The sequence below is a fragment of the Enoplosus armatus genome, chromosome 24 (assembly GCF_043641665.1).
Source record: "Enoplosus armatus isolate fEnoArm2 chromosome 24, fEnoArm2.hap1, whole genome shotgun sequence".
In the NCBI taxonomy this organism is placed as follows: Eukaryota; Metazoa; Chordata; class Actinopteri; order Centrarchiformes; family Enoplosidae; genus Enoplosus; species Enoplosus armatus.
The window spans coordinates 2,048,895-2,120,983 of record NC_092203.1 but is presented as its reverse complement, the minus strand read 5'-3'; the positions used below and the strand labels follow the sequence as shown (position 1 = coordinate 2,120,983).

The 72,089-nt window shown below is 45.6% G+C and overlaps 1 protein-coding gene across 1 annotated transcript; it reads right to left on the bottom strand.

Moving 5' to 3' along the window:
• Positions 1 to 19,906: 19,906 nt before the first annotated feature.
• On the bottom strand, positions 19,907 to 67,985 carry xirp2a (xin actin binding repeat containing 2a). The gene is made up of 10 exons (XM_070930526.1): positions 67,773 to 67,985; positions 49,874 to 49,982; positions 39,583 to 39,740; positions 33,929 to 34,066; positions 32,197 to 32,283; positions 31,892 to 31,961; positions 31,448 to 31,551; positions 21,500 to 30,815; positions 20,107 to 20,240; positions 19,907 to 20,013 (listed from the first exon to the last, which is right to left on the bottom strand). Exons 1-9 carry the CDS (start codon positions 67,983 to 67,985, stop codon positions 20,146 to 20,148), a joined length of 10,290 nt encoding a protein of 3,429 aa, XP_070786627.1. The 3' UTR covers positions 19,907 to 20,013; positions 20,107 to 20,145.
• Positions 67,986 to 72,089: the final 4,104 nt, after the last annotated feature.

Below are 72,089 nucleotides of genomic sequence, written 5' to 3'. Positions count from 1 at the left end.
CATCAAAGCCGCAACATGGGTCCTCCACCTCTAGCCATTAATCAGTGGGAGAGACGTAGGCGCCGCGGAAATGCCTTTATGTTTTCCTGAGCGGAGGAGCGCATCAGGCCTGACAAGTGTTGCCGTTTCCCGCGTTTTTACTGAGACGGAGCGCGAAGTCCCAACTTTGTCGAGGCCAGATGTTGTCGAAAAGGCAAGACACCACTTGGGCGTCTGCATCCTGCGTTTTCCTTCAAAATGGACATGGATTCGGTTGCAGGGCGGCGTGGCAGCAGGTTGACGCCCCCGACCTGCGAGCCGGAGGCAAGACGCGGCGAGCTAAGTGTCCCCCATTAGACACGTTCCGAATGACATTCTGCGATGGGAATCTTGCCACCGCCTGCACCCCTAAATATGGAACGGATCCATAAATGAATGACACCACTTTGAGAATAAATTAGACGCGCTGCGGGCTGAATTCTAATGACCGCGTTAACCTTTGCTAACAAAGTTCCATTGACATTCACTTTTTCAAAAAGGGGGAGAGGGCCTTCTGTATTTCCCACTTCCACCCAGCTATTCTTTGAATAATTTCCTACCCTTGTGCTCACAGTTTTTTCATGTCTAATTGGGATGAGAGTTGGGAGGACGAGACACTTGAATTTCATTAATTTACCAAAGATGGATTTAATTCCAACTCGCCCGCGTGCAGCATGATTGGGCTGCATTTGGCCCGGGCATGTGTGAGATGTTGAGCTCTAATTGTGTGTGCGTGTGAAAGGGGTGTGGGGGGTGTGTGGGGGTTTACTTTCTTATGACTGGACCACACATAGCTCTTCAGTGGTAATATCTCACACTGCAACAATGTACGCCGCGAAAGCTAACTGACATTAGGCCAAATCAAATCGTTTCCAGGCTTGTGTTTCCCACTGCAGCGGCGAGGCGTTGTGCAAAGTGTGAGTTATGCAAAAAACAATCCTGTGACACAACAGGATTTGTGCTCCGCTGCTCTTATACAACAGAGAAAAAACAAACAAGCCACCACCCCCCACCCCCCCACCCCCCGAGTCCTGGCCTGCGTGGCCAGTTAACCTGAAAACACGGCGTGCAGACGGGCAACAAATGAAACTTTCTGTGTGGCTGCGTCCTCGCAGAGCTAATGGAATGCACACACACGCACACACAGCAGCGTTTGTCATTTAGCCGTACACTGACTGAAATATCATTACATTTGATCAGGCCTGAGTGAATAAATCCGCCTCAGTCTGACCAGGGACCAGCACATTTAATGCACGCTGTGCCTGAGCAGGTGGAGGTATGTTTTTATGGCTGCTACTATACTGCACTGTTGCAGGAGCCGTGGTCATTCCATCCTGGCAAAAGGCGCACTCACTATGAGGGACGGGCACCGAGGGTGGGTACCTGATCATTCCTGATTGATCCAGAACTGTAACACCACTAAGCTCCGGCAGCGGCCATGTGTTTCACCTTCGCCGTTTTCAGTTTGCCGGCTGTTTAATTCACTTTTTTTTTGTCTCTCATTAGCTTCTGATGTTGGCTTATTGCGCAACTCTCTTTTTCACGATAACAAGGGCGATCAGCAAATAAAAATAAAACATTTGATGAGCTATTCTGAAGGTGTCAAATATGACAGCTCATTACGGAACAGTAGCAGAAACTGACCAGTGAAATCTGTATTATGTTTATTATCTGAATTATATGCTAATTACAAGAAGGAAACCAAGGGATGTTCAAAACACGGCAAATCTACCCCTGATAAACCCCCCCAAAAAAAACTCAAAAAGATTCTCCCTGCGTACCTCAGCCTCTAAATCCTGGCTGCCAGTCCGGCAACAATCCCTCTCACTCTGAGCGCTTTTCACACAAAAGAGCCGTTTTCCCACCAACTCACTAAATATAAAACTGTGTGTGTGTGTGTGTGTGTGTGTCGCACAGTGAAGATTCAGTGAAGACTGAATTACCGCGTTGCACGCCGGGGCCATCGGCGGCTCCACCTCTAGCAGCCGGACGGTGCTGGGAAATCAGCCAGGATGGGGGGAGAATAATGGCGTTTTTGCACGCCAGCGCCTCACACCTCAATAAACACGGAGGGATGGAAATGGAGAGGGCTGATTACAACAGATGGTGACCTCACGAAACGTGTCGAGACATGGGAGGGAAGGGGTTGCTTTTACTGATGTTTCCCCCCGTGATTCAGCTTTGCCAGCCTTATTTGGGAACTCGACCAATTTGATCAAAATGTCAAGCTGCCCCCCCCCCCCCCCAAAAAAAAGTCACTTCAAAAATAACCTCGAATGAAAGCCTCAAACAAATCAGCGCTCGAAAACGAACTCGGAACAATGCTGCTCGATGGAAACCAATATGGTGGCAAACATTAGCTGCAGCCGCACTAAGCTGGGGCTTTTTATTGCTTCTGAGAGTTACAGAGTAAAGAGTATTATAAAGGCATACACTGGAGATTAAGCCACTAATCTGTGCCGACAACCACACTGTCATTGATTATTAAAGGCCCAATCTATAATCCAAAAACACACAGAGGGGGACGCCGCGCTGCTGAAAAGCTTGTATAAGCATTCATTCATTCATTACAAAGGAATGGCAGCTGGGGCGGTCTATAACAAGTTTGGGATGTATACTAGAATGCAAATGTGTATGTTAGTAGAACACACCTCGGTAATTTGTGGTAATAAACAGCAAAGTGCTGATTTTACAGCCTCTAATCCCACCCTTGAATAAAGGCAGTATCTATAATGTTGGTGACATTATAAAACGCGCTTTGGGGGCTTATTGAAACGTCAGACAGTGAGGACTGTTGCGGGTTGAACTTCAGCCCAATCAATCTATATTGATTAGAATAAAAAAAACTAAATAAATATGACGCCTGCATGTGGTCGATAAAACGGAATCAAATGTCATCCCAGAGACATTTCATTTCGATTCAGTGTTAATCCCATGAAAGATGAAGCTGTCTTTTTACTGGCCCGAATGGAAACTAAAAGGCCAAGGTGTCCTCAGCAGAGATCGCTCATTAACGATGAACTGAAGGCAAACGCTAACAACGGGGTTTCTGCGGAAAATGACAGGGTTTTACTGCGTCTCAACTGTTAATCTACAGCAAATAAAGCTGTCAAAAAAAAGAAAAAAGCACAATGGTTCTCTCTTTTCCAGCTCCAGCAGACATTCATGTATGCTATAATGACGGAAAAATGAACTCTTCTAGGACTCTCTTTGTTAGGGAGACATGCTTTCATTGATCGCCGATGACGGAGGAGGGGATGCCTGTCGCAATTAATATCACGCTACTTTACAGCGGCCTATTTTATTATGACATGGGCCTATCATTCGCTGGAACGCAAGGCACCTCTAGGTGCCAAAGTCTGACGCCTGGCATCCGTCTTCGCTCCCCAGACACCTGTAAAGCCGGCGTCTCTGCGCAGTCCCATGCATCCTTTTTCGCTAATCTCCCGGCCTAGTGATTCAGTTTTCATTTGTTCCTCCGTCTTTGCCGGCTTGGTGAATGCCAAGCCGAGGCAGATCCGTGCCAGATGACTGCTCAGCGCTCTGAATATTTCTTTATTTTTTTTCCCTGTTCCCACAGACAGGAAGCCGGGGGGGGGGGGGGACAGATTAGGCTAACCGCAATTACAGCGGAAGAGTGACGGGGGAGGATTCTCTTCGTTTGCCGTGGACCTCGGCTAACCCTGACCAGCATCTGCGCACCTGGCCTGTCCCTCTTGGGCTCCTGTACTTCACTCAATTAGTGAAGATCCTTTATTGCACCTGTGCCTCCCCCATTCACTCGGCGCCCTCTCCCTTCACTGAAGATGGCAAACATCCAGCAGCATAGCAAAGACGGCCCTTTTATCGCTGTCTCTCTTTTTATCTCCCTCTCTCCTTCTCCCAGCCTCTCAGATATTTCGACGGCAAACAGTTATCAAAAATAGATGCTCTGAATGATTCCTGCAGCACCTGGGAAAACACAAGATCTCAGCTTGCCACTTCTCTGTGAATCTATGATTCCGGGTTGAAAGCTGTGAAGACGATAAGGAGCAAACCTACTTCAATAGAGCGCGACTGCCAATCTCTCTGCCATCCTAAAAATAATCCCTGTTGACCCCCTGCAATCAGTTTATGAGAAGCAGCCCTTTTCTGCATCACAGGCCGCTCTCTCCTCTGGGAGCCACACATTGTAACAACACCCATCACGTCTAGTTGGCCTTGAGGAACTGACTCCCACCGACTCTTTATCGTGAAAACACAAGCCCCCGTGAAATTGAAGAAAACACAAAACTACAGATAACACAAGGCAGAGTGCGTAAATTCGCCACTCGCCCTGCAGCAGAAAGCCAGAGGGGATTTATGGACAAGGGAGATGACTTGCAGTTACGCTATAGGGTGTTTAAGTCCCTTTTGTGTTCCCCATAAAAAAGAAAATACACACCCCCGGTTTGTTTTGTGCTGAGTTTGTGTTTGTGCCGTCTTTTTGTTGGAGGCTTGGTATCAGAAGCAGCTATAATAAAGTGCAGAGAGGAGCCGAGTTAGCCGGGGCTGAGGAGCTGCAGATAGACACACTATTGTGTACATATTATACGATTCTTGCTTTTTAAGCATAGTAGATAAATAACACTCACTGATAATTTGCTTTTTTTGGTGCGTCACTGACATACTTGTTACCTGCAGAGATGCCTCCTTTATTGGTGCCCTTACTTGCATGATTAACTGTTCAGTTCCTCTTTAAGTCCACAGTGCATCACCTGGCTTCTTATCAAGTTTTCAAGACCGGTAATATTCAAAATCAGAGTGAAGGCGGTTCCACACGTGTTGTTACTGTACACCCACAGGCTATCATAATGAGCAACAAAACACCACAGTAAAAACTGTTGCACAGCTCCATAAAAACCGCAGGTGACAGTTAACTACTAAGCCAGAGAGGTGTAAAAAAAAAGGATAAACAAGGCCCAATGAACTAAAAAGAACAATAAAATATGGACGATAAAAGAATATGAAAGTGCACACAACAAAACTGAAGTCAATAAAATGAACAAGAGATAGTGGAGAGGGGGTCATAACATGACTTTCTGCGGCGAGATTTGAAGGAAAAGACATAACACAGCCAAGAGGTTCAGGTCGGGAGTTCCATAGCTGAGGATCACGTAGATAGTGAGGTGAAGGTCGCCGGTTTCGTTGGGTTTCAGTGAAATAGCTGGGCATCGTCTGCATAACAGAATATTTGTGGTCGCAAATAATATGATATACAAGATACTCTCGTCTTGTAGATGAGAGGATTACTGGGCCTAGTATTGACCCCTGAAGAACACCACAGGTGAACAAAGCACGAGAAGAAGGTGCAACAGAGAATGGTCTATGCAGGGTTAGATGTGAAGGGAAGAGCCCATTTTTTAGGGTTGAAAGCCGAGCTCAGATCTAGGGCAATGGTAAATTTAAGTTACTCAAATTAAGTAACTCCGGTCTAGATGTGTTTAGGGGGTCCAGATAGGGGAGAATGTGAGCTGGGATCACATCAAGTAAGCAATCAGAGGATTTCACGTGCGAGAAAGATTGCATAACGCAGGCTGGGTGTCATGGGTCTAACATTTCATTTGTCTAATTGTCACTAATTAATTGGCATTATAATGGCAGTGCTTGGTAATCAGTAATTACAAAGCGATTACATGAAGTAGCAGAAGTGCAGTGCATTCACATTTGAGAGATTCAACCATGGCAAAATGCAAATCTACACGGAAACATTCTGTTGGGTTTTTTTTTCACACTGTAACTGGAAAACATTCCAGACGATAAACGTGTGAATACAGACGCTGACAGCTGTCTTCGACAACTTGTCAGCTACTTTAATTGGGCTCAGTAATGGGACTAGTTATATAGTTCAGTAAAACACAGCCAACACAACAACTCCAACCAAGTCCAGGAAACTCTGAATGATGAGCGAGAATATTCAGAATGGCACTGAAACCTGCTGTAACTTAACAACAAGTTGGGATCACCAGCAGGTCGGGGCTTCTGGGAGGCTGCTCGCTGTTAGCAAATACTGCCTGGCCTGTTATTATAGAGCCCTGGCTGTTCTCATCAGCATTCACTCTGGGGAGCACCTGCTGCTGAGGTGGATGCTCCACGAGTTATTGGATTGCTAATCTCTTCCTGGGAGGCCTTTTCAGCCAGGCGGACAGATGAGGGGTGGAAAAGGCAATAAGGCATCTACGGGGAGCAGCTGATGATAAACTTGAGTGAGACGGCAGCAACAGAAAGGAGGTGTGTGCGGGGGGTGGGGGGGACGTATGTCCATATACACGGTTGAGTAGGGGAAGGATGGTTGTCTGGCTTGCTCTCCACAGCCACAGAGTTATTGCTTTTATTTGAAGACCGCTCCGGCCTTCTCCCTCAATAGATCACGGCGCTCGATAAAGCGATGGGTGGGGTTTGGGGTGATTGGGGTGGAGGCGGGTGAATCTGGACCTGCCATCTACACTGCGTGCCTCCTATAGCCTGAGCATATCACCAGCACCGCTGATTGGTCCCTTAATGGTGATGAATGCGCAGGAAATGGATACAGTGATGGAAGGGAGCAATAACTCTCCATCATGGGACCCTTACGCCGTGTGCAGGCATGACATTACACACTGTCATCATGGAAACACTCAAATAAGTGATAACAGACCAACGGAAGGGATATGCTCACAGTTTAACCTGATAAGACGGAAGGTGGAGCACACGCAAAAAAAAAAGAAAAAGAAAAAAAAGGCCCCTTTAGTGAGTTGACCATCATGAGAAAAAACAGGATGAAATCTTTGGTCATCAGTCAAAGTCCACAGGCGACAGGCTGAGTCGGAACACTCGCCCAGTTTTTAAAAATGTGACTACCGCCACGACCCACATTTACAAACCAACCAATCATAATGGGCGACGAGCGGCTGAATACGCTGGCAGCTCGCGCAATGCTACTGCTGAAACACATCAACCTCAAACCTCCACTTTGCAAGACACTCCATTCCAAGGTGCTCCCTTTTCCCTGGCCGAGGCCGAGGCCCGCGCTCTCCTCCTCATCCTCTTTCGAGGTTTCTCCATGCGTAGCGGTGACACAAAACTGATGACAGGTCTCTGATTTTCACAGTGCTACAAGCCCCCAGACATTTCATCCCGCAGTCTGAAGATTTGTTAGCAGCAGATCCATAAAATAGAAGCCCTTAAAAAGGAAACAAATGCTAGCTTCAGGGTTTCCAGAAGATGAATCCTAATGACTTTGGCGACCCCTCGTCTTTCCCTCCAGCGCCACCACAAGGTTTTGTGTTAAAAGGTCTCAACGGCTGTTTGAGGGATTTGGTGCAGACATTCATTCCCACCTCAGGATGACTTGTAATCACTTTGGTGGCCCCTTAACTTTTAATGTAGCGCCCTCATCAGTCTCCACTTCAGACCAAATACTTGAAAAACTGATGGCATTCCCATCAGCCTCAGCTGTGCTTTGCATTTAGCGCCAATTAGCAAATGTCAGCGCGCTAACACGCTAAACTAAGATGGTGAACATGGTGAACGTTACACCTGGAAAACATCAGCATGTTACATTAGCATTTAAAGCGCTGTTGTGTCTATGGCTGTAGACTCTTAGTCACACCTTGCCTACAATTATGAGACACCGCTGCTATAATACAGGTATTTTATATACAGGTCTTCTGCCCTGTTATGCTACAGTTCTCAGCCTGCCATGCTCTCTTCCTGCGATGCTGTGCATAACGACGCAGCTGAAAAAAGGCAAATGACTCGACTGACAACGTGGGCTTTTGAATTGGGGGCTCCCCGACTTCATTAACTGACATTTGGGAAGGGCCGCCATAGTCGACACGTCTTTATTTAACATGATGGATTAACAGCGCAGCTTTCCACCGTCACAGTGTTGGACAAAAGCACTGGTAAGGTGCAGCTTGTTGCCGTACAGCTCGCCCGTGTGTCCTATTTGTCATGCATGGGGACAGCTGAGCGCTTTGGCTTTGAACCTGCAGGACTACTGTGGCATCTTTAGGCGTCACAGCGCATCAAACACACCTCAAACGGCTGGAGGGAGTCGGAGCTGCCGGGCCTACAAACCGCAAAGCAGGGCTATCATCCTCTGGTTCATTACACATGGGCTGCTTATGCGTCGGTGTGAATAGGAGGGCGGATAGACGATGGTGACAGGCTGTCCTGCTTTCTCTGTCTTTGCAATAACAGGTGAATGTGTCTTTTATTAGGAGGTTTGCTCTCTATAACGTGACACAGCAGGGGTGACACAGCGACAATTCCACAGCTGGGACGCTTCAGTGGTAACGCAGCTGAATTAAATGACTCTGCAACACACACACACACACACACACCCCTCCCCACCCCACTCTTGCCGGAAAGGTCACCAGGTGTCCGCGACTGAGCCAACAACCGCCTTTCCCCTCGAGCGCGACGGATGAACGGAAAGTTATCCAAACATCAAGATCGCCTGCTGAAACATCCAATCGCTGCACAGCCACATGAGGAAGACCACATTATGTTTGCGTTATTGTGCTTTTGCTCCACATCATCCTTTCCGGCTCTCCCTATTTTCCTGGGAACCTTGATGAAATAGGTGTTATCTGACGATGACTCACTAACTACATATCAATTAAAAGACATTACAGAGGATGAAGACGCCACAGTTATATCAGAGGCTTAACAATAATCCCTCAATAAACAGAATTAAAAATTATATCACCAAATGCCAAATTATTTCTGCCAGAGCGGCGCACAGAAACCCTTAAACTGCACCATAAGTCCATTACGTACAGTCATAGCAGCGAATGCAAACAAAGTAAAAGCATGTCTGTAATGTGGATACACTGAATATTAATGGCCACTCTTGTGTAAGTAAAACCCATAGCGCCTGGAGCTGATTAAATATGAAAAATCATCCGGAGAATGTAATCAACCGCATTGTGAAAAATGCATGGGGTTCATATATTAGAGAGGACGCGGCGTGCATCTCACCAGAACACACATTAGCCTGGCCCGCTTACATTCCTTTTTCTTTTTCTTTTTGCTTCGCCTGTGAAGGCAACTAGATAAGACAGACATTCCTGAAATAATTTGAGCAGATAAAAGGGATCTTTAGAGCTCGAGCTTTTGGAGGTCATTTATCATTTTCAAATCACAGCGTTCATGCTGCAAAGCATGGATGCGGCCAAGACTCGGCGGCTAATGGAGGGCAACGTGCAGCACTCAAATCAACACACAACATATTTTGCAGGCTTTTCTGGAAAGATAAGACTGCACTGCTTCAAGGACAAAAATATAAAAAGAAATGCCCCGAATGCCTGAGAACAAACACGCTCCGAGAAATGATTATACCAAACAAACCTCAAATGTGTTTTGCCTCTATCCCCATGTCTTCTTGGCTGCTCAAGGGGAAGAATTGTTTTTTACCCCTGTGCCACTATGAGAGCACAGTCAAACAATAAATAAACTACGTCGGGTGCAAAAAAAACAAAAAAGGAAAAATGTAGTGTGCACACTTGCTCAGATATGCTCCCTATGTTGTTTTCTATTCGCCATATGTTTCAACCACACGGGATCGGAACACATATCTACTTGTTACATGTTTTCTTTGTCTACCACAAGGGCCTGAATTATTTTTCAATTAATCATTTGAATGATTACTATGTATGAATCATATTGAATTCACTATCAAAAGGACTGAAACGACTGAGCCATAATAAAGCCCATTGTTTCACCTCTACATACCACACGCATCTGCTATCTTCAGAGGCCAAAGTGGCTAAAATGTCCGCGAATACACCCATATTATTGTATCAGTAGCACCCGAGAGCATGGACTCTTCTTCGGACACTCTTAACAAGGTAAAATAAAAATTGAAAAGTGGAACAAGAGCGAGAATATGTGCTGAATAAAAGTCTCCTATTATCATTCAGGCGGCTTAAATTAGTGTTATTTGACCTTTTCGAGGCTTCCTCACAGCTGTTCCCCCGGCAAGGAGCGGAATAAATGAGACAGAAGTCTCTGAGAACAAACATTACAGGTACACTCCCGTCCCGTATGTCCGGTATCTTTAAGCACGAATGCTTGAAGTGCAGATAGGGCTCTATGAATGGAAAGAATAGACGTGTACAAACGTCTGCCGAGGCTAAACATTCATGCACTTATAGGCTCATTGCATCGGGGTGAGCGGCGGCAGGCGGGATCGAGACCAACCTCTCAGGCCCAGGAGGTCAGCGCGGAAAAGTTGATCACCTGAGGTCCGGTCCGCCTCGTGCAAATATATCCTCCGTCTTGCGGCTGAGAGCGGAGGCAGTTATAACGAGGCCAACCGGGATGAGACAGGGATAAGATTGCTCCACATTAAAAATCGGCCTGCCCTCTATCTACGCGGCAGACATCATTTTGAGAGGCAAATGTCAAATTTACATGCAGGCCTCAAAAGGATAAAGATGCTTAAACGCGCGGCAAGGGCATCAAGCGTACCTGAAATAATTGGCGCTGCGTCTAGCTGGCCCAAGATGAGCGACGCTCTGCGTGGTGTTTGTGCGGGCTCTATAATTAGGCCTAGGAGTCAAACACGCGACTATCCGGGTGGATGAGCCAGGTCCACCGAAGAACACGATGAACAGATGCTGAGCGAAATCAACCACGCGTGCGGCGAGATATTAATATCACCTACGGAATTGCACCAAAAAAAAAAAAATGTTACACACAAAATGTTACACACAAAGCCAATAATAAAATCAAATACCTTCCTCTGTGGCGACTGCATTTAATTAATTTAGCCCAAGAACCTAAAAGCAGCATGACTTTGACTCCCTGCCGCATATAAATATTAGTATGGAACCATGTTGGGCTTCACGAAGAGGATTAGAGTGAGGAGGGGGGGAGGAATCAGACTAAAAAGAATTATAATGATTTTTCTTGGGCACCAAATGGAAAGCCACAGTGGAAGCACAATGCGTCTGTCCAACATGTCCTCCAAAAATCTTTTCCTCTAATTGGGAATAACAGCCTTCTCGTTGGAGCATGAATTTTCGAAACGGATGGTTTTGAATGTGTTTCCGTCAAAAAGCCACAGGGCTTCCAAATGTGCTCAGCATAATGGACCACGTAAACTTGCAATTCAGAAGCTCAAAATTAGAGTGACAAGGTATCCATGCGGCAGCAGAGATAAGGCGGAAGCGTGCCCCTGCCAAACAAAGCTTCCTCGTGTTGTGGCTATAAATTCAGAGCTCCTGGTCGGGTTACACGGCGAGACAGCTGATAGGGTCCGCACCCTCTATCCCCCGCTGTTTGATCACTCCAATGAAAATCCAGTCATCAGCTTGACCAAAGGGGAGGGGGGGGGGGGGGGGGGGGCTGGGAGACATCAGTCGTCGCAGTGGCCAGCTTGGCAAACCAGCAAAGTCCCATCATCAGAACCCAATTAAAAAAAAACCCAGGGCCAGGAGGCTCGGCTCGGCACTCATCCCATGCCAAGTGTGGTGGCAGAGCCTCGCGTGTGGAAGCGGGAAGGAGGCGGCAGCCAACGTGCGACCACAGCTGGTGGAGGATGAGATAACGGGAGGCGGGGAGGAGCGGCACGGAGCTCCCACCCACCGGCTGTGACCACAATCATAAGAATGGAATAAAAATGCAATTCAGCACTTAACCAAGACTGCCCACCCGCCTCCCCACCCCCTGACAAACTTAGCCTTATCGAACAATGTAATCATCGCCCGGCTGCAGCGATAAGTAACCCGCCTCATCAACCTGAAACGCGCCAGCGAGGAGGGCGTGGCGTTGTGGGTCCTTTGACATTGTGTTGTCTTCAGTAAAACAGGAGAGGACATCTGCCAGCTGGGCGTTTTGGATAATAACAGCTTATTATTTCGTCACTCCTCATCATTTCTCATTTTTGTAAACAAAAAGCAGGAGAAAAGCACGTCTCTCCTTGGCTATGCTATTGCTTTAACTGCGGCATGTGTGTTTCTGTGTCAAATCCGGCAAATGCAACCAGATATACTAACAAACAGCCAGGCTGTTCATTGTTTTATTCATGTGCCATGTCGTTGAAAGGACTGGTGGGTGAAGAAATGAAACAAAATCAGTGGGATCACAGCCTGGTGGTGTTGTTGTTGGATTGGAATCTGTCATCTAGGCCTATGGAGTCGCAAACGCAGAACCCGGGGACACGCATGGTTAAGCTCCAGTCAACGAGATTATCAAATGATCCAATAAACTTTGGACGGCAGTCACAGGCATGATCGCGGCGCGCTAAGATGAAACACCCACCCAACCCGAAAACCTTCTCCACAGAGACAGAGAGAGTGAAAGAGAGAGGGCAAGAGAGGGAGCCAGCGTGGAGGCACAGCATAGGTCAGAGCACATCAATGTGAAACCAGCGAGCGCCCTCGGAGGAACGGCAAAGAATCAGAGAGAAGCCCGACAGCCGCAGAAAACTCCAGACCTTATAAAAGACGACGGCCCTCTAAGTTACAGCCTCCTCCTATCAGTAATTACAGTGTGGCCAGACAGTCGTAAAATCTAGCGCATTGTAAATTATGAGCTGTTACACAGAAGCCATTAATTCTGCATGAAAACGGGCAACTGGGCAGTGCTCTCCTCCACTGGTTCGCCTCCTCGTGTTGTGATTAAACTGAACAATTTGCTCATTAATTATTCAGAAAGAAGGCTAAGTGAATAACAATAATCCCTCCCGGGATTTTTTTTTTTTTTATGGTTTGCCCTGCCTCAAGGAGAGGTCAGGGTCAGCCGATTCCAGCAGCTCCTGGAGAGACGGTCGAGGACATTATGTGCAACAATTTGAGGAAAAATTTCTCACTGATTTATCGACAGCTCTCGTCACCGGGGGAGGGCATGGCGATAGTTACGATAACACTGGTATCGCGATACCTGTGCGAGAAAACAAACACTAAATATAGTTATTTGCCAGTGAGGGTAACGGCTATATTTTGGAAGAGGCTAGGTTAGCACAGCCGAACTGCACCTGTGCGTTACCTGCCGAGCCTCCCCCCCCCCCCCCCGTAAGGAAGATGGCCTTGTGGGCAACCTGGGAGAAGTGCGGCCGCAGAAAAGTAAAGTGCATGCTATGAGGGTTAGTCAAGTTACCAACTTGCAAACAATGAGCGTTTTACTTGCGACGGCTTGTTAAAAAACAGGTGAAAAGACAAATACCTTCATCCCCAAGTGCAGCGAGCACATTTAAAGTGCAATAAAAAAAACGGCAAGAGTGAAGCCTCAAAAGCAGACACCCTTGAACGCAACGCAGAGTGCACTCAGCGTTGAGGCGCTGGCCTGGTGGCATATTACTGACAGCAGATAACACCTTTCCTTCTGTGCTTATTTAGCACCTCGTCACTGCCGTCCGTCCACTTAAGCAGCACGCAGGGAAAGGAGGGCCTGGAAAAACCTGGAAGCCTGGAACATTTGAAAGCCATCGCCCTGTCATACGCGACGTTTCCCCACAACGGCGGAATGTGTCCAAACATGACGATATCAATGAAAACACACTGCGGCCCGCTCGCCCACGAGGCCATGAACACTCGGGGCGCGCATCTGATGATTGCGGCCGTGCCCCTCGCTCAGTGGGTGGGGGAATTGGCGCCTCTTTCCTCGGCCGTGATGGATTCCTCCCTGTGTGACGGCTGAACGCTGACGTAAATAGACTTTGAGTGACTGACGATGAATACCAGAGCAGGTTTGCAGAACACAAAATTAAAACCGATGGCGGTGACGGGACGGGGGGGGGGGGGGGGGAGCTAAATTCAACATAGAGTTACAGGTCTTGATAGAGCAGCAGTTTCCAAAGGAGACTCCCTGAGGGCAGCAACAACAGCTGACAGATTTTCCCTTTGAATCGCGTTGACACGAAAAAAAAAAAGCAGTGGGAAAGAAACTGTGAGCGAGTTAATAAGCCGGTTTGTGATCCACTTTTGCTACGGCGCTCTTCATCGCTGCCACGTGCCCCCGCAAAATCGAAATCCCAGATCACTTCCTGGACACAAAAACTGAAATACGATGTCATTACAGAGAGTCTGCTCTCGCCTGAGGGGCTTCTTGCACATTCTGCTCGGGCCTTCGAATTATTTAGCGTAACATTTAAAAAAAAAAAAAAGAAAAATTCAAAATCAATTCTGCGTGTCACGCTGGCCCAATAACTCCCCCGACAGGTGGGATGCCTTCACGTGTAAAACTCTGCACGAGGGGCTAAATGAGTTAAAAGCGGCTTGTCAGATGCACACCCAAGGGGGGGCTTGCTTCCTCTCGCAGGACGTCAATAAGATGTAGTTCACAACACAGCAGATGTAAACAGCCTATTTATAGTTATAGAGGGCCGCAAGACTCAGAGGTGTTTAATAGTGATTTACGACTACGACTGCTTTTTTTTCTCTTTTTTTTTTTTTTAAAGGGGGTGAAAATCGTTTATTTTTGGAAACTTACGGGCGTCACGAGGAGGGAATTCTCAGGGTGCTGCAGCTACAACTTATTGTCATTATCATAATCGTTTTTTTGTTTTTTTTTTGGGGGGGGGGGTCCCCAAGAGACCAGCAGCTTTGATTTAAACGAGCTTTAGTGACTCCACAGTCATGTTCGTCTGACAAAACAGACAAATGGAAATTGGAAGAGGAAGCCAAGCAAGCTGAAATCAATTAACATCTAGAAATACAGAATCAGTTCTTCCATCACCTTCAGTTCACCAGACCAGACTCAACGAAAGCCCCCCGCGTTCATCACTGTCACCTGAAGGCACCCGTGTGTGTGTGTGTGGGGGGGCCCATTTTGACATGTCATCGCCTAATTGAGATTAAACCACTGCATTTCACGTCACAGGAGATGAATGGAGGACTGTGGGACATTTCTGAAATTAAATGGAACATTTTTTTCTCCCTGCCCCCCCCTTACAATATCAGTATCTGGTCTTGCGCCAGCGCACAGGCTTAAATGAGAGAATTTGGCAGGGCTGCCGGTATTAACAGCCCAGGCGACGTTGTAAGGTTGAAAGGCATGGTGGGCAAAGAGAGTGTGTGTGTGTGTGTGTGTGTGTGTGTGTGTGTGGGGGGGGGGGTTAATACTCCAAGACGAGACAAGAAACAGTGTGAGGAAGTGTTAATGTGACCACTTAAAAGGAAGCAGTGTCACTCAAAAAATAAATGCAGGGGGATCAGCCCAGTAGGGAGGGGAGATGCGTTTGAGGTCATTCATGTTTCAAAGCAACTGTCCAAATAAATCTCTAGCAATGGATTTTCGGAGGCTAAGCCACACTGTTCACAGCGGGCAGACACACTGGCCGTGGACGGTTGTTGTGACCCCTTGACTACGGGGTAAAATCCCATGGAGCCCCCCCCCCCCCCATTCCCCATTCCCCCTTCCCATTTTTACTGTCTCTTTCACTTGCTTGGATTGGTGCAGCAGCAGAAGTAATAAAGCAGAGCATGGTGACACTCATCCCTTTATGCAATGAAAAGGGGGGGGGGGGGGGGGGGGGGGGTCTGATGGATTTCACTAGTTCATGTTAAGTGACATGGATTAACAGCCAGATAAATCATTGTGCTTGATATTAGGCTATAAAGTGCGCCGCATTATGAAATGCACAATGCTCTCATCTACTTAACTGGATTTATTCAGCCTGTGCCTTTTCTCACACACACACACACACACACACACACACACACGAGCCAGACACAATCGAGCCAACTTCTTATTTAAAAGACGGCAGGCACTTAACACAAAAAAAAGGGGGGAGAACATGAAGTCCGTCAGTGTTTCCAGGCAAACACATCGAGCGGTCTAACCTAGCAGCCCCCCCACCGCCAAGCTACCTGGCCGCTCTGCCGCACAAACGTCCGAAAAACCACAAACTAAAACGTCCTTAAAGTAAACCTTCGACAAGCAAGTTTAAAATGCCGCCGTTGAACGTTACAGTTGAGTCAACCATTTTACAGAAAACACACACCCCCCCCCCCCCCCCACACACACACACTCACACTCACTCACCGCGGCGGGCTGGAGGAGAGGACGAAGCGGACTGCCGCGGGAAGGGGTCAAATGGCGCATTCGTCAACAGACCGGCAGATGACGGGACTTCACTTTCAAAGATAGCATCCGGGGAGAGCGCGCGAGAGCACTGGAAAGCGCGCGGGCACACCTCGCGCCGGAGTGAACGCAACGCGTTTCCCAGCACATTCTCGAAAAAGCACCTACCCGGTGTCGCGTCTCCGCCTCCCCCGTCCTTCGAACTTGTCCCGGACGCTGGGCTCCGTCCGCTCCACACCGCGCGGATTCCTCCTCTGCTCGGCGTCTCGCCGGGCGCGCTGCGCGCTCGTGGAGGTGGAGGGCGGGAGGGGGGTGGTGGAGGAGAGAAGAGGAGAGGAGCTGTCCAATAAGCGGCCGGCTGATAGGGGAGGGATAGTAGCCAATCGGCACCGGCCGGGAGCGAGGAGGCAGGATGATGCTGCTTTGTTTAACGGAGACAGACGGGTCGCGGTGCCCGAGTGATCTGACGGCATCTGGGCAGAAATCAACCCACGTCCCGGTCTAACTGCAGGGGGAGAATGACGGACTGCTTCTGGTCGGGACTTTCCTTATTCGATTGAGACGACACTATTAAAGGACATATTCTTTAAAGCCCATCTTAATTTAACAAGCACATGCGTGTGTGTGTGTGTGTGTGTGTGTTGTCCTTGTAATCACTCCTCAGCTGAAACAGCTGGTCGATAAATTCACCTCATCCATCAATGTTTCTGCTGGTTTTTCTCCATTTTTTCCCAAGTTTCTTTAGTCTTTTATGACATGAAGCTGCACATCTTTGGGTGTTGCCCCTTTGGTCGGACCAACCAATCACTAAATCACTCCTCCTCCTCCCCACAGCTGCAGTAAAAAGACCCCTTCCCACCTGCAACTTGTTGTCAGCCAAAGTTACTGTCTGATTAGGACAACGTTCCCTCTTTTTTTTGTGTGTGTGTGTGTGTGTGTGTTTCCCTCAGCAACAAACATTTCTTTATTTCAAGTATTTTAAGTCATCATTTCATGGCTTTGTTAGAGAGTTGACAGGAAACGAGGGATTCAAGCCAGGGGATTAGCCACAAATGTCACCGTCCACAGTAATATCACACCGTTGCCGCACATTAGTTTTCTGTCGGTCAACCAATCGATTAATCGACTAACCGCTGCGGCTCTGATTGCATCAACTGACTTCCATTGGCCATTTACAGGAGGAACATTTGCAGCCAATCCGGTAAACTCCTTAACACCAGCTTCGGTATCTCCGACAGTTGCGCGCTGGGGCGTTTTATTATCCGCCGCCTATCCTATCCGACTGGACGGGCGGCTGTTTGGGTTCATAACCGCTTGCCAGGGGGGTTGAAGCGATTAAAAATGTACAAAAACATTGCATCTACTTTGGATTGTCAATGAAAACGTTACAGGGGAAAGAATAGCCCAATTAAAAAGATGCCAAACGGCGTTTCGGGGAAAGGATGCTGAATTATTGAACCAGCCAACAGTGCCCCCACAACTTTAAGCAAGTGTCAGCACGATGCAGCACGACCCACAGTGAATTCATACAGCCGTCACTTCTCTGACACTGAAGTACAGCTGCTGCTGCTTCTTTTTGTTTGCTGGTGTAATTAACATCGCAGTATATTCTCTTTGCAGCCAATTACCCCACGTGTTCAAGCTGTAACTGAGAAGTCAGTAGGGAGAGGTGGGGGGGGGGGGGGTCTGTCAAGAAGTGACAAAAGCCACCAAATGGAAAAATCTGTAACTCCTACAACAGACCTGCTCTATCAGTGAAGATCAATAACGGCTTTCGCCAAAGACCTCTCAGCTGGACTGTGTTGTCGAGGTAGGCCATAGATCAAACCAGCCAGCCACACCAGAGGGGGGGGGGGGGGGGGCGGCTAAGTGTCACTGCTGCTCCCGCGTGTCTGTGCGCTCACTGATTAAAAAGTCATATATTGTCATGTTCACGGAGCTTTATTTCAACCGGAAGACTTGACAGAAAGGAAAAGAAAAAAAGGGGGGGAAACCTCTTTATTCAAGCCGGCAGCCATTCGATCAAAGGAAAACACAGTTTGTAATTAAGGCAGATTTTGAAAAGAAAAAAAAGAAATAGCCCTGTTTGGATCAGTCAGCAAAAATATAGATATGCAGTAACATACAAGAACAAATATCCACTTTCCATTTCTCTGCACGCCAGGTGCATCCAATCAGCAGCAAACAAAACTAGATAGTGAATAAAAGAGCGGAAGTGTAATTTTAAAACTCAGTACAAAAAACAAACAAAACAACAACGCTAGATTAAACCAGAGCAGTTCATCTCTCCATGGACGTGGAGGTGAAATTATATGCGGTCGGCGCTGCCTGATTGTTAGCTGAATGGGCTGAACTCAAGAGTGGTCGCTGTCATCGTCGTCGTAGCATCTGTTCCTCTTGATCTGCTCCTCCACTGTCAGGGCGCCGTCGTCGTCGTCGTCGCCGCCGCCATCGGCCCACAGCGGAGCGCCATCGGCGAAGCCGCCGTCCCTTGCCCCCGCGCCTCCCGCCTCATCGGCGCTTCCTCTCGCCTCCATCCCGAAATCCAAAAGGTCGTCCAGCGCCGACACCCGAGGCGCCTCCCCGGCAGATTGACGGAAGATGTCGGATTTGAAATCAGATAGCAGGCCGCAGCTGCTGGTGCTTAGGCCGGCGAAAATGTCCTCGAGGAAGCTCGACGCGCTAATCTTTGGCTCGGCGGCCTCGTTTCTGAAAGCCGACGCTCCCCCGGCTGTCTCTGTAAAGAAATCTGTGTCTGAATAGCAGTCTGTGGCTTCGGTACATTTGGCACCCGCTGGCACAAAAGCGTCATCCCTCTGTGCCAATTGCAGCACTTCACTTGGCATCCATTTTGCTTCTTCACAGCGATCCGCCTGGAAGAAATCTGTTGCTCTGGTTGTATCTGTCAAAAAGAGTGGCTGATTTTTCTTCCCCTCGTCCTCATTAATAAGCCCTTGAAACAGGATTTCATGGTCAAGCAGTGTCTGGCCATTATTATTATTATTGTTGGAGTTAGCATTCAGTGCCTGTCCTGCCGTCGCCTCCTCATCTATTAACGTGACCTTTACCGCCTCCCCATTCTTCATGCCGTCATTATTTCCTTTATCTATCTCCTCCTGGCTTTCCTTCTCACCTGCTGCACTTTCCTTCTGCCGGTCATGTCCATTTAATTTCACCTCCTCCACCCTTTCTGCACCTTTCCCTTCACTCTTCTCCGGCACTTTCATGCTTTCCACGGCTCCACCATCGCTCGCTTCGCTTTGTTCTTTCTCTTCCACTCCGGGGTGCACTTCAGAGTCCATTTCGGAACCCACTTGTGCCACAGCCTCAGAGCCACTGTTTGACTCTTTAGCTCCTCGAGTGTGAGCAACACTCGCTCGTTCCTCAGCGGCTGCTACGGGGGAGGCCGGAGCCTCTGCTGGAGTCTCTTCGGGCTTTTTCACACTCTCTGTCAAACAGGTAGGATCTTGCACCGTGTCATTTTCCTGGGGTCCATTTTGTACTTTTGCTGCGGGAATATCCGTCTCCTTTAATGGCTTCATGGGCTGATTTGGGTGCTCATTTTCCTGAGCGGAGTCCTCCTTAGGGGGCCACGATGGCTTAACCAACTTCAGCTCCTCCTCAATAGTGAAGGATTTCTTTGGAGAATCTGACTGAGGAGGCCACATTACAGAAATCTTACTTGTGAGCTTTTTGGTTTCGTCCACTGATGTGCTTATGTCATTCTCCTGAGTAACTGATGAGCTCTGAGTGGTGGAAGATCTGGAATCCATGATTTTCTTTTCAGGTGACGGTGATCTCACTTTTGTCTTTTCAGCTGAATTCTCCTGGTTCTTGTTATTCCAAAGTTCTTTGTGTGGTTTCTGTCCAAATCCCTCATCATAATTTCCTTTGGACTTGAACAGTTGCTTGTAGTGTGGCTTGCAGTACATTTGTCCATGGAGAGAGGCATAGTTGCCAAGACTATTAAAAAAAAAAAAAGGAAGATAACAAGAGGTTAAAGTGGTGCAAAGAAAAAAACACAAAGTTGCTTTTTGCTCTGTGAAATAGCTTCACCTTAGTTTGCCTCTGCAGTGTTCACAGCGAAAGCAGCTTTTATGGAAGTTTTGTTTGTCTGCAATCAGCGACTCCATGGGGTACACCCTCTTCCGACACACCCTGCACAGTTCGGACTCTGGAACTCGAATTTTCTGCAAAAAAAGGAAATAACCATATGATTTGGTGCAACGAGGCAAAGTAAAGATGTTCAAGTTATGGTCTTAGAGTGAGTTTCCCTTCACATACGTTTGATTTTTAAGAGATCGAAGTACCCAGCATTTCATTTAGTATTAAAACAAATAATTGTAGGAAAGTCCGAAAAAATAAACACAATTGTGTCAAACAGATGTTATTCTTTGGCCTTTCTTATCCCTTGAATGAACAGGTTGGGAGCCACCGACCAAGAGGACATGGTTAAAGCGAGACCACGTAACTTCCGCTGAACGGAGTGCACCGCGGACATCAGTTGCTTTAAATGCCTCTTGTGTTTATCGGTGACATGCACAGGTGCAAACGTGCCAAACGTTAAACTGCATCCATTTTCAAGTCAACATGAGCTGTACTGCAGCCGCGTATTCTTTAAAAGTCAGGGTCCGGGCATTTTAATATCATTATTGCAAATGACCCCCTGATTTAAATAAAGCAGGTCCTCTTTTATCTATAATTACAATCAAATGACTTAGCTCTTTCCAGGAAACTTTATAGGAAATTGTTAAAACATTATGAGATTACCCAAAAAAGGAGGAAACAAACTTTCATTTAACTGTGTTATAAGGGGCGACTGCAAGCCAAATAAAACTGCTGTAACTGAGTAAATCAAAACAGCGCGGCGCCTTCTAGTTTCTAGGCGTTGCGCTGGAGAGCAATGTATTATATTGTAATTAGTATCAGCATTAGAATTACAATGAATTGTCTAAAAGTGGCTCGTCTTTGAAGGACTGAAGATTTTCCTAATTACTGCAAAGGCTTTGAAAACGTAACCACTTCCGTGTTTTCAAATGTGACTTTTGGAATTCACTTCATGAATATGGAATGAAAGGTTCTCGGCTGTCTCGCAGGCAAAGCAAGCATCCCACACCCAGAAATATTGGTTCAATATGTTGCCGTCATTGCCAGCTTCACACATCAGAGGCATGAATAAACAGGACAAAGTGTAACCTGTGAATATTAAAATGTGTGAAACTGACAGCACCTAAACCGCAAGCTGCTTCGGGCTTTAGTGCGAACGTTTCGAATGAAAAGGAAGCACATCAAAGGGAATCACGTGACATAAACAACAGTGTCAAACCAATGTTAATGCGTCTTTTCTTTCCACACAATGCAGCTGATGCCTTAAACTTCTCACACACAAAGCGTGTTAAACACACCGTCACGCCTGTTTAGTATCCTCATGCTGCACAGCTCGGTTTACCCGTCACGACAGTCTCCTGCTGGTGCGTTACGATCTGCGAAGTCCTCTGCTCCGTGACACTGAAACCCAGGTTCTGGAAAACTCCTTGGCTCTCGGCCCACGACTGCTGGAAGTTTCGCAGCAGCTCCTCGGTGGAGGCCTCGGGGGGCACGGCGACTGTTGGAACTGCGCCTCTCACGACGTCAGCGTAGGACGGCGGGTTACCACGGGTCAAGGAGCTCCCAGAATGCAGCTCACTCCTCGTCTCCCTTGTCATGTTTCCGAAGTCGTCAATGCTGCAGAATTGCTCAGTGACCGCTGTCGTTTCGGAGTGACCCACCGGCTCGGAATGGGCTGATTCAGGTTCTCTTCTCTCTATTTGTTCTCTTAGCTCTCGGGCTGCCTGGGAACTGTGCTCCCCCGTCTCAAACACATCCTTTATTGCTTTGACGTTGAATGTCGGGATTTCTTCAGTTTTCGGGGTATGTGGGTCAGCCTCTGTATCCTCTGTATCACTCTCCAGCCTCTCCGCGATGACGATAGGCTCTTTTCTGGTGTAGACTTTTGGTTGTGTGGATTCAAATCTGTTTAGCAGCTTAGACAGGTCAACTCTTGGGAGATCCTCTTTCAGAAGGTCCATAGTCACAGCCTCTGTGCCTTCCTCAGCATCGGGTCCCAAACGTTCAGGGATATCGATGGGATCCCTCCTAATGTACGCCCTGTTCACCTCAGCCTTCTGCGCCTCCTCAAAGAAAGTCTTTTTGTCCTTCACAGTCATCATGGAGTCCACCATTTCGGCGCAATCCACCAGTCCTTGCTCACCTCTATCTATGAGAGTCTCCTTGTCGCTAAACGGGGATGATTGCTCTCTTTCAGCTGCAAAGAACTCTGGCACCAGCGCGGCAGGTGGAGGGGTAAAGCTGCGGGAAAGCTTCGAGGTGGTATCCCTCAGCTTCATCAGCTTCTCGGAGCGACTCAGGGTGGGAGACGGCGTGGCCCTGCTGAAGGTAGATGTGGGCGTGTGTGACTTGCGAGGCGGAGGCGGAGGTGTGCCGACAGATTTGTAGGGCGGAGGAGAAGGGGTCACTCTGAGAGGCGAGTCTATCCTCCTTGACTCAATACTGATAAATGTGGGTGATGGAGTGCGGATGCTTGCCAACGGGGAGGACACTTTCCGATCAACCACCTCACCCAGCTCCTGATGCACTTTGCTCTCTTGCAGTGACCTTTTCTCCTCCACCACCTTCTTTTCAGTTTTGGACGATCCGATGCTGATCTTTGATATCTTTGCGGTTGCTCCACTGAAAACGCTCCTGTCCGGTTTTGGAGGCACCAGCGGTGGCGCCGGTGGTTCTTTTTCTTTTTCCTGCTTTTCCACTGCTGTCAACTTTTCCTCCAACAATGTGAGTTTTGCTTGAACAATATTTTTCACATAGGCCGTCATCTCTTTCAGCTTTTTCTTACTTTGCTTTTTTGCAATTTCACTTAAATTCATTTTCTCATCGGAGCCCATCAGCCAGTCGGGGAGTTCGCTTGTAATCACCCTGACAGTGTTGGAGTCTATTTTGCTTGGTGTGCCCTCAAGCTCTTTTATTTGAGCGAGCAGCTTCTGCATCACATTACATTTCTCTGAATCTCCGATTTCTTCTGAATTAGCCTCGTCTTTATGGGCCATTTTGCCCGTCTCTTTCACAGACACATCCTTAGACTCATCTTTTGACTTGGCTGCCTTTATCTGAATTTTATTTGTTTCCGCTGCATGTAGCTTTATTTGCTGCTTCTGCATCTGCACAGCCTCTCGTCTCTGAAGGCTTTGCTGCACCACACTCTCAGTCACAACCACCTCCTCGTGTCTTTGAATGTGCTCTGCCTTCATGCTCTGCTGACTGTGGGAGACAGATACATGGCCTTGTCCTTGATGAGTTGCTGCAGATGTTATCTTGGCCACCTTCGGCATTAAAACAGTAACTGATGGTGACAGCTTTACTTCAGTCTCATTCTTTCGCACCTGCTTTCCCTTTTTCATGTGAACCTCCACTTCAACTTCCTTTATAGGTGGGGCCACCTGACTTTTCTTCTCCTTTACTTTCATTTCGGTTCTCATCTCAGTCCTTGCTGACGTCAGCTGGTTGCTTTCCTGGTTCACTCTTGTTTCACTTGTCTGCGACACATTACGTTTCTCTTGCTGTACATGCATTTCACTTTTCATTGCTTCCTTTTGCACCAAACTGTCACATTTCTCCTCTTTCTTCTCTGGTGGCATCTTAAAGGTTTTCACCTTGAAACTTGGAGCTACCTTTGGAATTTTAGTGGGTTGAGAGGGACTCATTTTCCCCTCCTGTGTCAGAGGCACATTAATATTCTTTATATCTTCAGCTTTCAATGTGACCGCAGTCTGGCTTTGAAGATTTACATTTTCCTGGACAGCACTCTGTGTGGCAGCAACAGATCTGGTGCTAGATTTCTTAATAAACTGCTGCTGCTCCGTGACTGAAGAAGTGACCACATTTGACACACATGACTGGACTTCAATATTTGAGGCCTCACGACGAGACTGAGAAACAGAAACAGTCTGATTCTTGGGTGCGGCTTGACTCTTTTTAATGACATCAGTTGAGGCAAGTGTTTTTTCTGAGTAGTGCTCACTGGCAACATGCTTTTCATCTGAGGACGCATTTGAAGATCCAGGGGCTGATTTCTTATTTACCACTGAGATCAAGGGCTTGCTTAAAGGGATCTGGGAATGGGTTTTCTTGGCAGGTGAATCAGGTGCTGATACTCCTCCTTTGGAAACAGTCTTAGTTTCTTCGGTCTTCACTTTTGTCACCTCCGTGGCCACTTCTTTCTCAGTGTTCTGTGCTGCAGAAAGCTCCGCAGTGCCGGCAGAGGAGGGCATATTTATTGGTGGAGAAGTAGGAGTTGTGACTGTGCTCCTCTCTATTTCCTCTTTTTCTATCCTCTGTTGCCGAAATCTTTCCTCCGCAAGCATGAGAGGAGTTTTAAATTTGCGAGCATAAGGTCTAGACTTTGGTGCTGGAGCGGGTTCAGGAGGTGGAGGCAGTTTAATCGGAGGGACAAACGCTTTTTTGGGTGGCTGTGGGCTTTCTTTTTGCATTGGTTTAAGAGCTGGGATGCTTGACATTTTTGTTGTTGACACTGCTGTTAATTCGGACTGAATCTGCTTGCTTGTTTCAATCTGTTGGGTTGTTTCCCTTTTCACTTCCTCAACTTTCGCTTCTTCTTTGCGGCCTGTTGACACTGTTGTTTCTTGATCTGGAGGGAGCTGAGGTGGAGGTGGAGGCGGTGGAGGAGTTGGCTGCTTTTTCTGCCATTTGGGTTTGACTTGTATGGGCTGCTTCGGTGTTTCTGGCTGCTTGGGCACTTTGAATAAAGGCTTGCCGATGGGTTTCCCCGGCTTTCCGGGGGGAGGCTGAGGCATTGCATTGAGCTCTTGCTGTGAGGGAGGCGGAGGAAGAAAATCTTGCCCACACACAGAGGGTGGAGGCGGAGGAGGCGGAGGAGGAGGGAAAAACTCAGGCTCTGACTTTATGCATTCCATGGGAGGCGGAGGTGGCGGGGGTGGGAGATCGCTGTCCTGCCTCATGATAGAAGGCTGGGATGCTGGGCTCTCCAGCACCGGCGATGGCGGTGGAGGGAGGGAGAGCTCAGACTCTGAGGGCGGAGGTGGGGAAGAGGGAGGAGGCGGGAAGTGGATCTCCGGCTTCGCCTTTTTGATCACACCTTTCCCTCTCATGTCAAGGTTACGGTAATCGCTCTTCGTATTTTTGATGTTCTGCTTTTGTGCGAGAGCTTTATTCTCCGTCTGCTTTTGAGACGCTGACATTTGCTCTGATACCGTTACATTCTGCTTCTGCGTGGCGCTTTTCTCCACCACTGTAGTCTGCACCTGTTTGATTGTCTTTGTTTCACATATTTGCTTGTTTGAAATTTTCGCCTGTGATGCGTTTTGCACCTCTTTCGTCACGTTCGCATCAGCTGCTGTAGTCTCTGTTTGATCATTAGTAGCCATTTGTTTATTCTTTATTATAATTGGCTTAGGAGCTTGTATTTTCTGGGGGGGCAGCGCTTTCTGTTTCTGTTCTTTTATGCTCTTCTGTTGAGAGGCCCCGGCAGTGTTGTCTGATTTGGCTACAGTAACAGAGTGGTCCTCTTGGGTTATTACCTGTGTTTTCACAGATTTGCTTTCGCTGTGCCTCTGTGTGTGCTTCTGTGACTCACCGCTCTGAGAAAGGTTTTTCACAGCGGGGGCTGGATTGACTGCCACACTCTCACTCTTAACTTCATGTAAGCATTCATGCTCCGCTTGCTTTACAGTTAATGGATGTTTCAAGGGCACTTTTGCTTTCTTGGGGGGATACGTGCGTTTCGGCTTTGAATACTGTTTTCTTTGCATTAGACACTGTATTGCCCCTTGAACGTCCCCTCTTACTACCTCCTCTTTCTCCAGCAGTGTTGCCTCCTGTCCTTCATAAAGAGATCTTATGGACGTTTTCACATCGCCTTCAATGCTGCCCCTGCGCTGCATTCTCGGAGAAGTTGTTGGCTCTAGTAAAAGCTGGATAGTGGCTTTCACGTCCCCTTGTTCGCTCACTTGATGCTGGTATGTCTTTTTCTCGCTCGATGCCTCATGTAAACTTTGCATGGCAGTATGGATGTCTCCTTTGACAATCTCCTCTTTTTCGACCTCTTTCACAGCTTGCTTTGCCTCCTCCAGGGACTTCAGGGTCCCTTTGATATCACCTGGCACTAAATCTTCGACAGTCGCTTCCGTATTGGTGGTGGCAGATTTCTCCAGTGACTCGAGAGCACCTCTGATGTCTCCCCTGACGATTTCCGGCTTTTCCATTTCTTTGGCTTGATGCTGGGCCTCCTCCAGAGACCTCAAAGTAGTGGTTATGTCTCCCTTCACCACCTCCTCTTTCTCTATTACCACTTTCTGATTGATGGCTTGGGTCAGTGAATCCAGGGCTGCACTGAGGTCACCTTTAACAATGTCCTTTTTCTCTAGGTTTCTGTAGCCGACCGTAGGCTCCATCATAAAGACTTTAACGGTGCTGTGTACGTCACCAGGAACTATATCATCCTCCGCAACTGTGCGACCAATCTCCTGCTGCTTCTTCCGCAGCAAGATTTTGGTCTCTTCAACGTCACCGCCTATGATACGTTCCTTTTCCACCCCTTCCTGGGCTTCATCGGGTTCGAACTGCAGCTGCTTCAGATAATCCAAGGCTCCTGACTCGATACATGTGGAGTAAAAGCTGACATTTCCCCTCTCCGTGTCTCCGACCCGTATCTTTTTAGAGTCTTCTCCTCCTGAGTTGGAAAGAAGGCGATGAAGCGTTCTGCTTACATTACCTTGAACTATATCCTCTTTCTCCATGCTGGCCCTCTCCCCTTTATTCAAGAGGGAATAGATAGTCAGCCTCACGTCTCCTTTCTCATCCTCTTGAATCAGAATGCCACGCTTGGAGGAGCCCTCATTCTTGAGCAGATTGTTTATGGCCTCTTGAATGTCACCGCAGATAATTTCCTCTTTCTCAACATTGATTCCCCTTTCCCGGTTGAATAGCTGCTTCACTGTGGTATTGATGTCCCCCCGCTCCTCCTCGTCAACAGTTATCCCCCTTTCAGTGGTCTCCCTGCGGTTCAGGAGGTTCATCATTATGTTGCTCAGATCCCCTCTGATAATCTCCTCTTTCTGGATTTGTGGAGCCTCCTGGTTCATGAGTTTATACTTTGCCATGCGGACATCACCAATCTCATCTGCCTCAATAAGGACACCTTGTGAGTCCACCATTTTCTGACAGTAAAGCTCCTCAAGTGTCTCTTTGATGCTTTTACCGATGATTTCTTTCTTTTCCATGCTGCTCTCATTGAAGTCATGGAATGGAGTGGATTCAAATAGCCACGTTGTCGTCTTCACATCGGCCTGTGGGATTTCCTCCTTCGTCACAACAAGCTCTGTGCCATCAGTCTCTTTGATACTGTCAAGGGGCTGCTTTTCAAAGAGCCACACAGACTGTTTGACATCCCCTTTCATTATTTCTTCTTTTGTCACTCTCTCCATGCCATCATACTCGGCGCCTTTGCCGTGGATCTCATCAATTGTGCGCGTTTCAAACATCCATGTGGCAGATCTGACATCGCCTTTCTGGATTTCGCTCACGCTAACAGTTCTGATGTACTTTTGAGACATCTCGTCAGTCTCAAAACGCTGCATGTTTGTCTTCACATCACCGCCTTGGATATCTGCAACTGTTTTCGACCTTACTTTTATTTCCTCTGTAATTTCATCCAGAGGTTGCGTTTCAAACTTCCACCTCGCAGAGCTGACATCTCCTTTGTTGATGCCTTCCTCAGTCACAGCTTTAATGACATAGACCTCCTCTGAATCTCTAATTGAATCCAGAGGCTTTGTCTCGAACAGCCATCGGGCCCCCACCACATCTCCTCTCATGATTTCTTCCTTGGTAACTGTAGTTACTTCATGGTAATGGCCCTCTTTGTCACGGATGGCATACAGCGGCTGAGTTTCAAACATCATGGTGTAATTTTTCACATCTCCCCTCTCTATTTCCCCCCTGAAGACACTAGTGAGTTTTAATATATCAGTCTCAGTTGATTCCTCTTTAATTTCATCCAGAGAGTATGTCTCAAAAATGAAGCGGCCTTTGTCAACGTTGCCCCCCTGAACATCAGTCACAGTGCGAATTTCCCTCGCTTCTGTGGAATCATCACGGATGACGTCGATTGGCTGATTCTCAAACATCCAGGTACAGTTGACCACATTTCCCCTCTGGATGTCCTCGGCCTGCTGTGTCTTCAGCCTCTGCATTGTTTCCTCAGAGGTGGAGCTCATAATGTCAGAGGAGCGATTCTCAAAGATGTACTTCATCCTAGAAACATCGCCTGACTGGATGTCGATTTCAGTAACCCTCCTGAAAGAACCGCTGTCCTCGCCTGTGATATTTTCGAGGTTCTCCGTCTCAAAGAGGAAGCGGGCCAGTCGCACATCTTTGCCATGGATGTCGTCTTGCTTCACAGTGCAGGTTTTCAGAATGGTCTCAGACTCAGACTCGGTATGATCGCGTATGTTGTCAAGTGTCTGGGTCTCAAAGAGCCAAGTGCACGTTTTGACATCACCTTTTTGCACTTCCTCGACGTCAGCCTCGCTCCTTTCCATCTTTTCATACAGAACATCCATCGGTTGAGTCTCAAATAGCCACCTACAAGTCTTAACATCCCCTTTCTCGATTTCAATACCTTCCTTAGTTTTATGTTCTTCATCCTCGCAATTACTGAAAAATTTAATGGCATCAAGCTGTTGAGTTTCAAACAACCACTTGGCTGTTTTGACATCCCCCGACTCGATCTCCTGTTTGGATATACCTTTTATGATCTGAAACTTGTTGATGCTTTCGTCAAACTCATCGATAGGACGCGTTTCAAACATCCATCTGCAGCTGCGCACATCTCCCTTCACAATCTCCTCACGCCTCACGGTCCTCACCTCATGATAATGGCCAGAGCTGTCTTGCATGGCATACATAGGGGTAGATTCAAAAAGAACTCTGTTGGATTTGACGGATCCACTTGTGACACCTTCAACTTGAATTTTCTGTGTGCCTTCACACTTACTTAAATCCATACTTTCAAACCTTTCTTTATAATTTGTCACGTCTCCTTTGTCAAGAGCTTCAACGTTCACAGTTCTTGTAATCTCCTTCTTCTCCTCCCTTATATTCTCCAATGGCTGGCTTTCAAAGACCCACTTCTGATGCCTCACGTCACCCTTTTCTTCTTCAGATGCAGTCATTTTCTGAAGTTTTCCCACTTCGAGCAGTTCTTTCAGATTTTCCATGGGTACTGTTTCAAACAAATGTTTTGCCGATCGAACATCACCTCCTACAATCTCCGCTGAGGGTAAAGGTCTGGCATTGGCGTTGTCTTTCAGAGTATCCATAGGCTGAGTCTCAAAGACCAAACAGTGCTTCCTCACATCAGCACCAATTATTTCTTCCTTTTGCTTCCTGGAACTCTCCCATTCTTCATCCTTAATAGTATCAAGAGTCTTTGTCTCAAAAAGCCACGTACCTTTGTTCACGCCACCTTGAATGTTGTCCTCCATGGAAATACCACATATCAGCTTTACCATTGCAGGGTCTTTGTTTATCATATCCAGGGGCTGGGTTTCAAACATCCAGCGTGATGTCTTGACGTCTCCTTTCTCAGTCTCCTCCCTGCGTATGGTGGTGATCTCCAGCATCTCTCCCGAATCCCCCCTGATGACACACATGGGCTGGGTCTCAAACATGCGTGTGGTTGTCTTCACATCCCCTTTGATCTCTTCCAGCTCAGACTTCAGATTCAGGAAGTGGCTCTCCTCAATGGTTTCTGTTTTACCCAGGGAATCCAGATGCTGGGTCTCAAAAAGATATCTAGCAGTTTTCACATCGCCGCCGCTGATGTCTTTGGTGACGACATCTGTCACCTGCTCATCTTCTTGGTAGATCTTATTCAGCAAATCAAGTGGCTGTGTCTCAAAAAGCCACGTAGCAGTGCGGACATCTCCTCTTGCGAGATCGGATGATTTTTGTGACGGCTCAGTTGAATCAGGAGTCTCTGTCCCCAGAGCATCCATGGGCTGAGTCTCAAACATCCAAGCTGTGTATCTGACATCTTTGCCAGCAATGATTTCCTGCTGGGCAATGTTCCTCACCTCGTTCTCATCTGGGGTTTCGTCTTTGATCGCGTCTAGTGGCTTGTTCTCGAACATCCAGCGCATGGACTGCACTTCGCCTTTCAGGATCTCATCCCACTCCAGGTCCTCTCCATCAGGGCTCGAACACCTACTCGGGCTGTTGCCGTCATTTTCAAACATGTAGCATGCCTGCTGGACATCTCCCGTCATTTCCTCGCTTTCAAAGGTCTTCTTTTCTGCTTCAGTAAGCTGACTCAAGAAGTCCGCTTCCAGGTTCTTCCGGACCTCTGGATGAATGTGCTTGTAAAGCCGCTTTAATTCAGCCATGCTCTTGTGTTTAAAGTACTGCTCCTTATTAACAGTGTGCTTATGTTGGGAGGCTGACTCCTGATGCTGCAAAGAGACGTACTCAGGGGTTTCCTGTGATACCTGCAGTAGGTTCGAGGGCGGGGGAGGGAAATGGTCTGGCATCTCGTAAGCCACTGATGAGGCAGATGCTACTGATGAGGCAGTGGCAGTCTTTAAAGTGGAGGAGGTGTCATAGCTGGTCGTGGCTGAAACTTTAGAGGACTGATTTACTGGAGCCCATTGAAACTGGTTGAAATCCACATCAACCTACGGTTCAGAAGTGGTTTTGGTTAAGGAGAGAAGGACAGTGAGGCTTGTGTTGAAGCTAGAAAATCAGATTTTTCATTTTGTGTCACGAAAAGGACAGCTTTGAAGTACAGAGTCATTTGGAAAATGATGTATCAACTTTCAGCCTAAAATAAGAATTATTATAAATGTTGTTTCATTTTTTTTTTTTTTATGATTTCTGCAGCTGAATCAAATTCCCTTTCCGACGCTGGAAGCAAAAGCCTCAAATAACGAACCTAATTTGGATGTAAAGGCACAAATGCATGCACATCTCAAGTCTGTCAAACCTAGACATTTTCAGTTATGCATGTTCCTAATTACTGACTTGATTGAAATATTCATTGAAGACCACTTTAACTGCAGACAGTAATGTGAGTTCTTGTTTTAGTCTGGGCTTTCCTTTGAACACAAAAAACGCAAAAAAAAAAAAAAGTTTCAGACTTCGGCTGTGTAATGGCTTGTGGTCTTTTATCCAATCCAATTTATTCTCCAACAACTCATGGCATGCGCAATTTCCTTTTGATGACTTCATGATGTGGCCTTATCTTCATACTGATACCTCATAAAAACACAAACTATCATCTATTTAGATGAACACACAGCATCATTACCTTAATTTCCTTGGCTGGTGCAGCTCCCTCAATCGTTTTTTCATACTGCTGCTTCAAAGCCTGAGTGGAAACCTTTGGTAGGTCCTCTCCTCCGACGAGCATAACTGAATTAGACACAAGAAGAAGGCTGCCTCATTAAGTCATTCGCAGTGAGGGAGCTCAGGGGGATTGGAAAGAGAAATAAATCATTTCATTAAAAACCTGAGTAGTTTTCATTTTCTGAAACCATGCAGCGGTGATTGCCCAATTTCCACTTTCCAATATTTTACCTTCCTGACTTTGCCCTGATTAGATTTGCTGCTATGCACTGAATAGAAAATCATCTGCAGTCATTTTCATAGCTCATCCCTTATTCAGCAGTAGTGGGAACAATCATTACAGGACACAAGCAGTGCTGTGATAAAAACGTGCAAATTACAATATAAAAGGCATGAGCAGAATAACCTGTTTCATTGTAATGGTTCCCGTAACTGGCGGCCACATTGTTATGGTGGACTCTTTCATCATGGATCACCTGTGAAAAGATGGTGGCAAATCATTAGAACACTGGCAACTGCACTGCAGCCTCCAACTGTTTTCAATCAAGGAGAAGTTAAAGGCTTAGCATGAGGCAAATGTTTTATATAGGGCACATTAAGTGCATCAGAAAGTTCTCAAATAACCAGAGAAGACTGGGTTTATTAGCAGTCTGTCAGTGGTAAGATGCTACCGCACAGCTGGTGACAAATGGTGAGTGCAACAGCCAGTACCTCTTGTTGATCGTGAGAGACGGTTGTGGTGGGGACGACCTGTCTGGCACTGCTTCTCACGGTCACCTCTGAGGAGCTTGACATCTCCTGTCAGACACAAGAGAAATGGCAATGTGGAGACCGTCTCACATTGGCAACACATGCACACAACTCACACAACCCCCCCGACACAATCGCACACATGCCACGCTTTTATCACCTCATGACTGCGAGCTGCAAGAAACAGCGGGCGAGTAAGTAATTCTTATATTGTGAAACTTAATAAAAAATGTTTTCCCATTACAGAGCTGCTTCCTAGGGAACGACTAAGTTTAACTTCCACTAAAGGAGCTCAGTGTTGGAGAGAAAAAGCAATAGATTACAAAAACGGCACAAAACTGCATCAGCCATTTCCTCCAGTGAGATTCATGCAATTTGAACGAGATGAAAGAGAAATATAATATTTGAGCTTGTATCCTCTGCTGTTAACATGAAAGATACATGGCGGGTGGGGGTGGGGGTGGGTGGGGGTGTGGGGCGCTCTGTACTTCAGAAACCACTTATGTCAGAATAATATCATCTCTCCTCATGTACAGCCAGTTTTAAAAAGAGAGCTTGGATATTACACCTGTGAGGAAAACCTGAGTGGAAAGTGGTTTGCTGTTGCAGCACAGAAGCAATGACTCGATCAAACAGACACTTCCGCTCACAAACCCCCCCATGTAAAATTTAGCATTCAGCAAGGTCCTTGTGCGTTCGATGAATTCACTCTGCTTCCCGCCTGAATGAGCAGAATGCATGTGGGGGGGGGGGTTGACCTTACTTCACTGAGACCCAACGCTGCTAACGTGTTCTGGCATTTCCCTCACGCACTGGATGACAGCGCCACACGGACGAACAAAGTTCAGGCTTCTTTGATTTGACCTACAAGAACGCCTCGGAGGCGCCGCACGTTTTTCCAATAAAGACCTACAGTGGAATGTAAATCATTCAGTGGCATTCATATGTTTCTCACTTTACACAGAGCTCGTGAACAGAAAGGACAGCAGCACTCTATCTTGCGAGTTCCTCTGACTTTATAAAAAGGAGGAGGAAGAAAAATGCCCCTTTCGTCCGTCGTCCTCGCCATCTCTCCACTACTCATCGTCTTTGGAGAAGACTACAGCCAGCAGACGATTAGCTTAGCTTAACACAAAGGCTGGAAGCAGGGAGAAACAGCTAACTAGCTAGAAAAAAAAAAAACCCCATCACCTGTAAAGTTCAATAATGAAATAATATGTTGTTTGTTTAATCGGTGCTAAAACTGACCAGCTGCGACTCCAAGAAGTCACTGTGCCAGATAGAAACATTTCTAGCACATAACTCCCTGTCCGTTTTTTTTTAACCTGTCACCTGTAGGTCTAATCAGATCATATCAGAGATTATAAAACTATAAAATCGGTAGCTTTTTCCCCCCGCAATTAGCTCGGCCAATTATCGTAGCTCGGCAGTTAGCTTAGCTCCCACAGAGTCCTGCACGGAGCACCACGGAACATCACCAATAAGCATATCTCTCAAAATGTCCAGCTATTCCTTTAAAACCCATTCATTTCATGCAACTAACATGTCGAAATTTTTCGTGTCCCATGCATGTTCCAGCGACTGTCACACGCATTCATCTGCTTTGTGGAATAGAAATATACGTCACGTCACGCTCACTGCAGAAGTCGCTTTGAAAGAAACGGGTGTTCAGCGACCGTGGCGTCATTCTCACCTGGACAGATCTCTGCTCGAAATGGTACTGGGTGACGCTGGACTGAGAGGACGAAGAGGCGAACTCCTGGTTCTCAAACTGTCTCTTCACACTGGCCAGGCCACCAGGCAGCGAACACGCCTCCGACTCATCCATCGTCTATCAGCAGAAAACAGACAGCATGACAACACACCTGGAAATCCATCTGCATGCGCATTAAAGATTAAAAACACGCTGTAAACCTACAGTTCACATTCGATTTAGGAGATTGGATTTGACCTCGGTGAACCAGTCTCTGCTTTCATTGATTGTGAATATGTTATACATTCACTTATGCTAACATAAAAGTGAATGCAAATGCATTATGCTAATGCTTTTAGGAGCATCAGCAGCGTTCTTTTGAGCCTGGCGTGAATGGTGTAATTTTAAAACATTAACACGATTGTCTCGGCAGAAGGCGAGATAATGTGCTGCAGCTAATACCTGAGAGACACAGAGACGAGATGTAAGTCAAACGCAAACAGGGCAAAGTTGCATATTTGCTATGAAACCAGCTGAAAAAGACATAAAACCTGAATTAAAGTAAGTCATTTTTTATGTTCATTTCTGGCAGAAATGTCAGAAATAGCAAAGATGGCAGGCTCCCAATTTTAATGGACTTAGTTTTCCCATATCCATACAGAGAGTGAAACATCAATAGAAAGATTAGTCAGTTTGACGGAACAAAAAAGCTTTTCAATACTTTATTGGGCTATGGAAGAAATTATTCTTTAAAACTGGAAAATACAAAAAGCCTGGTTTCTTTGCAAGGAGGAGGAGGAGGAGGAGGAGAGAAGAGGACTTTCCAAACCTCATCAGTAAGGAGACTGCGATCCTCACCGTAGGAGATGTGGGCAAGAATGCACACTGATTATTTGATACAATAATCTCCTTTTGGGATTGTCAGTTACTTTCCCAATAAAACATTTATACGTAGGCCTCTGCATATACGGCTTCTTGGACACTGCAATATGTATGAGAGTCTCCAGGCTTGCTGCCATGTGTGTGTTGATGTGTGTGTGTGAGTTTATGTTGAACACACGCACCCGTCACCTTTCCCTTTTTAATGCAAATGAGGGGTATAATGCTATTCGTATATGTTATTGCAGAGGAGTTTAGGTCAGTGGCATTTTTATGACAGGGCACCATGTTATCAATATTTTACTACGTCAGGGCACAAAAGCTCCATTGATATGATTTGAAACCTCTCATTTAAAATGACTGTCGTCGACAGAATGTCCACCTCCACTCACATGCGTTCATTCATTTGTGCACTTAAGAATCTCTTGTCTTGGTTTTACTCGCTTGATTGCATGCGAATAAATACAAGCTCGGAGACGGTTAGCTTAGATTAGCGAGTAGACGAACCAACACGTCAATCAACCCGTGAGTGACTTGACATGACCATTAAAAGGTTTCCATGTCTTGTCTGATTATAAAGCAGCTCCGGGTGCTGTGTAAGTACTGTGAAAGTATCAAAACTCTCAGTCCACCGAGAAACGCACACAGCCCAGTATTCAGAAACGAGCCGCCTGGGCTTCTGTAAGGTTGTGATGTCACAACTATACAGTCACCGCCCTCAGCCACGCCCTCCCCCCACCAAGTACAGGGACGCTCATCCACCCGCTCGGTCTGTTTGAGTTATTGGAGCGCTCTGCTCAGGACGACTCTTCAAGTGTTTGGAGGTGGTTCAGTTTGTCTAAAACGGCTTGTTTCAGACAGACGGTGGACTGAGGGGCTGCAGAAAGGGCCAGGAGAAGATAAATAAGGGCTTTTTATGAACTGTGAGTCATGCAAAGCTACTCTAGTGGAGTCCCAGAATAAAAATATATATGCTGAAAGTCGCACAATATGGGACCTTTAATCACCAAAAGTCTAATCGTGCTTTGGTTGTGAATATTGTATTGAAAGAGCAGATGTTGTAGGGAAAACATTTTGCTGGCGTTCTTTAACGTTTCCTCTTTATCTTGACAGAAAACGTAATCATAGTCTCGTTACATTTTGTACAAAACATATTCACTGTTGCAAATTAGTATATATATATATATATATATATATGTATAGTCATTTGTAGGAGACAGGGTTGCTGGATGATAGACTGGACTGAATGGTGTCCATCAAGAGTTCTGCTATCTTTAAACACCTTGTCACTTGAGTGTGGACATGCAGACAACAGCTGCAAAGGTTTAGCGGAAAAACAAGATTCCTAAGCAGATTCCCACTGGCGACACACACACACACACACACACACATCACACAAACATCCACATTCAGCTGTCAGTAGCCACCACATGAGGCTTGCCACACCGACAATCACTCAGTGATGTTTGGGAATGGTTATCTATTGGTATTGTGAGAATTATTGAATTTGTCCCACTGGTTGTTATTGTCGGGATAATTCTGTGTTACAGCCCTTTCTAAAGAGCGACAAGCCTCTTGTGGCAGTGCTTCACTGTGTGTGTCAGTGCAGCCAGAGTTAACAACACCTCTCATCTGTTCTGAAATGGCTGCAAAGCTTGGCCTCAAGTGGCTTGTTGCCATGCAGAACCTGTGACCAGCTGACGGTTAATGCACTCACTGAAAATCACCACTCATCCTGCTGCACAGTCGAGGACAACATTCACTTCTTAAAAGCATTCCTATTAATTCGCTTTTGAATATTTACATTCTTCATCTTGTGATTTTGTATTTATTTTTTTCCCCCCACTCGATTTGATTCATGTTTCTGGGAGTGTTACGGTTTTCTAATGGCTGTTAACGTACCGCAGTGAGGCCTGATGAAGTGCATGCTGGACATGGATTATTTATCACCCAGCAGACCAGCAGATTCAAGGTCTCGACGTGAAGCTTGGATTACTGCATTTAACCCTCGAGCTATGAGGACTGAAGTTTGATCCAAAGACCAGGGGGGTCCGCTGATGTGTAAAACTTAAAAGAGTAGAGTTACTCCAAAAAAACGGACACGTAGGTGTTGTTGCAGTTCAAAGCTTTTGCTTTTACTTCACAGCTGTCTGGAGCGGGAAGCTAATAGATAGAAAGTTAGCGTGCCAGCTGACTGCATCAATTAGGCTGCTGATACCACAGGCCTACACCGCACACTCAATATCACTGGGTAAAATGGACCCAAACCACCACCAAACTACCTTTAAACTGTAACAAACCTATTGTTGTACAAAGTGATGCGATAAACTGCGAAGAAAACACATATGTGACCGCAAACAAATAGTGACATGTACGTTTAAAAACAGCTGGAGCAGATTACAACAGTTTGCAACCAAACCACATGTTTTAATTTGGGTAAATAAGCCAGCAGTAACATAAAAGGTAACACTATTGGGTCAAAACAACCCAGAGTCTTCCACCTGAGGGCTCTTCTCGCGTGTTGCCGGCGTAATACCGACTGAAAGCTGAGGAAATGTGAGCCGGATGTTGTCAGTGGCTGAATGAGATACAGCTGGACCTGGAGCTGCCGAGTGCCATGGACGTCAGGACAAACAGCGGGACGCCGCCGCGAGAGAAACAAGAGAGGCGGAAAGCCGAGACCGACTCAACGGCGGTGTAGATTTAACGCCTGCTTTTCCTCAGATGTTACCCTTCAGACCCAGTTTCCTCCGTCGCAGTGGTGACTCAGCAGTGACAAACTGGGTGCAGCGGCCATTCGGATCAATTCCCTCCCTCCCATATTTTGCGCCTCTGAACAGGAACAGCCCTTAAAATGCATAATACATGAGCCCATTCCACTTTATCTGCACAAAACCTCCGCGGCCTTCGCAAATAAGGGCAACTAGCTGTTATGGGCCTATAAGAGGCCTTTTCAAACTCATCTTTTCTCTCTAAAAACAGAAAACAACAACATGTGAATGCTGCTAAGAGATATTTCCATTAACGTTATGTGCTGCAGTTGGAGCAACAGACATATTCCAGTAGGCAGGACTATTTTAGACACCGAGCCGACTTGTTGTAATGGCTTCGGCTGACTAACTGCTCACACAGTTGAATTATTGGGTTTATAAAATGCATGCGGGCTCTTCAAAGCCGCTGAGGCTTTTTTTGGTCCTTGGTAATGACTAGTGACTCAGGGATATTCAGAAATTGGGGTGTTTTTTTGTGAGTTTTTAATCAAAAGGAGGAATATTGTGCGAAGGCCTGCGTGTTCTTCTGAATTTCCTGCAAAATACACATTTTTTTTTGGTTTTCTACAGATGAAGTTACAATGGCTGACATGGTTATTGAAGGGCAAGCGTGTTACCTCTTTGTACCAGGATTCGTGTGTGTGTGTGTGTGTGGGTGTGTTGCTATCCCTGCCTGTGTGTTGCCAGTGCATAAATATCCCTGAGCAATGTCAACCTTTTCACATTATGATTCTGACTCTGACACAAAAGATCCGTGTGTATGATATAATCAACCGTCTAAACAGATACGAAAACACATTTTACATTCAATATTGAAATTACATGAATCAAATGTGCTGCTGTGGATTCATAGTGGCCTTAAATAAAGACGAATGCCCACATTTTTGTTGCATTTCTGGGTAGAATTTCTTATATGCGTAAAGTCCAGCATTGTAAATCCTGCTGAAGTAAAAGTACAGGAGTATTCTCAGCTAAATGTACTTCAAGTATCAAAAGTAAAAGTACGGGTTCTGCAGAAAAATGGCCCCTGTGGGTGATATATTTATTATATATGACGTTATCAGATTGTTAATACTGACTGTAGTTCCTAAACTAGGGGTCGGAGCTAAAGCCCCCCCGTCGTGTGGAGGGCGGCAGACAGTGGCAAACAGACTCTCAGACAAACGGATCCGCGAGGCCAGTGTGACGTTGTGGGGGTTGGAGCTGGACTCTCGGGGTCTCCCACCCACTCACATGACGTGCCGGTCAAGCACAGGGCTCCCGCTCCACCGAGACGCACCGCCGGGAAGTCAGTCCTGCCCGTGGCCATCAAACTTTTCCACTCCTCCCTCGGAGTGTCAGACACTGGGAGTCAACAAGAGTGGCCCTCTGACTTACTTCACCCCTGTCAGCAGCTCCAACCAACCCCATCATTTATTCATACTGTTTATTTCCTGACTCAACTGAATCATTTTGAGCAATAATGCAACTGCAGTACCAATACTGCATCTATACATTTTTTCACATTTATAGATCCCGTCTCTCAGCATTATTATTACTATTTACTATTTAAACCATTCTTTTTTTTCAATTTTTCTACTTTTGTTTCTCAATATTGTTGTTTACATTGTAGTAGAATGCACATACCCCCCCCCCCCCCCCCCCCCTCCCGTGGATCAATAAAGTATCTGTGATTTGGATTCAGGTAGGCAGTATGAAATGATCCCTCCTGACTCCACACTCACTCTCCAGAGGTTTAGCTTTCCTGTCCAGTGCTGAGCCTTTTGACAAATAAATAAATCCCACCAGAGCCCTGTGGCTCCCATCTCCCCCTTTCCCTGTTCAACAAAGTAGCTTACAGGCAGGACAGTGTCCAGTGGCAGCAGATTTGTACTTTGGGGAGAATTAAAAGAGAGGAATAGGGTCATGAACATTAGTAATGTTACACTGACTGTCTGCTGCCCCCCGCCCCCCCCCCGGCTGCCTGCCATCTCTCGTTACATCCGCGTGGAAGTATCGCCTTACCGCAGCCGAGGAGGAACTGCTGGCTTCTTTCTTGGACACGGCAGCCTGATACATCGCCAGCCGCTCTTTCACCGACACCGGCTCACCCCCCTGGTCCTCGGCGCTCGGGGCCCAGTCCTCGGGACGTCCTGACCTGGATCTGCGTGCGCTGCCTGCAGCTAAGCACAAACGAACACAGAGAAATGACCCCGTAAGGTGTGAATGCCTTTCGCCGATGCGCGCAAACCAAACTGTATGTATTTGTCAGATATGTCTTTTATATACAATATATATTGGATTAAGGGACAGTTTTGTATATATGAGGTCTCTGTCATTATACTGGAACAGGCTGAGGTGACTGTTTCAACCAGATTCAATGGAATGGATTCCCTTTTTTAGCTGTTTCAGAGAGAACAGCACTGTTACTAAACTATTATAAATCACACTGTAGTTTCCTAAATGACATGGGAAGGAGATAAAAGGAAACTCAACACTCATCTGCATACTTCTACATACTGCAGATGTCTTAAGCAAGTGTTGGCCGGAGGCAAACAACCCGTAGCCGCCAATGTTGACACGAAAGCGAGGCGGAGAGCTCATCAATCACAGAGCGCTGCGTTGCGATGCCGCGTACTGCTCAGCGCGTCCCCGCGGACAGCCAATTAGGGGAGACCACTGATTTTTACATTTGACTTCTCTGTGCTACAAAAGCATCATTAGGCAACAGAGAAGGCTCCATTAGGGCTCAGCAGACACCCACACTGGACCTTTTAGCTCTTGGCGTGTTTGCTCTCTCCGGGCAACAACACCGTGGGATGAAAGAAGACCCTAAATAGAATTTATTCTCTCTCATTATGTGCTCACGCTGTAACCTTTTGACATTTTGAAATCCTCCTCCTTGTTGCGTTTTTTTCCAACGAGGCGCTCGCACATTTTCTCCACGTGGATTGTGTGCTAGTGTAAGTTTTGGCTCAAAGTAGGGGTCAGTATGAGTTCTGCTTCAAGACGGACGGATGTTTATTTGAAAAGTCTGATAGCAGCTGCTTCTTAAATGCACAGGGCTCCAGTGAAGGTGCCCTTGGTGCTGTAGTAGTACAGAGATTAGTAACAGATTCGGTGCTTAGTGGTATAGTACATACCGTTCATGCTTGGCTGAACACTTCTCTGAGCCCACGTATAGTTTATCTGTGACTACACTGGCTTGATATAGCCCACTCCTGGTATCCACATCATCTAAATGAGGAGATCACCGCTGGTTTGATCTGAATTCACGCATGCTGGATCAGCGGATTGGTTGCCTGAGCTGGCGCCATTGACCAACAGGGGTGCACAATGAAAAATAAAAAGCACGTGACGAGCACTAGCATGCTCCAGGGTGGATGGTGTGTTAGCGGTTAGCTGCAGAGCTATGGTTGTTTACCAACTAGCGTCTGCGAATAGTCTCTAAGTCACTAAGCTTCTATGGCCAAATATTTTGTAACAATGCACGGGTGAATTTTGTTGCACCACTGTGGGCCTTAATACAGACGCCATGTGACGAGAGCGCGCTCTCCTCATACCACCAATTTTAGCTTTCTGCTACGTCTGGCATGTTAGTGTAACCAATAACCTGTCAGGGAGAGAAATAGGCTGCCCGAGACAGCAGCATCTGAAAATACACAGGGGTTTTTTACCCGCTGCATCCTATAAATATGGGTCAGAAATCCTACACCTGAGGCTGCGGTGTAACCTAATACCGGCTCGATGACAGAAACACAAGGATAATGCCCTCATTTATCACCCGAGATAAATGTTCTCATGGTCTGGAGCTGTCAGAGAGGCAGAGGGGGGGGGGGTTTGATGCGGTGACAACAGTGCTTTGGATTTCTCTGGCTTCTGAGAAGGGTACGCCGTATGCAAAGCTGCCATAGCATGGAGGTGAGGTAACCAGGGCTCCGGGGAAAAAATAAACCCGGCCTTTTAATAAACCAGCTCTGTCTGCCACGTCATGTTCCCCTGTGACAGGGAGATTTTGGGAGTTGAAGAGCGCGCGAGAGAGAGAGAGAGAAATAAAAGGAGAGAAAACAAAATAGAGGCAAATAATTTGCCTCTAAAGAACTTGTAATGAGATAGAATATTTCAAAGATTTGAAAGTCCTTTCACCATCTCCCTGTGCTGTCACTAATTAGTACTGGCACCAACAGATGTTTAATTAGCATTAATAATAACTTTCAAACACTGTCTCAATGCTTAAGATGCCCCAATATAATGAGGACCAAGCCTGATAGCAGAACCTTTTTTGTTTCCCCCCCACAGGCTTTCACCTCTAACCTGTGTCACTTCTGCTTTTGATGGAGAGCATATTGGACTGCTTAGAGGCATATTACCGCCACGCTGCCTATTACTGTCGTCTTCTCAGAGTATTAGCTTCATATCTCTTCAATGCCACGGCGGCAGCACAAGCGATGGCACCGAGGTTGGGGGAGGGGTAATGGAAGTTGGAGAGACTGGGAAAAGTAAACGGGGGGGGGGGGGGAGGCCATGCTGCTGCCGGTATGCGCAACTCAGCGGCTATATCGAGCCGAGCCGAGGGCCATTGACCTCCCTGTCACTGCCTCTTCGCCGCTGCCTGCGCTAAAGCGATCAGAGGTGAGGTGCTGCGCCACCGGCAAGCTAGAAGTGAGGGGGTGAAGGGCGGCTTGAGGTGTTAGGGCAAGAGACAACAAAGGAGAATGTGTCCTGGGAAAGAGAGAGAAGAATAACAACAGAGTCATTTCAGAATCTAAGGGTGCAAGAGGAGCCAGCGTAGCTCAAAGCTAAATCAAGGCCCATAGATCTGTGTCAAGCAGAAGGCCGTCCGCTAATCACAGAGGCGTCACCCCCTCCTGTGCCCTCTCCTCACATCAGAAGCCTTAAGCAACCCAATTTTCTGTTCATTACTTACTGACCAAAGCTTTTTGGCTGGCGAGGTTTGACAGGAGAGGCAAATCGAGCTGCACTAATTGAAATGTCAGCCATGGAGGGCGATTTCTTCCTTACCGACGAAAGCAAAACAGGCACAATAATTGAGCTGTCAAATCTATCAAAATAACTTCTTCACATGGAGACTGGATTGCCCCTGGGGGCTTCCTTATGCCAGGCTAAGCACTTTGTCTCCGATTTGCTATGCTTTCAGAATATTCCAGATCAGATCGCTGCCGGTTATGTCTGGTGGAAGGAAACAGGAAGGGCTCATGCATGTTTTATGACGATGCACAAATCCTGGTGGAATCGCGGGAAACGCACTGCAATACCACCTCTCGTTCTTTATGAAGCTCCAGCACCTGATGCTCCAACACAATACACTCCCTTCACTTCATCTTATTTCCCATTTGACACCAAAGATGCCTCACGTCTGCGCAGCCCAGGCACATCAAACCAATTCATTATCGGCTAAAACGCCACGCACCATTTCAAATCTGTCTCCTTCCACTTGTGCTTGGGTAGAAAAATCACTTTACAGAGCTGTGCCGACAGCGGTGGGCTTATGTTGATACAAGAGTCAGCCTTGAAATGCTGACAGTCCGCATACGTCGCTTACCTTCTTTAACTGTGTCGGTTGCTCTGCGCGTCAAACAATAGAATCCAACAGAACAGAAGAAGGGCCTTGGCTCTCCGGTAAATGAGATGGGCTTAGTCGCCCAGCCTTAACCCAACGCTGAAAAGCAAATCCGGGGCAGAGACAGACGGTGAGGCTTGGAGACCAGCTCCAGCAGCGCGCTCCACAGCTAAGTGAGGCCCAGGCATCCAGTGACAGCTGATTTTATTTTAGAAGTCCCCCTTCGTAAAAATAGGATGGACTTGGGGGCCAGGGCAGATGGATGTGGGTTGGCTTTTCTTTTTTTTTTAGCGTCGAGTATCAAGGTACCCAACATGCCCTTAACCTTATGTCACAGTAGTCTTATGGAGACAGACGTGAGCTGGACAAGAGACACGTGGTGCTCCCTTCATTTACGCAGCAGAGAGCAGCGAGACATTTGGCATTTGAAATCACTGCTTGTTAGCATGGTAAATATCATGGCATTTCATGATTCAGCACACACAGTGGAGATAGATTTCATACACACTGCTTCATAGATAACACACACACATGCAGACAAACAGTGAGAAAGTGAGAGGGCTTATACCATTCTATGACATGTCAACAACAAAAGACAAAAGGACATGACGGGAAGACTGTCTTTAAAGAACGGGTCCACGTTTTGGGAAAAAACGCTTCATCGCATTCTTGCAGCGAGTTAGACGAGCAGATTGATGCCACTCTCAGGTCTGTGCGCTAAAAAAAAAAAATGGAGGTAGAGCCGGCAAGCAATTAGTCTAGCTTAGCATAAAGCCTGGAAGCAAAGTCTGGCTTTGTCCAATACACCCAACAACACCTCATTTGTTTAATTAGCACACAAACAGAAACAAGTTGCTTTTACACCAAGTTAGAAGTCCCCGGGCCGCTGTTCGCCGAGAAATAGTTCCAGCACGTAGCTTTAAAACCACAACTTTGCCGAGCTTCAGAGGTGCTGGTTTTGAACACATTTTTGAACCTTGAAGAAAGCCAGGCTAGCCCCCCCCCCCCCCCCCCCCTTGCTTCCAGTCTTCATGTTAAGCTAAGCTAACCAGCTGCTGGCTCCTGCTGCATATTTAGCGAACAGCCATGACAGTGGCATTCATCTTCTCATCTAACTACATTTCACAAAATGTCAAACTGTTGCTTTAAAATAGATGCCTGGGAAGGAAATTGACTTGCCCAGGTCTTACTAACACACCGTTTCCCTACAAAGCCCTGTGCATTATTGATTATTGATTCATGTGCTCGGCATCACTTATATTGTCAGGGAATGGCTGTGCTTCCTCTCAGACGTTCGTTGATAGCATAGCTCCTAAACGAACTCCTGCTGCTGTATAGGTCTGAGATCTATGCGAGCATCTATGCCCCTCTCGAGTTGAATATCGCCTGTGAAAGCTGCTCAACTCAGTGTGGTGAATGATTTAAAACGTTCTGCCAAGAGGAGTTGAGTGTGCCTCGAGGTGAAACCTTTGCTCCCTGTAAATCTTGTGCCATCTTGTGCCATCTTGTGCACTTTAGGCCTGCCATCGTGATGCCTTTGAACCTTTTTCAAAGACAGCCCCGCAGATGGACAGTAAGGCCAATGCAAAGTGAGGAAACGAGTGCAGTGCCTGCTGTGCGGAGGCCCCGAAAAGGACTGAGCTAGAACCTTTAACAATCAAGACACACTCGAGAAGGTAACTGGTGAAGAATAGAAAATCATATCTCGTCTTCCTTTTCCTTCTTCCTTCTTTCTTGGACATACATTGTCCTAAAGCAATGGCAAAGGTCCTCTTCTGAACCAGTGACCTTATGTTTGTGTCTGAGGCTCTTTTTCAACCTACATCAAAGACAGAATCTATCTTACATAACCCTGCAGGAACAATTTATGTCTATTCTCTCTTTATTATTTGCTGTGACCTCATATATGAAACACAAGGTGTTTTTTCCGAGAGCCCACCCCATGAGGTGCCAGTGGCAGCACATCGACTAGAGAAAAGCGCGGTTATCAGGCTTCGGAGAAGCTGCACTCTGCTGATAATCCCACTGAAATTGCACATGGATTTCCTGTTCCTAAAGTGGAAAATAAACATACTCCTGTAGAATACCTAATGAAGGGGCCTGAGAACATCCCCAAACAAAAGTCCAGAGTGAGTCCAAGTTCAATTGGGTTTTAAACTAAAATAACTTTCAGAAGCGCCGAACGGGTTTAGCATCTTTAATTTGTTACAGCAAGTTGGCAATAAAGAGACTTAGCGTGAGTTTAATATACTGTGTCTGGGTTGGATAGGGATGTGCTAATCAATGCTAACGACTCCAGAACTATTCCACCTGTTTCTGTCTGTGAGAACGCAATGTCAAGACGTTCCCCATACCTAACAATTTCATTTTCGGCTAATCAGGGTTGGAGAATGGCTCTACCACTGGAGTAGAAAAGGATATTTTGTTCTCAGTCCAAGACAGAAACACATGTAAATAATGATAAATCACCTCTTCAGATGTCTCTCTTGGTCTTTTGATCAAACAAACCCGATTTATTTTCTCTCCAGTAAAAGTGAAATATTTTTTTTCTGGATATTATGCTTGGGAAAAGTGAGGTTGTATTCTATTCATGTGCTAAACATTTATGTATGCAACAGCACATATTCTCTTTAAATGGAGCAAGTACCGGCCCCTATGCTGCGTTTCATTAAGAGTGTGTTTGGAGCCTTAATGCCTAAGCTGGCGGGTTTCTTCATGTCAGTTTATGATGTGTCTTTTGGAGTCGGCCCTTAAAAGTGTTTAGGAAGCCCAGTTTAACCGGCTAATGGCTTGTGGGACGTGTTTTGCTTCCTGATGAGTTGAAAACGAGGCGTATTAGCTTAACTTGAAAATATACTTGGACAAGCTACAGAAATGTTGTCTTTGGACTAATAGTGCTAATAGTATCTTGGGAGGGGGGCTTCATCATGTTCATATTATAACGGGTAAACTTATATCAGTAAATGCACTATTTCTGTCAGTTACAGGCTCCTGTGGGCTATGAGGGTTTGGCCTTGTACGCGACAGTCATTAAAGCGTACACAAAGGCTGCTACAGTTCAACTTGAAAAAGGAGAACAAGGAAAGATAAGGGGAAAAATAAAAACTAGGAAACGATCTTTCACTGGTCCTCGCAGAAAGGGAAGTGTTTTTTCGACAGATTAAACGAGGAGACACAATGTGTTAATTATTGAGCTTTAGAGGTGCTGGTTTATGGATTTTTTAACTTCTATACTTAGCTAAGCCCTTTGGCTGCATGCAGACATGACAGTGGTATCAATCCACTCATTGAACTCTCAGCAAGAAAGCCAACAGGCATATTTCCCCAAATGTCAAACTATTTATTTTAAGCGAGGCTATGTAACTTAGCCAACGTGGCTGCAATTGTGAGATAATTTCCCTTCATTTCCCGACATTTTCTTGAGCCAGCTGCTTTAAAGACAGCGACGGGGTGTCCTGGTGACCCCTAATCTGTGGATAACTGGTTGAAATCCAGCTGGGGTCCTATGATCCATGTCATGCCCTGCCCTCTCTCTCCCCTTATTTCCTGTCAGCTCTCTGCTGTATATTATCCGATAAAGGCAGAGTTTGAAATAAAAAGACACCATAATTAGGACCCCAAGCAGAAAAAGCATGTCTCCTGGTGAGGTATGCTGTGTTTAATTTGCATTTTATTTCTGTGATACAAACATTGAAATGTTTATTTGTGACTTGCTAACAGTAACAAAAGTAAGTGAACTGTCTTGGTAGGAAAAACAGTAACATCTATCTAAAGTTGGATAACTAAAGCTAGCTAACATTAGCTACTATAAGCTACTGGTGGTCATACCAGACCAGCTAAAGCTGAAGGTTGGGTGAGGTGCGTCTTATTGCTCATGAATTCTATTTTTTATGTTTCTTCATAGGCTCACTTTAAAGATTACATGTGGGTAACATAAAAAAATAGGCACAATAAACGAAGAAATAGCAATAAAAATGACTTCAACAGTGCATCCACTATTAGTCAGGGTGAACAGATATTAATAGTGCAATCATGATTATGAAAACGTATTTGCTCAGCAAGGTTAAGAAACATCATGCTTAAATGCCAAGGATTTCAGAGAATAACCACTGTACACATTTCCATGCATATTAAAGCCATATGGTGTAGAGACATTGTATTGATTCACCCTGAGTAACCATGAACCAGCCTCACGTCAATACACAATACAGTCAAAACCCCCAATTTCCAGACATCAATCCTCTCTCAGGGGCTAATTTGTGTCCCATAATAACCACTTAGGGGATCAAATCTGTTACGGACAGGAGGAAAATCTTTGTTTTTTCCGAACCATAATATTATAAAGACATCATCATTTTTGGAAAGCAAATCTGGGAGGAGATTAATTAAAACTAAAAACGGCAAATCCAGTTCCAATTGGCAGCATTTGCACACTTTGAAAAATTCTCTTGGGCCAAGTGTGTCTGACAAGTTTAATCAGCCACAGACTAATTTATAAATATATATATATATATACACACACACACACAGTATTTAAATAACATAATAAAAACACATTCTAACTCCCATTGTTGTGTGTGCCACAGAGGCAGCCACGGTTTCATGGTGGTGTTTCTGGCGGAATACGAGAGGAAACAAGTAAACAGGGCGTCCTGTTTACAAAGAGCAGCAGCGTGGAGATTTAGAGGTGAGCTTTGCATCTGTTTTTAAAGCGCAGTTACTCCGCCGCCGTGCTTTATTTAAACACTGCGGCTTTGCCAACACTGTCAGTCACTTGACCTGGCAGATGATGCGCCGTTTTTTTGCGTGACAACTTGTCAGCGAAGACAAAAAGCCGTCGCTCAGACGGGACAACAGGAACGCCGGGTATCGTCAAGAAGCTCCGATTTTAGACAGCGCGGAGATTTAGAGGAGCGGGGGACGCGAAAGCCTGACTGATCTCAGGTAGAGATGGAGAGGCTCTCAGTCTGCATGTGTGAATATGATGAGTGGGAGCATGCATGGTCGGGTTTATGAGTGCGTGTGTGTGCACGTAACGCCTTGATACTAATTTGAGGCCTGTCAACACTTGCGTCTTTTTATATTCTCACTCTCCACAGTCACCATCTCTCCCTTTGCCTGTTGTTTACAATTTTTATTTGCAATGGCATGACATGGAAAGACATATGTGTTGCCAAAGCATAAAAAAGGACAAAGGAGGACAAAGAACAAGACAACAGTGGGTTATATGAGAAAACAATTATCAACGGTGTATATTAAAGCGGCTATACTCAATATTTTTCATAATAACACATGATCAGATCACATGACTGCTTGCATGTGAAAGTCGCCGTTTGAAGCGAACATAGGGGAACACAGCATTTAGCAGCTAAAGAGCCTGATATTTTTCTCAGAAGCTGGTGGAGACCGAAAACCGAACTAAAAGAGAGTGAATGTTGGACTTACATTCATCAGAAACACAACTCTAAATAAATGCTAATGTTGCTCTGTACCTGCTGGTTGTGAAAATTGGCAACTGCTTGCTAACATGTTCGCCATATTCATTTAAAATGTGATAACATGCTAATGCTGTGTTACAGCTCCTTTCCACTCATTATTATATTAAAAACCATTATCCTGTGTACCCTCCTGTCTTCATGTGTTATGTTCATAAGATGTACATCCAGTCAGGTCAGAAGCTCCACATGTTAATTTTATACATCACACATATATATATGTATATTCATGGTCCCCGAAGGCTGAATCCTGATGATTTTGGTGATTCCCTGACTTTTCCTCCAGCGCCACCATGAGGTTTACATTGGTGGTTTTGAGTGAAATGTCTTGACAACTATTGGATGGATTGCCATGACATTTGGTACAGACATTCATGTTCCCCCCAAGATGAATTGTTATAAATTTGGTGATGGCACCATTTTTAATTTGTCCACTACTTTGGGTTATGACCAAATACAGGCTTCAGCTGTAGTTGCTGTAAAAACATTATACCTGCTAAACATCAGCATGTTTGCTTTGTCACTGTGAACAAGTTAGAATGCTAAAGCTAGCATTTAGCTCCACTGTGCCTCACAGAGACGCTAGTATGGCTGTAGACCCTTAGTCTTGTTTAACTTGGACATGTTGGGGGAATAAACCATGTTCTTCTCTACATTTGGAATATTTTAAACTTTTAACATAGTTTTACAGAATTTCTGGAGGTGTTTTATCCCAATTAGAATCTCTCACACCCACAAAAGTAACTCCCTCCGTGATGACCATACTCTGAACTTGCTCCTTTAGTATATTTGTGATTCGCAGAGTAAAAAAAAAACAGAAAAGCATTTTACCTTGCACTGCAAGCTCCATCTGTGTGTACACCGCTATCAGCGCCAGTGGAAAACAAACTGGAGGTAGCCACCACAGTGCTTGCTATCACAGTAATGGAAGCACAGTATCTAGCGAGCCCCCATCTTCCCATTAAAAACCTGCCAGGGAGGCAGCCTTATCTGGCCATGAACAATCTAGCTTTCAAAAGCTGCTTTCTGCCAAATGTTTATCTTACAGAACAAATGAGACACCACATTGCACCCGAAGGCTCGGTTGTTTGTTTGAGACGAGTGTAACCGTGATGCAATCAGAGAGCGAGGCCTCCTTTCATATGTTATAACACATCTGATGTTGCATCAAAGCTTCCCGAAAAGCAACTTTTTTAACTTTAAAATACAATTTCCTAATGAGAATCAAGAAAATACTCACAGAGAGTGGCATCCTGTGAGGCCATGGTGTGATCTGACGATGGGTCGGCCTGTGCGAGACTACTGGACGTTGCTCTTTTGGACGGGGAGGTGTGGACAGTTGTCACTTCCTGGTTGAGAGAAAGCGCGAGAGAGAGAGAGAGAGAGAGAGAGAGAGAGAGAGAGAGAGAGAGAGAGAGAGAGAGCGAGAGAGAGGGCTATCAGTGAAAACACCTGTGCTTTTTCAACAGGGAGAGGGAGAGGTGACGCTACAGGTCATCACAAACCAGCTGGCTGTGCCCAAAATCGCCTGTACACACACACACACACACACACACACACACACACATGTGCACACACACCCGTGCACACACACCCTCTCACACACAGAAAAGCAGAGGACACCCATTCTGCCACACATACCTCAAGTAAGAAAAACGACACTGGTGACATTTAAGCTCTGGATTCCAGTGAAACTTTGTTGCAGTCGTCTGGTCTGCACACAAAATACATGTGCGCATACACACCAACAACCACACACACACACACACACACACACACACACACACACCTGCGAGTGTAAAGAGAGACGACCTTGAACACAATGTGAACAGTAGGCATTGACTGGAAAGTTAGTGCAAACAGCACTTGGTTGAATTTTAATAGAGCCACTCTAGCTGTAACTAAAGGCTTCTGTTGATAAAAGGTACAACATTGGTAAATGGCATGTCCTTGGTGCATACAGAGCTTGTTTTTCCTCTGGAAGCATTTTGTCAGAACTTAGAAGTCAGCCGGTGCAACACGCCTATTCAGTTGCAAATCATCCCCGCGGGGAACAAACACACCTGTGTGTGTGTGTGTGTGTGTGTGTAGATGTAGTGTGTGCCTTTGCAAATGTGCGTGTGTGTGTGTTTTTTCATTTGCAAATCAAATGTATTCCCAATAGTGTTTTTTTTTTCCGACAGCATCTTGCCGGGCGTCAACGCAGAGTGACAACAAACACGCAACAACTCGGCACATTGCACAACCACGTGGCTCACACACACACACACACACACACACACACACACACACAAACCAGCATCTGTCTGTCTCTTGGGCTCCTTCTCCCTGCTGAAGGTGTCAACCATAATTTCAGAAATGCACCAAAAAGGACAAAACATTGTCCTCAAAAATCCCATTTAGCAAATCCCCAAAAGACATGCATGGTCATTTGCATACTTTCCTGCAGTGTTACACACACACACACAAACCGTGGCAAAACAGGGATGTAAACATAATCTCCCCCTTTCTGTCACTGTCATTCTCTTTCTCTCTTGCCGAAGTAGCACTCACATCGAATGAAGCTCAAATCAGTGAGCTGCGAGGAGCAAAAAGCACACGGTCCAAACCGGCTGCTAACCACAGCTCCCCAGTGCTCCGCGCCCGACTGTTGATATTAAACAGTATTTTGTCTACAACGGGCTGTTACTTTGCTCGGGGGATGATTAAGTGCGCGAGCGGTGAGGCTGTTTTTACGGGCCAGTGTGTGAAAAATATGTGTGTGTGTGTGTGTGTGTGTGGCTTGAGTTCATTACAGCTGTTTACAGAGGTGAAAGTCGCTGAATGAGAGCCATTAAAAGGGATTCAAACATTTATCTCTCTTTGGTTGTCTGACGGGCTTGTTTACACTTCACTTAAAGCCAACGTCTGTGGTGAATTATGCATCCACTACGTGTGGTGTGTGGATTTTGAAGGATTTGCTCTGTACATTACGCCTCAGAGCAGATGAAGCAATTGGCTGTGTGCACATACACTACAGTAAGTGCCATATATCGTAACCCAGGCTGAGCCTCCGTCTCGAAATTGGAGCGTCAAGGTTACATTAGTTCAGGACTTTGTTGAAATTGACTTACTGACCAGAAAAAAAAGATCCAAATAAGTGTGGCAACTAAATAACAATCACTCACCACACTGGGGCTCCAAGGAGATTCATTTTATAATTGATTAATCTTTGACGATTAATGTCTTGATTGACGGATTAATTGTTTGGTCTATAAAATGCCCATCATACTTTTCTAAAGCCCAAGGTTTTCACGTCTTGTTTTGTCCAACCAACAGTCCGAAAACCAATCTCTGGGTCGACTCATCAATTAATCGCCTAAGCGTCTTTGCTGTACGCCACATTTCATCATGCTAAAAGCTAACGGAGTGATCGGGTCAGGTGTCTGCAGAGGTGAACTTCTTCTCTCAAGCTCTCTTTTTTGATTCTTCACACAACACTAATGTACACCGCTTTCTCCATTTGGACAATTCATCACGTCTCAACCATCTCCGTATCAGTTATGGTGTGTAGCTGTCTGGAACAGGTCTACACACTTTTGCCTTCGGATGTGGTCGGACAACAAGTCGTATGAACTTGTTTGTTTCGAGCACTCCTCAGCCTTAAAAGCAGCAAATACAATAAAAAAGGACGGGACCCAGGAAGGTCCCCTGGGGCACGGCAGAAAAATATTTATGAACAGAACTGACCAAATAGTCTCGACCAGTTCTGTATGTCAGAAAGTGCGCTCTAGGATCCAACCTGAGATTATCGCCTCTCAAGGAGGAGCTTGTAATTGATGGAATAAATTGTAGTATTGAGCTCAAAAGGCACCAAATTAGATATTTTTCTGGCATCCAAGTTTGTTCAAATATAATTTACATCTTCGAGCAGTCATCTCAGTGCTTGGCACTGAAGCAAGACTGAAATTAGAATTGAAGCCAGTAAAACGTTGAGAGTTGAGAGTAAACAAGTTTCAAAAATACATCAAGGTGGAGATTGGTCCAAAGTTATTCAATACTACTGGCATAAAGAATGTGTGTTTTTCTTTTTCAAAAGAGGCTACACAAAGGCAGTCTTCAAAAACCAATGAAAAACAGCCACTCTGCGAGGAGAGACTGATAATGTGCAGTAATTCTGCTGACAAAAACCAATGACCTCTTTACAAAGCTGGTGGAGGGCACAGAGAGAGCGTCAGGGAACACACACTCTGATGCACAACACATTCAAAACCTTTTAATGCACACTTCTCAATACATACATAGCTGAATGTGTCTTTGTAATATCTTTTTAACAAAATGATGTCATCACCCAGCATCAAATGTATTGTTTTTGCAGCAATTCTGACTATACAAAAAGCAATTAATACTTGAAATCTATTCATTTGTGACTCCTTATGGTAGGTAAAACATGATAAAGTGCCCTCTACAGAGGCCCATTGTGCAAGGAAACGTGATGAAGTGCCCTGTGGGTGCCCATCTAGTGAAGAAAACGCAATGCAGAAACTTTCTGCCCACTAGTGCCCCACCACATGCAGCTGGAACCCTTTGTAGTTTTGAGCCTGAGTCCGCCACTGGATCTTTAATAATATCATGTACTCCATAAGTCTAAGTCTAAGTTTGAACATAGTAACAGACATGAGGAAAAGGATTGGCTTTTGCTGGATCTGTTATCTGGGAGCTTTCTGGAATTTCTCCATGATCAGTATCACATCAGTTGATTCTAAAGACATCACACTGGTGATTGGTACTGTCCTTAAAAGGACATCATTTTGAGTCCACCAGGCGTTTTGGGATGATTCCACCAATCCGAGGTGAAGAGCGCAGTTATCCATTTAACAAAAATACAATAACCGCATGAACGGCAGCAGCGACACAGCTCAATGTCTCATGCATGCAAGTGCTATCTAGCTTTGAGTGCCTGCCATATGTTCTCTTTGGCGCAGGCAGCCGCTGAGGAAGGAGGAAGAGGGTGGGGGATAGTAGTGGTGGTGGTGGTGGTGGGAGATGTCTCGCCATATCTCCAACAGACTGACAGAGTTAATAAGGGACAGTGCTTCGTGAAATCTGTCTAAACGCTGCCGGCCTGTCGCAGGAGATAATCCCTGTATAAAAATAAATAAATAAATAAATAAAAGAAAATCACCGGATCCTCAGCTAATGAAATCAATGCTGGCCATCTGGGGCCATTTCATGTGTGACAGACGCCTACAAAGAGGCCAGTCGGACCTGTGATGGCGAAACCATGGTAACAGGAAATAGTAATACACGCACTGCTAGTCTGGGGAGGTGACACCGTGACATCCTTCACCTTCACATTGGTGCCTATTAGAGGGAGACATCACCGGGACATAGACCGATCCAGGAGACCCTGAGCTTGCCGCCACACGTGCATTTTTGCGCTGATTGCCTTATGTCGGCTGTTGACATTTTCGTCCTCTAACAAGCGCCGCTCCCACTAGTAGGACTTTAATGGCATGCCGTGCTGCATGGAGGGTCTCTGAGGAGAGCTGTCCGCCTCTCTCTACTCAAATGTTCTCTGTCTGTCCTCCCCCTCTCCCCTCCTGTGTCATCCTGTTTAAAAAATGTCAGTCTTAATAAGTCAATTAGTCGAGAATTGAGTCCAAAGGTTTTATTTTTCTCAACCCGAGAGAGAATGTGAGAGTTGGGTGAGATAATGTCAGTTTTGAGAATATAACAGCTTCTTACACGGAGCGATATTGTCTCGACTTGAATCAAGTGGGTTTCCCTCAGCCCACTGCGGAATGTTTCACAGGAAACTGTGAGTCAAACCTGGACTTTTCCTGAATCGCATTTTTCATTTCAACTACTGCTCGATCGACGAGGGATCATTTGGTGTTTGGTGAATTAAGGATTAAACTAAAAGGCCTCCGTATGCCAAGAAAAATACGTGGGGGTTTAACACATATCAAGTTTTTTCTTATAAGTGCTGTTGCATTGCATCCATACAATAAAAATCTGCCGTTTCCCCCAATTAAAGATGACTGGATCCACCAGTGCATAGACGTCTGTTCATCCCACTTTCTTCCCTTGTCAGTGCCACTTAGAATAAGCTGTTGAAGTGAGAATCTTTGAGCTCTTGGGCCCACCTCTAAACAGCATCTGTTGATTATATTTCGTTATTTTGACAGCACATCTGTAAGCGTTTGAATCCGGTCATACACCCAAGGCTGTGGCCATTGATATGAAAATGGATTATAAATCAAGAAAGAATGTGGGCAAATAAATGGGATGTTATGATGAGTTTGAATACAAGTTACCATTTTAGCCGTCTCTCTCCTGCACCTGACTGCGACTCAAATAGCTCAGAAATTGCTCCGAGTGCTTTTGCTGGAGTTGGGGGAGCTGCAGTAGCAGTTCGGATCGAAGCGGTCCGCTGGTTCAATATCAGATGTGACATTTTGGAGGAGAGAGGGCGCCCACCTCAACAGGATGTACTCCTGAAACACTTTTAAGATCTTATTTTTGGATTGCTCGGTTCCTTTTCCACCTTTCCTTTGTTTTTCCTCCCCTGTTTTCCCCTATCATTCTCTAGCCCTCTGTCTCTCTATCTTCCTTTCCATTTCTTTTTTCGTGTGTGTGTGTGTGTGTGTGTTGAGACAGCTCCCTGGCCTGTTTGAGTGCGTCTGCAGCATGCTTATTATCCTGATTGTCTTGCAGGTGAATGGCGGTCTGGGTTGCGCTGTAAGTGAAACTGGGAGCACCTGGGACCAAAGCTCCCAAGAGCTATAAAAGCTTCTGTTTCATTTTGTAATGTTCGCTTCTCTGCTCCTCTGCTTTCGGACCTCCTCGTGCCAAATTCCTCACAAATCCATTCAGGGACACTCGCTGATTAGCGCACCCCATGTCCTCTCCGCGACTTTGCAAGTTAATTCGATGCCTATGACAGCGTCTCTGGAGTAGCGCGGCAGTGTGTGGCGAGTGACTGAAGGAGGCAGCCAAAAAGACGAAGTCACTCACACATGACTCACTGTTTAGGTACTTCCTTTTAAATGACAGGATTCCTTTGTAAGCAAATGGTGCATGCCCGAGTGGATCGGCGCATGTGTACACAGACACTGTATTCACACAGTTCAGCCACATGCACACTCCCGCTCCGACAGCTCTTGGACTGAGTGCTTCTGGCTGTGAAAGCTGCCTTATGGGTTTGCTGGCATAACATACGAGTGGCTGCTCTCAAAAGTGACTCATGAGACTGTACAACAGCAAACAAATCACTGGGCTGACCGAGGCAACCAGTTGCTCTGGACTTACTTCTCTTAGCATGTTCTGACCTTCTCCAACAATTCAAAGCAGCGAGACAAAGGCCTTAGCACTCGAACACAAACGGTTACTGCTATGCAGAAGATGTGGGTTCTGTTCCCAGTTAATGGCCTGGACCACGATGTTCGATTAGTCTGGCCGTCTTAGTGAGTAAAGCAGGAAAACCCAAACAAAATCAACAGAACCGTGAGTGAAGTATTTAATACGACATGTGATTAAACAGTGACACCCAAGAAGAGAACAAATAAAACGCATACATCGCATCATCACACACTCAAACAGCTCTTTTCCACTATGGGAACTTAACGACCCCTAACCTGGTTCTAGGTTTTGCCTTGTTTTCCAATATGTTCTACAAACCGGAACATTTTGGATGCACTTCATTGAAAAGACGACACCGTGTGGCGAGTATAGGTAAGTCATTTTCTTCAACACTTTCACGCGATGACTTTTAAACATCAGTGCTGTTACCTTAACACAAGAGCCCCATTTGGCCATTAACTGCACGAGCTCCCAGCTTTGAGCTTGACTTTTAACGCTTCAGCGTTCTGCCATGTATCCACCCGAACGTTCGTGGAGCCATGTCATTGACGTGACGTGGATATCAAGAACACAGCTTACCGTGGCGCCATCTTATAACAAACACAGGAAAATACAACTATTCAACTATTTTAATTGCATATTAAGCAACAGCGTAAAACAGACATCCTTCAACATTGGCTCCGGCATTCAGCTGCGGTGGTTTGCAGCTGGGTGGAGACATTGCAGCGCCTCGACCTCTGGGGCTAAATCATCCCGGGCTGTGTGAATAAATAGATGAGTGCCTGAGTGAAAGGCTTTGTTAATTACATGGAGGTAACTGTCATCTTGAAAGAGACACCTATTGTGAGAAAAGAGATTGATTTACACAAAGATCTGAAAGGTCTCATCTACAGAGTACAGCCCATTGACTTTGATCGAAATACAGTTCACATTTACCCAAATCATTTTGATATGTTTGCCAATGTAATTAGTTTTTGAAACATTTACTAATTTGTTCATATTAATGTTTTAATCTAAATGATGTCGTGTGAAGCCGAGCTTAAAATAAGCTGCTCCAGTATGTCCCGCCTAAGAAAAGATGGATATGAAAGTGAATTCTTTAAGGCAACATTTTCTTCAGGGATTATTTCCTGTGTGACCTCATTTCTTCTGCTGGGCGTCAAGTGATTGATGGTGAGCGGAGGGAAATGAAAACATTCAATTTGAGCATAATGAAATAATCTAATTTAAAAGTTTCTCTTTTAAGCTCGGTGATGGATCACTGAGGAAGTTGCTTTATGTGTTGTGCAGGAGTGAGTGGCAGCAAATGAAACCAAAGTCTTGTACCTCCAACTATACTGGGATACCGGGAATAATATAACCCTTAGCAGGGGGGGGGGGGGGCTGTAGCACTGATTGATTTGCAGCCTTTAACAGTGCAGACTCACTTGATGTATGCACCTTTTATGCAACTTTAAGATATATTTGAGTTATTTTGATCCTGTCGTGATTATATCTTGGACATCTCTGGCAACTCCGGCCCTGGGATCCATTATCCAATAGATTTGAAATCCTGTTCAGCCTACTGTCTAATCACAAATCTACACCTATTCTAGGCTGACTAAATGCCTTTGTCCATTTTGACTGTGATGAAGACACAGTAGCGTCCAAACGTTAGGCTGTGCCCACTATCAAAGGATGCAAATCAGTCAGTGGGCTCCAGTCCTTTCTTATCCTCTGAAGTCCGCCGTGCTTGATCTGAGAAGCACTTCAATCAGCTGCCCATTGTTGGAAGATGTGTGGAGAACCCCTTTTTCTCAGGATTAATTCGTAGAAGGTGAGCAGCCGGAACTACCGAGAGTTCAAAAAAAGATCTTGTCGACTATGTAAAACAGTTCAAGATCATCTTTCTGTGCTATGCCATAAAGCAGCATAGAACCACACAATAAGTAGAAACACCAATAAAGCATTAAGGATAAGTCTTATAATCAGGCATGTGATTGTCCAACTTTTTACGGTTTAAAAAAAAAAAAACTAACTTCAAGATTTAATCGTGCAACATGCAACTTTTTCAAAAGGAAAAATAAAGTAGTTCTAGTGCTATAATTTATTAATTTCAAAAAGAATGTATTTATGTTTACATTCAGTTTGACAATTTGTGTGACTATCTGCTTTGCACAAGGCAGAAATCTGATGAAATGTTTAAAATGCACAGATACACACAAGTTAGTATATATCTATATAAGTGAAGCCGCATAGTTACGGGCATCTAAAACTCCAACGGGTTGGTAAACGCCAGTAAATTAGCCGCCAGCTAGCACTGACGCTACTTCCAAGTAAAATCATACATTCTGTAAAACAGTGGGCAGAAGTACAATCCGCCCATGACAAAAGAAAGTAACGAAGACATACAGAGACAAGGCGCCCATCAAAAGACTGCTCATACTGTTTTCTGAGTCATTAGCTGGCGGCTAACGGCTGCACAGCACAGCAAATAAACACAAGCGGCCGACAGTTCCCCCTTTTTGGAGTGAAACCCCAATTATTTCTCCCAGCGCACTACAGCCTATAGATGTCCTCAAATCCTCTTCATTTCACTCAGGCAGCTCATTACCAAACCCCCCCCCCCCCCCCGATGTTGTTTTTTTGGGGGGGGTTTTACGGATCTACACACATTTTCAGGTCAGAAAATCACATCCCTGCATAATGCCTGAATTTGGATCTCAATGCTAATCGGTTGGCTAATCACCTCCTCCTTCTGTGTGTGTGTGTGTGTGTGTGTGTGTTACACAACTGTGTGCATTGTTTGTTTGAAGGTCATCCCGGCTTTCATGCCATCCTCCCTTCCACTTCCTCTCCCCCCCCCTGTCTACTCTTCTGGCAGCAGCTTTCTCTCCGCCAGTGTTTTTGTTTGCGCCGGGTGCCACAAGCGTTCCCCTTCTGCAATCCAGCAGAAGTATGAAAACATTTTTTGTGTGTGTGTGTGTGTGTGTGTGTGTGTGTTTTCAATCCTCTATCGACTGTCCCCATTATGACTAAACAGAGGCACATCAATATTTCAAGCACTCATTGGCAAACACGGGCACAAAAGAGACACGGTCCAGAAACAGAGCGGGAGGGGAGAAAGAGCCAAAAAGAGAAGTGAAGAAGACAGAACAGAGTGTGAAAAAGAACACAGGCAGAGAGAGATTGGCATTGTATGGGGCATAACAAAGTCAGACAGGGAAAACAAACCTGATGAGCGACAGAAAGGGAGTGATAGAGAGGTAGAGAAGGCGACTTTGTAATAGTGAATTGAGTTTTCCTGCCGAGGCCAGCTGGGACCGAACGGATTACCTAAAAGGCCAAACAACAAGACAGTCACAGTGCAAAGCTAGGAGGACTGCAACACGGGAAGAGACTGGCAGAGGGAATTAACTAACGAAAAAAAATGATTCACATTCATGGTTACAGACAAACAAGGCTGCAACAGATGGGATCATTTCATACTGAAGCTCTCCACTACAAAAAAAACCTGCCGTGATATATGAGCAAAGGGCACATATATTGCTGCTCTGGTCACAGCTTGCGCTTCGTTTTTCCTCTCTGGCAGTTTCTTGAGACATAAAAACTCGGGTTTTTATCCCATCCCGTGTAGGCTGTTTGGTGTGTCTTTGGGTACATGATGCAACATTTAGTCAGAGCTCTCCCTCAGCGGTATTTGTGGTTCTGTCCTGTCAAAATCCTCCTCCCCCGTGTCTGCTTGACGAATAGTGCAGTGCTTTCTGCTCTTTATTGTTTTTTTTCCATCCTTTTAAACCAAACAATGGTTTAAAAGGATGGAGCGAGGTAAAAAACCTGGGTCAAGTATTTCTCAACAAATATTTTGACAGGTGCTTGTCACACCAGAAAGTGGTACAGCGGAATGCTAAATATTTGGTCCTAGAAGCTTGGTGACGTAGTGGCTGTACTCGCAGGGCTAGCTCGCAAGCTAACAGCTAGCCAGCCAGGCTAGTGCTGGTCAAAGTTCCGGGAGATTCTCTCTTATATTTTCTCTACTGTTCTGTTCATACTGTAAGCTTAGCTCAGCTGCTAACGGGACGATACGTTCAGGCCTACAGCTAGCTATTGGTCAAAAGCGCAAATTCAAAGTTGAACTTGATGTGAAAAATTTGACATTTAAATACTTTTTGCCACACCTCACAGAGTCAAACTTAACAACCACAGTGGCAACTGAGCAGCTTTCACTGGGGCAGTTTGAGGTTATGACTAAACCTGCTGCTATATTTAGCATTAGCACTCATCATGGGGCAGCTTTGCTACATGAAAGCCGGGGGGGGGGGGGGGGGGGGGGGTCCAGCACCGTGGCAACATGGATACTTATTTCTAATTTTCAATGAAGGGGATTTCAGTCAGAGACACCTACAGGGGATACTTTGGGATCTATTTTGACTAGCATGTCGCAGCTTGCTAGCATGTAAGCGGCATAGCGGTGAGCTCACCGGCTACAGTAGTCCACTACATCCCCAACCAAATATTTCGTAATGATGTGTCAATTCGTTTTTGCTGTTCAAGAAATAGAAAACCATACAACACACTCCCGAGAGTTTAAAGGCTGCATTTCTACAGGGTTAAGTGCCTTGCTCAGGGACACTCCGGGGTGGAAGCTGTTAAAGGAGAGGAGAGCAATTTAGCTTTGCCCAACTGGGTCCATTTGCAAATGACAAATCTGACCCAGATCTAGTGAGCAGCAGTAAATTAAAGCTTGACAGACATCCAATGATTTTGAGTTTCAAAAGCTTGGCTGCGGACACTCCCCGTGTTTACTGAAAACTAACGGGGACATTAGCGGCCCATTAATGCAGGCTGGAGGTGTGCTCAGCCCGGGCAATAGACAGATGTATGTGCATTTATATAACAAATCACAATTAACGTTAAAATACTGTCAGATTACAACTTGTATAAGCCATATATTACATGTATTATGTTGTGTATATAGGTTCATATGTGGCCACATATTTAGTTCCTGTAGCTTGTGGCCTGTGGTAGAGCTCCTCATTCTGTATTCTGAGCCCGATTCTCCCCTGATTATCAGTGCTCTTAACCAGGGCTGAAACCTGAGAGACGTGTGCTCGTCTCCAGGGGAAGAAAGTTGTGGGAAAAGAGAAAATGCTTAAAAAAAAAAAAAAAAAAAAAAAAAAAAAACTGTTAGTGTCAGAGATTGTGCAGCCCTGAAGTGGGGCCTGATGAAGCTTATCATTATTGAAACATGAATATAATTTGTTAATCAGACTCTGACCTGCTTTACCTGCTAAAATATGAACTCGCTCTTCATTTTGATTTTCTCTCTCTTAACGCCCCTGCTGATTTACTCTGACTCTCTATCACTCCCCATCAATCTTCATCTTCCCTACTCTCTGCCTTCGCCTTCCATCCCCTCGCACAGCCCTCTCTTTCACAATACGGCCTTATGCTCGCTGAATGTAAATCATATTTCAGTCTCTTTCATCATGCGCTGCGCTCTCTTAATGTGCAGTGAGCAACGCCGGCATCACCAGGCACTACTATTTATACATGACGACTCTAAAGTGGCTCGGGATCCGGCTCTGTTTTCAGCCTCTCCAAATATACACTGAACCATGGAAGTGACATCGGCTGACATCCTGCATGCCAAGTTGATATTCTGGGGATTTAAATCTATAATTGTGCAAATGTGTAATGCAAGCTCATGCATGGGGACAAACTTCCCGTCACCTTAGCATACCAGCTTTCACATTAAATCAAATGTGACCTGGACCACAATGACTATTGGATGGACGGGCTGTATTTTACAGGTCTGTAATTTCCTAATAATTGCCCTGAGAGTTTTCTGGAAAGAAATGGAAAATAGAGACGGTGTTCAGTTATGACTTACAACTAATTAATTCCAATTATTTGCTAGCGTAACCCATCTTTCAATCAGTGCACCGCAGGTCAGCTGAAGGTTTAAAAATGTGAAATTTGTCTCCAGGCTATCTCATCTATGAAGAATAAAGTTTGATAATAAATTCATAATGAATGAGTATTTACTTGTTACATGAGGCTGTTTTTAACTTTCCTCTGGAAATCTATCGCTACTTATGAACTCCAAATAAACTGAAATAACAGAGCCTTGTATCTGGCTTCCCTTTACAGAAATACAGGAAGAATTCTTGGAAACTATTAGGAAACTACACACCTGTAAAATAAAGCATCACCAAATTTGGTACAGACTTTCAGGTTTGCCACAGGATGACTCATAATAACCTAAGTTCCAAATTGAAATGTGTCCAATACTTTGGTTTATGATCAAATACCTGCAAAACTAATGACAATCCCATCAGTTTAGTACTAATTACCAACTGTTAGCATGCTAACATGCTAAACTAAGATGGTGAACACAGTCACATTATACCTGCTGTAACATTAGCATGTAAGCATAGTCATTTTCAGGATTTAGTTCAAGGCACTGCTGTGTAAAACCTCACAGACTAGCTAGCATGGCTGTAAAGTAGCATGGCTATGAAGTAGCAAAGTAGCTTTTTTTTTTAAATTAAACCTGTATCAAATTTGGATCGGCACTTTGAGCGTACTTAACAAATTCCTGTTTGATGTTTGAAACCCTGCAAAATGTCTTAAGGTCCAGAAGCTTTAGCTCGCTACTTCCATCTACTGATGCTAACATGGCACACGATTTGGCATCCTGACTTTTCTCCAGTATTTCCAGCACCTCTAACAGGTAATGAAACAACTGGGACCAGTTTCTACCCACAATGCACAGCAAAAGACTACTGACAGCCAAAATGTTGCTATTGAATGTGCGGAACTATTAGATGAAGGTCAACAAAGGCACATAAGAGAAAAGGGCTGGATAAACAAAGATAACTTAAAAGTAAGCACTTTAGATATGGCCTTTTCTTCGTTGAATCCATTTAGTGCTTTAGTGCTATTGAGCAAATGTTAGCATACTAAACACTAACATGGCAAATAATATACCTGCTAAACACCAGCATGTTAGCATGGTTATTATGAGCATGTTAGCATTTAACTCAGCTCACCTCCTACAGCCTCACAGAGCTGCTAGCATGGCTGCAGACCCTTAGTCTTGTTAAACTGTAAGCTCATGGTTCCTCTATGTTTCTGGTTTAAGTTGTTTATCAACCAAAAAGATTTGCATTCGAAACCTTTTCTGAAAAGGGCTTCCTCATTTTTGCTATGGCGATGAATGGCAGAGATGAGAGATGGCATGCCGCCCCCCCCCACCCCACCACAGTCACATGGTGCCATAATAAATAATTGAAAGAGTAAGCCTTGGGGTCTTTGGCTGATTGTTGAGCACATATGCTCGTGCGGGGCTGTGGGTGTCAAGCTGTGTTAGAGAGAAGACGATCTGAGTCACACAACAATCTGTATGGAAAAAGGCCCTGAGGTATGCATTCATTACCCAGCTATGGTACACCTCTGGGGACAGAGGGGCTGTCTTAACAAGTATTGACAGCAATAAAGAGCAGACTTAGGTATGTTTCAATTTGCCAGATCCACACACAAATCAAACGGCAGGTAGGCAAATGAGTCTGCGTTATCTGAGTCACATGAAGCGGGGAGTTTCAGAGCTGTGTTTGGCAGACCACGTAACAGCGCAACTATTCTCAGAGCCAAGGCAGCGAGCAACAAGTCATCATCACACAACAGACTAGCAATGCGTCACACACACACACACACACACACACACGCAGCCTCGCTGCCAGCTCCATTAAAAGATTTGAATCTGTGAAACTGAGACGAAAGAGATGCCTGGTAAAAGTTAATGGAATTTTTACGAGCTGAATGGACTTGATGAGGACGCCGGTGTCCTCATCAAGTCTGGATCAATTTCTTGCAGACACATTGTGGCTTTTAGTTTATTTAACGTTTAATTAAGTGCATTTAGGAACGGTGCTGCATATTGATTGATTCTTTTTTTGTGTGTGTGTGTGGGGGGGGGGGGGGGGGGGGGGGTTCACCATTCCTCATCTTTCAGTCATTTGACACTTTAAAGTGGGATTTTCCAACATGGCAGAGTGACAAAATTCACACTCTTTGCTTAAAAGCTGCAGAAAGGTGGCTTAAAAAAAAAGCTGTAGAAACAAATTATATGAGCCTAATGCATCGCTCCATTTACTGTCTTTTAAACTGTCTTTTGAAAACAGGCCATTTGCTGAGAGCATATTGTGAAAGCTCCGTCGCGAAAACATGGCTACAGGAAGAATAACGGCATACATATTTTCAGTCCATTCAGCCAGACACAGAGACAAACATGAGAGCGAGTATGTAGACACCTCATTCAGGTCAGGGAGCACATGAGTCCTCCACCTAAAATAAAAGGTCCCCTCTCCCGACTTAACCATGTTATCCCGTCAACCAGGTGTGACTAGCTTTACCCCGCAGTGTGAAATTCCGTGTTAAATGTACGCGACACATCAGAATTCCCCCAATTATGCAAATCCTGATAATCTGACTGCCTCAGACACAAGAGAAAAGCCATTTTAAGACACCTTCAAGCGTTGAGAATTAACTCCAATTAGCACCAGGTGATTAGTAATTGTCTCACTGTGATAAACTCCTGATCAAGAGCAATATCATTTACCCTTCCTTCACAGTGCTTTTAACATCATCTCACGCTCTCAGTCTTACAGATGCTGCACTGCCACCCACTGGTCAACCACAGCCAGCACAACATGAACACTTGCCAAGTCAGGTCATGAGTATTAGAAATATTTTAAATTGGGTAACTACTAATTCAAGCCCCAGCATTTTAATGAGCTAGTAGAGAATAATGGAAGGCTTTCTAAAGTGCGTTAACACTCTTGATTAGTGGCCTGTTTTTGTGCATTAATTACGGAGCAGTGTGTGCATGTGCGCTCCTGACAGTTCCAGGCCTCCCTGCATGATAAGACATGACACTGTAGCACAGTATCGCCTCATCTGTCTCGTGTATGTGCATCAGTATGTGCGTATTCTTCACTGTGTGCGCAGTCATGACCAGAAGGTCAGACAGATGTTGTAAACACAAGCCAGAGTCCCTCGAGGATCAGCCTGCTACACAAGCGGGGGGGAGGGAGGGGGGGCAACACCACGCTCTTTGCACTCAAGATAAACCGTGAACATTAGTTCACATCTGTGGCTGTTGGAGACGGGGACTGTCCTCTCTCCCGCTGAGGATTTTGGCCACACAGCTGAGCGACCACCTGGGACGTCCATCAGTCATTGTTATGGCTGGCCGTCCAATGACATCACAGCGTTTAAATAAATGAAATGGGGCACAGAGAGAAAAATATCATCAAATATTAAGCTCAGCCTTGCAGATGAGTTGGAGACAAGGTCATGTTTTATAAGCGGCCGGCTGCAGACCTTTGGGAACGCTGCCCATACTGTACGCTCCGTTAGCACTGACGACAGGAAAGAAAAGATAGGAACAGACTACAAGCACTTGCGATAAAATGCCAAGATACAGCATGTGCACATGCAGACATTTTGGCCAGCTGTACGGCCTGTTATCTAAAAAAGAATTCTAAAAGAGGGGATGCAATGTGGACGAAAACAAATGCAAAACCTGATGGAAATAATTGTCAAGTGGCAATTGGCTGTTATATGTCAACAGGAAAAGGTCAGTGAAGTATCGGTTTCCCAAAAGGATGATGCCCCCATACTTAAATGTGAAGTCAACTGTGGATAAAATAGAGGCTAAATATGAGCTAGAAAGCTTTAGAATTACGGTCAAGTGTCAAAGCCCTCTAGCGGCCGTTGGAAGCATGATTCTTATCCGTCTGGAATAAAGGAAACATTGTACAGGGGGATGTCAACAGGGGAACGGTTTCTATTTCCTACCATCAGTTAGTGCAGTAGTCATTTTCACCCAAACCACGATGAACTGTTTCATATTTGGAACGGTGATTTGGAACGGTTTTGGAAGGCACTGACAAATGACGTTGTCCTACCAATAGGGGCATCACTGTAGAACACATCTGGCTGCTCTACGATCCAGATGTTTTGGTTTCACTTTTGGGGTAGTCTCGCATAGCCAGACCCATCACCACACTTTGTTTAGCCCTGTGCAAAAGTACAGGCTTTGCTTTTGGGGAGTTGTCATGCCGCTGTGCGCGCGCCCCTTGCAGTGGCAGCCTGTGCAAAAGTGTCCTGGAGGTTGCAGCTATTTATAATGCACTTTGAATACGCACCAGCCTTAATTTGACGCAAAGATTTGTACATTAGCAGGAATGTAGCACATCGTTATTATCACTGAGGCAGGTAGCAATAACTATCTGTAATCAGTCATTTGATTTGCTATAGCAGCTTTAAGGAGTCAAACACCAAACACTACACAAAGAAAAGAGAGACTGATAGCACTGAAGCACACAAATGGCTCAGTGACGCTTTGTTTATCAAAAGGCTGAGAACATTCTCCTAATGCTAAGCCAAAGATAGGAGAGTTTCACACACAGCTAATGGTCAATGAGACACTGGAATGGAAAGCAGCCATAATAAGACCAAAACAGAGCTCTTATCGCTTGAGACTGTTATGGCTCATACCACAGTAGCCCAAACACACATGTCTGATGGCAAAAAGAAGGACATATAAGCCTTAACAGCTGGACTGGAAAGCAAAAGGAAAACCTCCAAAGATGCCATCGTAGACTCTTGGCTTTTGTTGATGTGAATCATTAACCACAGTAATCTGTAAAAAATGTTTTCATCTCAGGAGCCAGATGTGATTTCAGTCTAATGGATCCACATCTCCCTCTCCTCTAACTCCTGGCCTGACGGAGAAGCTTCCAGCAGCAGCAACCGACATACCAATTACAGGGTTATTTTTAAAACCCCGCGTAACCATAAAGCTCCCAAAAACAGGCCTTAAATAACAGGGTGTTGAATATCAGCGACCCACGGGCACTGCACAGATGCAGCCGGTGTGCATCTGCGCCACCAGTCGGCACACTGAGAACTACATTCCCCATAATGCACTGGCTCTTGAGGCTTTTTTTTGTTTGAAGAGTTTGGATCCTATGAAGAGGCGCGGTTTCCATGCACCATCATTGAGGTCCTTGGAATATTTTGAGGGGTTACATTTGATGTCATAACCACATTAGGAGCAAAAAAAGTAGGTCATCTGGGCCGTCTCATCATCAGACATTTGGTAAATGGGAGGTTTTCTCATAATGACCCGCTTCACTTCCAACAGGCTTAAGATTTTCCTCTCCGAGAAGCCAGCTGGGATGGAAAAACAAAGCGGGGGAGAGAAGGCCACCCTCCTCTCTGGCAAGGAGACGTGTACTGTAAGCATTTTTGTTTTGTTTTGAGTCAAAGCGAAATGACGGGAAACCCCAAATGACCTGCGCGTGAATCACATCGAAAAGACATAAGCAACATCCCGCTTTGTCTCCTGTCTTTCCCTTTGTATCCCAAAAAAAAACAAGTCACTAGTCGGGTCAACCAATATCGCCCTCAACACGGTCATTACACAAAGAAGAAAATTACAGCCTGCAACAGTGAAATCTACGGAGTGTACAGTTTCACCACTCAGAAACTAGATCTGTTTTGGCTGAGGCATGACCTCACAGCCATACCACCACTACTGACTTTACACTTTTCAAGTTTCTTGGAAGGCTGCGAAAGCTTTCCAATGTGTTGGAAATGCAGGTTGTATCAAAGCCGTCCGTCCACCTATCCGATACATTCGGGCACAAAAGTGCGAGGCCTGGCCAGTTACCTAACATTCAACGCACCTGGAGAGAAGAGGAATTTCAAGTAAAAAAGTAAGTAAAAAGAGTGGCGGTACTCACTGAGTTTGCCACAGCAGGTTTCTCAAACATCCTCTTCAGGCTATCAAGTGGGATGTCAAACCTCTCAATCCGCTTAGCAGCCTGCAGGTCCTCTGTGCGCGCTGGATCGTCTGAAGCCTCTACCTGCGACCCAGAGGGACTACGGGAAACGAAGCCCGAGGTCGCCGACACTGTGCTCGCCACCTCCTCTCCATTTCCTGATTGAATTTCCATTGTTGTAAAGAAACCGTATCTCACACCACCACCACCCCCCTCCGCACCCTTTTCCCTTCAGGCTGGCGCTTGGAAGGGAAGTCTATTGTGAATCAGGAGTGGTGAGGAAGTGAGGGGAGAGACAGAGGGGAGTTATGAGAGGGTGAGAGATGGAGATGCAGGAGTTGCTGGGGTTCCTCTCTGTCTGCGAGGCTCTCCGGGCTGAGCAGGCGCGCCGAGTGGCTGCAGGAAAGAGGAGGAGAAAAAGGGAAAAGTTCACAGGGGAAGTTTTTTTCCTCTCTCGCCTGCCCGCGATTACTCATACGTACACAGAAGCCTATGTAAACTCACATGCGGGCTCAGAAAAGCAAATTGAGATATGAGCCGTAATAGCTGGCCAAAGGAGTGACGGCAAAGGGGGGGGACAGAGTGGGCTGCCAGAGGCAAAAAAGGAGGACAGAGGAGAGAGAAGTCTGACTGACCCTGTGAGGTTAACCCTAATGCTCCGTTCCCTGGAGAAGTTTTATCTTTATCTTTACACTTTATGGCTTTTCCTCACTTTATGATAATTGTCGTCAGTTCAAAATCATGTTTGTAAGCATTTACAGAAGTCTGCTGAAGTTTAGTTTCAGGACTAGTTCAGGACCTGGTTCAGATTCTGTGATTAGTGTTGACAGTACTTGTTTCACAGCGCCACCCTCTAAATCCCAAATAAGTGTGTGTGTGTGTGTGTGTGTGTGTGTACACAACAGTTAAATCCAATTTGTGTGTTGTTGTACTTTAAATACTAAAATAGCATCTATTTCCATTTTATGCTTTTGAACTTCAGCTACACTACAACTCTGGAGGAAATACTGTACTTTTTTACTCACATCACTAAAATTAATTACATTTTGAAAACACCTGACGCCTAGAAGCGGTGTGGAGTTTTACTTTTATCTAGTAAAATTATTTAAAAATCCGAGAAAAATCACAATAAATGGAGCTAGACAATCACATCTCCTGCAGTACACCCGTGTAAATCTCCGCTGTGACCTTTGACTCACCCGAGCCCTGCAGTTCGCGCAGCACTTCGACGCCCATACCGGTATCCAGTCCCGGGTGAGCGGAGAACAGCAGCACGTCGGGCCGCCGAACGCAACCGTAGTCCCTCTGTGGGTCCAGCCTGGACCGCTGAGGCGCCGAGGCCCGAGGGGCTCTCTATCCGCTCCCCGGCTGCGTGCTGCTGTTGGACCCCCCCCCCCCCCCCCCGTCCAAATCCATTTACCGTTAGCATAACAGTTCTTCCCGGCTGCTACAAGAAGCTAACTGTTGCGTTGGCTAACGCAAGTAGCTAGCTGTGTAGCTAGCATAGATGTATAATACAAAGTAGCTCGAAATGTACACGTAATAATGTCTTTTCTACAATGGGACTGTGTAAAAGTATGAAGCGATATATCACTTTGCCGCCAGTTCGTCACACTCCCAAGTAGAATACAGTGGTAGAAATTATCATTGGACCAACACGGTGTCAATATTGTATCCTGGTTGTTGATTGGTTAGGGAGGACGTCCTCCATTGGAGCATCATTTTAGTTGTTTTGGCCAATAACAGATTAGCATGGGAAAATTGAAGTACATTAAATTGATATAAGAGATCCCGCCCTAAGGAGGACAACAGGTTTGGTAATGGTTTATTTCAACCAATTACTCTTTTTTTTATATATTTTGATCTCCCTCTTGCCTATCAGGAGGGGACAAAACATATCAGAAGGGGACAAAAATGGTTGCAATTATTATTTTAACACATACAGCATTAAGGACTATGGGACCCCAACAGGAAGTAAAGCCAATATCAAGGAAACATAAGGTTTACAAGCTGGCAATAATCAAATCTGCTTTACTTTTTTAACAGCTGGTCATAAGTGAACCTTTACAGGCTTCAGGAAACAGATTAACAGCTCTTTGCCTCACCCATCCTCCCTTTAACACCGGGTCTGGGGTGGGTAGGGAAGCTCATTATTCCTGAACAAATCAAGGAAGGCCCATAACAGCTGACCCCGCTGGCCTGCCATACAGCCACAATGGCGGATATATTGTTAATTCTTCACCAGCCACACCAATGCTTCCTGGGGAGTGTTTTCCTGCACTCGGCCCTGGCAAGAAAGGGGAAATTAACGCGTTAAACGCCGCTTCCTCCGTGACTCACATTTCAGCCGTTCCTGTCACCCTGTCCCGTTTAAAGTGCCATTCTCACTATATATCGTGCGGCCACGTTAGCTGGAGTCAAAAATGTTCAGCCTGTTTCATACTCACGTGAGCAGGGGAAGAGGGGCAGGGGGTCAAATGATGGCCCTGACAGGGGAAGCCAAGAGAGACTGACAGCTTAGCTACAGGATCAGGTAGAAACAAAGACAGCCGAGTTACAAGCCTGAAACAGTCAGTCAGAGCCACAATAGAAACATCAATACAGAGGGAGGCAGAGAAAGGAGCTGAGAACCAATCCAGATAATCCAGTCTTAATGAATGAACGGTCATGATATATGCATCTGATAGTACTTTGGAGGACACAGTATCCCTCCATTTAAACCAGCGGCAGATACATTATTCAGGGGAGGGGGGGGGGGCAAAGGTATGTGTGTCACTTTCAGCTTGGATCCTGTGTCCACTGAGGCCACTCGGCTTACAGCAGTTACTCACATGTACACGGGAGAAAGAGAATACAAATGCAATTTTATGTCTTATCATGCCATTTTGAATTTCTGTCAACTTTGTTATTTCATTTCAGCAACCGCAAAAGGTCAATTGTGCAGATTTCCTGTGATATGCATGTTGATTTGTTGCACGGTGAAAGGAGATATACACACACACACACACTGTTGTAAGAGCAGAGCTGAGTGGAATTCAGTGTGAGAGCAAACATAATGCCCCCCCCTCCCCCACCCCCTCCAACACAAAAGCTCCAGAGCAGCTTTTCTTTAATACAACAAGACAATATTTCAGTCCTAGTGGGGCTTCAGAGAGACTTCCTGGTGAAGATCCGCCGGGGTAAAGAAACTGTCTGCTTCTATTAAATAAAATATGTCGCAGGTTCTGTGTTTGCTCCCCATGTTGAATTCCTGGCCGAGGGCTGACTTTATTTCGAGGGCTAGACTGAAATGCGATCCCTCCGATAAGATAAGAAGATGGAACTAATAACACTCGTTTCATTTTGTCCACAGTGTAGACAACTTAACATAGTTTAACGTGGTATCTGCTTACGGAGCCAAAGGGTCTTTGCGGTTCCCAAGAAAAAAAAAAAAAAACGTCTGGAAATACAGAAAACGTCTCACGGTATTGACATAAATTCAGCTTTCCTGGACTCTCGCCAGGAAAATCTGTTCATTATTCATCCTTGTTGGTTTGTTGATACTGTAGGGAATGCCGCACTCCGACATATTCTCGGAAAAAACGCTCCTTTCCAGCCAAAGACAGAGGCCTTTGGAAGCCCCAGCTCTTCCGAGTACGTCACTGTACTCTTGAAGAAGTTGTCCACGTTGAGCCCTCATTCGTAACTTGCATTAAAACCGCATTATCAATATTTTTTATAGAAACATCGGCATGTAATGTGTGATGTGCAGGGTCGCTCGCAGCTACCGCCCCCCTACAGTTCGCCCCGGCTCTGCGGCGCAATTGTTTAGCATATTTCAGCTAATTGTTTTCGATTTCACGGCTTTATACAGTTTTGGTTGAGTCGCACTGCTTTCATGAAACCTGTTTCCAGGTGCAACAGGCAGCCGTTTTAAGCCCAAAGTTAGCGACTAGCTGGTGAACATAGTGAAGCATTTAGCAAGCTATGCCCCAAATTATAGGAAGGCTAATTTGGCTCTATGTCATGTGTAAATAGCACGTTAGCCATGACGTATAGCATACTCTTCCTTGTACAAATGATATGTTGAATTCATTAGCAATAAAACAAACCATGTCTCTATTCAACACACTCGGGGGGGGGGGGGGGGGGGGGGGTAATTTCTTCTAGAGCTCCTCTTATGACCGGAAACATTAGCTTATGGCGGCTAAATTTAGCTAACCGTGGCAAACTTTAGATAGATATTGTCGTGTGCCGAGCAATTTAGCTAATTCTCGGACTCTTCTGTACCTGTGCTAC

Coding starts and splice junctions, on each gene's coding strand:
- xirp2a (XM_070930526.1), bottom strand. CDS start 67,985: ATGGAAATTCAATCAGGAAATGGAGAGGAGGTGGCGAGCACAGTGTCG. Junction 39,741..49,873: donor CTCACAGGATGCCACTCTCT/GTGAGTATTTTC, acceptor GTTTGTGCTTAG/CTGCAGGCAGCGCACGCAGA. Junction 30,816..31,447: donor CACCAGCCAAGGAAATTAAG/GTAATGATGCTG, acceptor TCTGAACCGTAG/GTTGATGTGGATTTCAACCA.